Source organism: Somniosus microcephalus, chromosome 2 (genome assembly GCF_052327205.1).
Source record: "Somniosus microcephalus isolate GS21.2 chromosome 2, FLI_Smic_1.0, whole genome shotgun sequence".
In the NCBI taxonomy this organism is placed as follows: domain Eukaryota; kingdom Metazoa; phylum Chordata; class Chondrichthyes; order Squaliformes; family Somniosidae; genus Somniosus; species Somniosus microcephalus.
Genome location: NC_140988.1, coordinates 82,893,323 through 82,965,411, shown reverse-complemented (window position 1 = coordinate 82,965,411; position 72,089 = coordinate 82,893,323). Strand labels below are relative to the sequence as shown.

Sequence of the window (72,089 nt, the reverse complement as noted above, 5' to 3'; positions counted from 1 at the left end):
TAGTTTTTGCTACTGTACTCATCCTTTGGAACCCCAGGGCTTCCTGATGCTAGAATCTGCCATCCTTGCGTATGATGAGGATTGTCAGTTCTCAACAGAGTCACTAACGAGAATGGCTCAAAGAAACAGCAGGTCATTGCACTGGAGTGGAAAGAGTGACACTGTCTGCTGTGCCTCAGGGCCCAGCATGTTTAATGTTAGCAGCACAAAGGAGAAGAGGAATGTACAGAGCTGTGAAAAGGCTCTGAAAATAACAAGCCCATCTCAAAACTAATATCTCTCAATCACCCACTCCCTCAAATAACAAAGAGCCACGGCAGTAACAGTAATACTGAGCAACCTCTGCCTTTACCAAGTGCAGGGGAATGTGAAAGCAGGGTAGGAGCACTAAGAGGGGAATACATTTACAAAATTCGATTGAAGATCATGGCCTAGAAATTCAGTTGGCGCCGCGCCAGGGCTTTAGCGCCGGAAAGTTAGCGCCGGCGCTAAGTCCCCCTGCGCGCGCCAAAAATTCAGTAGCGCCGCGCCCAAACGGCTGCCGGCGCTACTGAAGGGTGTTTGCGCCTGAAAATGGGCGCTACCTGCCGCATTGCGGCGCTATTCCGGCGCTGCAGCGCCCGATGCGGTGCGGCAGGCTCGGGAAGTGCAGGCCTCCTCCTTCAGTTAAGGAGGAGCTGCCTGCACCCGCCCGCTGGCCGGTAAAATTTTCACAAAAATGAGCCCGGCACCTTGGGGAAGTGCCGGGCTCGGGCTCGCAGCCCAGAAGCATCTGTTCCGCGGGGGGGTGTGGAGGAGTCTGGGGAGGGAGGTGCGGGCAGGCGGCCGGCGGGAAAGCGGCCGGCCGCCGCGCGACCTTAATGCGCCGGCGCAAACTCCTGTAAGACTCGGTTGCCAGAGTCTTAGTTGCGGCTGCCACGGGCGAGGCGGCCGCAACTCAATTTCGGCGCTGGGGCCCGTCACCACGGCAACCGGGACGCTGCGCACACCGATGACGTCATCGGTGCCGGCGCAGCACAACCGGTCTACCGCCGATGGTAGGGCCCCAGGGAATTTCTGAACCGGCTGTAAGTCCAGCGCAATGACCTCTAGCGCCGCAAAATGGGCGCAAAGCCCACTCAATTTCTAGGCCCATATTTAGAATCAGAGAATGATACAGCACAGAAGGAGGCCCTTCGGCTCTTGAAAGAGCCCTTGGGGGAAAAATTCAGTTGGTTTGCGCCTCCCGTTAGTGCCTTAAGAGGGTGCTAATGGGGCGTAAGGCAGCCAGCGTCTGGGCGAGGCGATATCTGCACCTCTTGCGGAATTGACCGGGCATTTTGCGGCGGCGCTAAACAATACCGCCCGATCTCCTGCGCACGCAGATCTTGACATCATTCGAGCGTGCATCGCCCTTGTGACGCCCCGGAACGGAAATTGAGTGGCGCCCCCCTCCTTTCCGCCTGGCACAACCAACGACAGGTAGACTGGAAGACTGGAATGCTTCCCAGTCGCTGTGGGGCTGGGGGGGGCGCTATTTAAAGGTGGCCTCTTCCTGGCTTTTTGTGTGGTAGACATGTTTGCACCACTCGTTCTGACCGAGAGAGAGATTTTGAGAAAGAGAGAGACAGAGAGACTTCTGCATTGAGTCAACACTGTTTGAAGTAGTTTTGGCTTCTGACCATAACTTTTCAGGTACTTTGGTTTTTGGCCTTCATTACCTTGATTGCCAAGAGACTATGGGGGCTGCACTAATTGGGGGCGTCTTCCTGCACCACCAGATTCGGAGGCCACATAGATGCAGAGAGAGAGTGGCAATCATGGCCAGACGGAGGAGGGCCAACAGGCCTCTGTACAGGAGACCTTACCCTCCCAGGGTATTTCGGCAACAATTCTCAAAAAATAAAAAGTCTGAGGAGCAGTGTTTGCGAAGGCTGCACTTCAGCAAGGAGGTGGTCACTGAGCTCTGCCACCTGCTGCAGCCAGATCTGCAGCCTCAACTGTGGAGCAGGAAGCTTCTGTCGGTGGCAGTGAAGATAACAGTGGTGTAACGATCAATAACATGTCATTCTATAGTGGACACTAGGTGGAGCCGTAGAGCTGTGTAGAGCTGGATATAGCTGTATGTACAAGACTACACTACCCAGCTGTATATATATTAAGACTACATTACCCATGAGGCACTAGGCTATCCACAAGGCAGCAGTCAAGATGGAAGCCTCTACAGATACTGTACCAGTCCACATGTGCTCACTAAAGTAACTAGCAAAAGCTAGCTGTGTTCATAATAAGAATGTCTAGTTATTAATGAACATAACATGGTACCAGGGTGGTGAAGATCTGCTGAAAATTGTGAAAAGCGACATGGAGAATTTGAAGCCACCAGAGCGTTTGAATCTCGAGGAAAAAATCGACTACAATTGGCAGATTTTTAAACAACAATTCGAACTCTACATTGCAGCCATCGGATTCGGTATGAAACCAGACGCAAGGAAGATAGCGTTGCTGCTTACGGTTGCAGGCCCACAGGCGATAGAGGTATTTAATACATTTGTATTTAATCCGGTGGAGAACAGAGAAAAATTAGAAGATGTGCTAAAAAAATTTGATGCACATTGCTCTCCCAAAAAGAATGAGACCTATGAAAAATACATCTTCTGTTCTCGGACACAACAGCAAAATGAGACTTTTGATAGCTTTATAACTGATCTAAAACTGAAAGCACAGACATGTAATTGCTCTGAGCTCAAAGCACCCATGATTCATGACCAGATTGTGTTTGGGATTCATGATTAAAAAGTCAGGGAACGTCTGTTGAGAGAAACCGAACTAAATTTGGAAAATGCGGTGAAAATATGCCAAGCCAGCGAGCTAGCTCGAAAGCACGCGAAGACTTTCAGTGAAATCAATAATGATGCGATTGTAATGAGTGATAATGCTGCTGTCGGTGCTGTGTCCTATAAGGGGAAGAAACATGGGCAGAACAGAAATGAAAAGCAATCGGAGGATGACATTTTTAATTGTAAACGCTGTGGTTACAAACACCAGTTAAGACAATGCCCAGCATTTGGAAAAATGTGCACAAAGTGTAATGGAAAGAATCACTTTGCCAAACAATGCTTTTCAAAAGTACAAACTAAGAAAGGGCAACGAGTTAATGTAATTGAGGACACTGATTTAAGTGAGACATTTTTTGTAGGAATGGTGTCATGTGACAATATCAAAAAAGATACAGAAAATGTGCAGCCCTCAGAAATGGACAATGCTGAACATAAAGTCAATGCAGTAAAAGTGGACAAATGGATGATCCCACTGCAGATAAATGGAGCATTAGTTACATTGAAACTGGACACAGGGGCAAAAGCAAACTTAATCAGTATGAGTGACATAAAAAATATGAAAGAAAAGCCCAAAATACAGAAAAAGTCAGTACTACTGAAGAGCTATAATGGACAGAAAATAGATAGCTTAGGTGTATGCAGACTTAAAGTGACAGTCAAAGACAAAGTGCATCATCTCATGTTTTCTGTTGTGGCTGAAAGACTTGATTCGATACTAGGTGACAAAGCTTGTGAAGACTTAGAACTGGTCAAGAGAGTCTACCGTATAAACTGTGCCATAAGCAGACCAGATGACTCAGGTGATGAAGCAGAGAGCCCATCAAGGATGAAAAGGTCAAAGGGTATCCATGTCTTCAAAAAGCCTAGTTTCTCCAAGAAGAAAGAAAAAGACTTTAAGGCCAAAGAGAAGCCAAAGGAAGAAAAGCACAAAGAGGAAAAACACAAGGAGAAAAAGTCCAAAGATATAACCGTAGCAGATGTTGTTAAGCAGTGGAAAGAGAAAAAGTAAAAGAAGAAGCCTGCACCAGAGCAGGAAGCAGTTCCGGTGGATACTCTTTCTTCCCTCAGGCCAATCTTTGGTGTTCCATTAGCCGAGGCTGCTGAGAGGACTATGCTGTATGATGGGATCCAGCTGCCAGCACTTTTTCGAGAGTGCATTGAATACATTGAGAGTTATGGCATGAAGGCTGAAGGAAACACTGAAACCCTTTCCAAGCAAAGATCGCAAGGAGACCTCGATCTATACAAGAGCAGATTGATGACAATGCCGCAACTGCATCTTGTCATTCACCACCAGAACAATCTCATGAAGACACATCAGACTTACCCGTGTTGAGAAGATCCACACGTGAAGTAAAAGAGCCTGATAGACTTAATCTTTGAGTACAATGTAAAGCTTTGAAAATGTGTCGACTGTTTTGAAAATGTTTATGTTTATAGAGCACTAACAAAAATGTTACTGATATTATCTTTATTGTTTTCTTGAAAGTTGATTGATATTGATTTTGTTAAACCTCAAAGAAAGGGGGATGTAATGACCAATAACATGTCATTCTATAGTGGGCACTAGGTGGAGCCGTAGAGCTGTGTAGGGCTGGATATAGCTGTATGTACAAGACTACACTACCCAGCTGTATATATATTAAGACTACATTACCCATGAGGCACTAGGCTACCCACAAGGCAGCAGTCAAGATGGAAGCCTCTACAGATACTGTACCAGTCCACATGTGCTCAATAAAGTAACGAGCAAAAGCTATGTGTGTTCATAATAAGAATGTCTATTTATTAATGAACATAAGAAGTGGCTCTCAACTTTTATGCCACCGGTTCATTTCAATCATAAGAACATAAGAACATAAGAAATAGGAGCAGGAGTAGGCCAATCGGCCCCTCGAGCCTGCTCCGCCATTCAATAAGATCATGGCTGATCTGATCCTAACCGCCAATCTACTATCACAGAACCATCTCCTGAATCTAACAGAATTAGACACACGAAATAGGAGCAGGATCAGACTACACGGCCCCTGGGCCCGCTCCGCTACCCATAGGGCCATGACCGATCCAAACCTAGACTCATGTCCAAATTCCTGCCCGCTCCCCATAACCCTTTATTCCCTTTACTTCTTGGAAACTGTCTATTTCTGTTTTAAATTTATGTAATGATATAGCTTCTACAGCTTTTTGGGGCAGCATATTCCATGGACCTACCACCCTCTGAGTGAAGTAGTTCCTCCTCATCTCAGTTTTGAAAGAGCAGCCCCTTATTCTAAGACTATGCCCCCTAGTTCTAGTTTCACCCATCATCGGGAACATCCTCCCCGCATCCACCCGATCCAACCCCTTCACAATCTTATATGTTTCAATAAGTTCGCCTCTCATTCTTCTGAACTCCAATGAGTAGAGTCCCAATCTACTCATCCTCTCCTCATATGTCCATCCCCGGGATTAACCGAGTGAACCTTCTTTGTACTGACTCGAGAGCAAGTATGTCTTTTCTTAAGTATGGACACCAAAACTGTATGCAGTATTCCAGGTGCGGTCTCACCAATACCTTGTACAACTGAAGCAATACCTCCCTATTTTTATATTCTATTCCCCTAGCAATGAAAGCCAACATTCCATTGGCCTTCTTAATCACTTGCTGCTCCTGCATACGAACCTTTTGAGTTTCGTGCACCAGGACCCCCAGATCCCTTTGTACTTCAGTACTTAGCAGTTTCTTGCCATTAAGATAATAACTTCCTCTACGATTTTTCCTGCCAAAGTGCAGAACCTCACACTTTCCAGTATTGTATTCCATCTGCCAAATCACTGCCCACTTACTTAGCCTGTCTATGTCCCTTTGCAGGTTTTTTATGTCCTCCTCACTCACTACTTTTCCTCCCATCTTAGTATCATCTGCAAACTTTGATATGTTACACTCGGTCCCCTCCTCCAAATCGTTAATATAGATTGTAAAGAGTTGGGGACCCAGCACTGACCCCTGTGGAGCACCACTAGTTACTGATTGCCAGTCCGAGAATGAACCATTTATCCCAACTCTCTGCCTTCTGTTAGATAGCCAATCCTCTATCCATGCCAGAATATTACCCCCAATCCTGTGATTTTTTATCTTAAGCAATAATCTTTTGTGTGGCACCTTGTCAAATGCCTTTTGGAAGTCTAAATACACTACGTGCACTGGTTCCCCTTTATCCACCCTATATGTTACTTCCTCAAAAAACTCCAGGAAATTTGTCAAACATGACTTCCCCTTCATAAAACCATGCTGACTTTGTCCTATTAAATTATGATTATCCAAATGTCCTGTTACTGTCTCCTTAATAATAGACTCCAATATTTTACCTACCACAGATGTTAGGCTAATCGGTCTATAGTTTCCAGCCTTCTGTCTACTGCCCTTTTTAAATAAGGGCGTTACATTAGCAGTTTTCCAGTCTGCCGGGACCTTTGCTGAGTCCAGGGAGTTTTGGAAAATTATTACCAATGCATCCACAATCCCTACCGCCACTTCCCTCAAGACCCTAGGATGTAAGCCATCAGGTCCAGGTGATTTATCCGCCTTGAGTCCCATTATTTTACCGAGTACCACTTCCTTAGTGATTTTGATCGTGTTTAGCTCCTCCCCCGCTATAGCCCCCTGTTTGTCCAGTATTGGGGTATTCTTAGTGTCTTCTACTGTAAAGACTGATACAAAATATTCATTCAGTGTTTTTGCCATCTCCATATTTCCCACCATTAATTTCCCGGTTTCATCCTCTAAGGGACCAACATTTACTTTAGACACCCTTTTTCTTTTTATATAACTATAAAAACTCTTACTATCTGTTTTTATATTTTTTGCTAATTTACTTTCATATAATCTATCTTCCCTTTCTTAATCAACCTTTTTGTTATATTTTGCTGTCTTTTAAAGTTTTCCCAATCCTCTATCCTCCCACTAGATTTGGCTACCTTATATGCCCTTGTTTTTAGTCAAATACTATCCTTAATTTCTTTACTTAGCCACGGATGGCTGTCTTTTCTTTTACACCCTTTTCTTCTCAGTGGAATATATTTTTTTTGGAAGTTGTAAAATAACTCCTTAAATGTACACCACTGATCATGTATCGTCTTGCCCTTTAATCTATTTCCCCAATCCACTCTACTCAATTCCGCTCTCGTACCTTCATAGTCTCCTTTATTCAAGCTTAGCACGCTTGTTTGAGATCCAACCTTCTCACCCTCTAATTGAATATGGAATTCAACCATGTTATTGTCACTCATTCCAAGGGGATCCTTTACTAGGACATTTTAAATTAATCCTGTCTCGTTACGCAGGACCAGATCTAAGGTTGCTTGCCCCGTGGTCGGTTCAGTTACATACTGCTCAAGAAACCCATCCCTAATACACTCAATGAACTCATCCTCAAAGCAGCCCTGCCCAATTTGATTTGTCCAATTAATATGATAGTTAAAATCCCCCATAATTATAGATGCTCCCTTATTACAAACCTCAACTATTTCCTGATTGATACTCCGTCCAACAGAGGTGCAACTGTTCGGAGGCCTATAGACTACGCCCACTAGTGTTTTTTCCCCCTTATTATTCCTTACCTCCACCCAAACTGTTTCATTATCCTGATCTTTTGACCCAATATCATTTCTCTATATTACAGTGATTCCTTCCTTTATTAACATAGCCACCACACCTCCCCTTCCTTCCTGCCTGTCCTTCCTGATCGTTAAATATCCTGGTATGTTTAATTCCCAGGCATTGTCACCCTGCAGCCATGTTTCTGTAATGGCCACAAGATCATACCCATATGTAGTTATTTGTGCCATTAACTCGTCTATTTTGTTACGAATGCTACGTGCATTCAGATAGAGAACTTTCAAATATGTTTTGTGACACTTAGTTCCTGCTTTTGCCCTTTTTATTACTTTACCTTTTACTCCATACCTTCTGCCCCTTCCTGACACGCTCTGGTTTTTAATTTCCCCACTGCTACCTAAGTCTATGACCTTCTCTGTTGTCATTTTTATTATTTGCTCTCGAGGAACCGCCCCCCCCCCCGACTAGTTAGTTTAAAGCCCTCTCTACAGCCCTAGTTATATGATCTGCTAGGACTCTAGTCCCAGCACTGGCCAAGTGAAGCCCGTCCCAATGGAACAGCTCCCTCCTGCCCCAGTACTGGTGCCAGTGTCCCAGGAAGCAAAACCCATTTCTCCCACACCAGTCTTTGAGCCACGCATTTAACTCTCTAATTTTATTTGTCCTAGCCAAATTCGCTCGTGGCTCAGGTACCCTTGAGGTTCTGTTTTTTAATTTGACCCCTAGCTGCTCATACTCCTTTAACAGAACCGGCTTTCTAGTCCAATCTACGTCGTTTGTACCAACATGGACCACGACAACTGGATCCACCCCCTCCCACTGCAAGTTTCTTTCCAGCCCAGAGGAGATGTCCTTAACTCTGTGATATACCTATCAATTCATCCAATGAAAAGCGACGAGTTAAGAAAGTAACTATAGGTTTTTATTGGCTAAATAACAGAGCCCACCCTCGTGGGTGATCGGATACAACAAGGAGGAATGCCAGCCAGTCGACTACCTTTATACCTGGGCAGGTAGGTGGAGTCATGGGCGGAGTCAGCAGTGGTCAGCCCAGGTATAGCAGCGTGACAAGAGGCGACCTCGTATAGTGATACAACAGTGTGAACAGTGATAACCATAGAGTAACGATATAACAGTGATAACTATAGTGTAACGATAGTGAACGATAAAAGTGGTTTACCACACTCTGGCACCGGGTAGGCAACACAGCCTTCGGGACTCTCGCTCTCGGCTGCAGGGAACTCTATCTATCCCCCTAATAATACTATCCCCTACCACTACAACATTTCTATTTACTCCCGACTCTTGAATGGCCCCCCGTTCCACGGTGCTGTGGCCAGGTTGCTCATCCTCCCTGCAATCCCTGCTCCTGTCCCCACAGGGAGTAAGAACCTCGAACCTGTTGGTCAAGAGCAAGGGCTGCGGCTCCTCCAGCTCTACCTCCTGGATCCCCGTACCTGCCTCACTCGTAGTCACATCGTCCTGTCCCTGACCATGAGCTACATCTGAATTACTTAACTTCATAGGTGTGACCTTTAAGGGAATAACTGGTCTTAGACTGCAGTACCGGCAGTGACCACCCCTGTATAAAAGGCCCTAGCAGGCTTCTGTAGTTTCAGTTCCAAGTTGTCTCCATTCAGTAAAGACCTGTTATAATCAACTCCTGCAGTCCGTGTCTCAATTATACACGGACATAATACTGGCGACGAGCAGATACGAACTTACCTACAGTCTGCACCACCTCATGGGGATCCATCCCTGAAGTGAAGTTATCAGAGGTCGAGGCCAGAAGGAAGAAAGAAACAGTAGAAACGGGCGTCGACCGTGGGCATCCGCCTCTGAATCAGCGGAGTTGAAGATTTGCAGGAGAGGCTGTCGAGAGCGGGGCTTGGTTATCCTGTCGATGGTGCTTCAGCTAATCGGGCTGGTGGCAGGTAGTACACTGATCCTTCCTGAGCTGCGGCGGTCTAGAGCTCGAGCGGGTGGCTTGCAATGGGGCCGAGCAGCATTGTCGGGAAGAGGAGAGAGAGAGAGGGTGGAGCACACAGGGCGTGGCCGGTGCTACGAAGCCGGGCAGCGTACAGACCCGAGTAGAGGGTGGCAAGAGTCCCGCAGGGTTGTTCCGACGACGGGGAAATAATAAAAAAAATTAAACGTGCAGAAAGCCGCGAGGAGCTGCAGTTTGCCATGGGAACCGTGGAGAGCGGCGTTAGCAGCAGCACGGGGGGAAGTGCGCGAAGACCATAGGGCGTCACCATCAAGGCATAAAACGGCAGCAACAGCGCTAGCAACAGCGGGGAAGACAGAAAGCGCGGGAGGCGCCATCTTAATCCAGCGGGGAAGAAGGCAAAGCGCGGGAGGCGCCATTTTGTTAAATCAGGGAAGAAGGCAAAGCGCGGGAGGCACCATCTTAGATTTCCAAGATGCCGAAGGCTGGCTATATCACTGCCTTCGATAATGCAATCGAAGACTGGACCACGTATGTGGAAAGAGTCGAGGTATATTGCGAGGCAAATGAAGTAGCCGATGAGAAAAAGGCATCGGTACTGCTAAACTTAATGGGCACAAGAACGTACAGCCTATTGCGGGACCTGATTACTCCAGCCAAACCGAAGGCGAAGAGTTTTAACGAAATTGTTGCTATCCTACAGGAACACCTAAATTCTGCACCGCTGCTGATAGCAGAAAGATTTAAATTCCACAGGAGAAATCAGCATAAAGATGAGAGCAATGCTGATTACCTTACGGAACTACACAAGCTATCAAAGCACTGCCAGTTTGGAGCAGGACTGGCAGATACCCTATGGGACAAATTTGTCTGTGGACCCCTGAGTGAAGGAACCCAGAAGAGGTTATTTTCAGAGAAAGAGCTGACGCTAGATAAGGCTTTCAGCGTGGCAGTATCGTACGAAGCAGCAGCAAGGGGAGCTGTGGAAATACAGCAAAAGCCACAGGAATACGGCACCCACGAAATGACACTGGGATTTGCAAAATGTTATCGCTGTGGCAGAACAACCCATGACCAGAAGGACTGCTGGTCCAAGGACAAAATATGCAGGCAATGCGGAAAGATGGGACACATTGCACGAGTTTGCAGGTCTGGGAAGAAGACCAACGACAACAAAAAGGCTACTAAGGAACCGTACAGGAATGTACAAAAGATGACGGACAGTAGTTCCGAAGACCAGATGAGCGATAGTGAATCCGGGAACAAGAGACTAAGCTGTCTCAAACATCACAACGTAATCACAAAAGAGGATCACCGAACCATTTGGGTCACCCTCATGATAGCAGGGTCTCAAGTCAAAATGGAATTGGATACAGGATCAGCTCTAACCATCATGAATCGACGAAACTACGAGCGGCTATTCTCACACATACCCTTGAAAGAGACATCCATTGTCTTGAAGACGTATAAGCGGCAAAAAGTATACCCCAGAGGAAAAATAAAGGTGCCTGTCGAATACAACGGCAAGGAAATACGGAAATTGTATCTCTACATACTGCAAGATGGTGGACCACCGTTATTGGGACGTGAATGGATCAGAAAGATAAGTTAAGACTGGCACTCCATTCAGGCACTGACGGTGGCTGGTAAAAAGGATGACGACGTCACTCCTGGACGATTGTCAACAATCTTAGCTAACACCAAAGAGGTATTTCAACAAGAACTGGGCACTCTTAAAGGCGTAACCGCCTCGATAAAAATAGAAGAGAATGGAATTCCCAAGTTTTTCAAAGCAAGACCGGTACCGTATGCAATTCACCCAGCCGTCGAGGCACAGCTGGAGAATCTGGAGAATGCAGGCGTGTTATCTAAGGTAGACTGGAGCGAGTGGGCGACACCCATCATTCCTGTCATGAAGAAAACGTTAAACAATAAGTCTGAGGAGCCAAGGAAGGTTCGCATCTGTGGGGGCTTCAAGGTGACGGTGAACCCAATCCTTCACACAGTACAATATCCTCTTCCAAGGATAGAAGATATCTTCGCCTCACTATTGGGAGGGAAGCGTTTTACAAAAATTGACCTAGCACAAGCATATTTGCAGATGGAAGTTGAAGAATCCTCTAGGAAGTATCTCATGATAAACACTCACAAAGGTCTTTACCAGTACAATCGACTGGTATTCGGAGTAGCATCAGCTCCGGCGATATGGCAAAGAGCGATGGAACAAGTCCTGCAAGGGATTCCGGGGACTCAGTATTACTTGGACGACATCCTAGTGACAGGTGAAGATGACAGTGAACACCTTGCCAACCTAGAGCAGGTGCTCACTAGACTACATGAACATGGGCTACGAGCCAATCGCCCCAAGTGCGAGTTTTTTAAGAAACAGATATCGTATTGTGGCCACGTGATTGATGAAGAGCGGTTACATAAGTCCCCTGACAAAATTGAGGCGGTAGTTAAGGCTCCAGCGCCTGAAAATGTGTCGCAACTGAGGTCATTCCTTGGATTGGTGAATTACGATCATAAGTTTTTGCCGAATTTGTCTACAATTCTGCACACACTGAACGCCGTACTACAAACGGGAGCAGCATGGAAATGGGGCGATGAATGTAAGCGGGCCCTTCAGAAGAGTAAGGACCTAATCACTTCAAGAGAAGTATTGGCTCGCTACAACCCATCACTACCGTAAGACTGGTGCGTCATGCATCTCCCTATGGCATTAGGGGTGGTACTGTCACATAAATTCCTTGATGGTTCAGAGAGACCGATAGCTTTTGCGTCATGCTCGTTAACTTCAGCTGAGCGTAACTACTCCCAGATTGACAGAAAGGCCCTCAGCCTGGTGTGGGGGGTGAAGAAGTTCAATCACTACCTGCACGGTCAGAAATTTACTCTACTAACTGATCATCAACCTCTTGTCTCCATTTTTAATCCTCAGAAGGGCGTACCGATAATGACAGCACAACGGCTACAGAGGTGGTCCCTTTTCCTAGGGGCACACCAATATGACATTGAGTACAAAGGAACTAAACAGCATGGGAATGCTGATGGATTGTCGCGCCTACTGTTGCCGACGGTGGAAGAAGAACTTGCAGTGGATCCAGTGGAGATATTCCACTCGACCATAGTCGAATGTCTCCCTGTGACGAATGCAAACATAGAAAAGGATACACGAAATGACCCGACACTCTCCTGGGTCTATGATTTAACGGTGAAGGGATGGCCAGCACATGGCGAACCACTGCTGCCAGCATTCTCGCCGAAAAGAGAACAGCTGTCAGTGTGCAGAGGAACCTTGATGTGTGGATCCAGAGTAGTAATTCCACCCAAATTGAAGGATAGAGTGCTCAATGAGCTTCATGAGGGTCATCTGGGAGGGGTAAAAATGAAGAACTTAGCCAGAGCGTTTGTGTGGTGGCCGGGAATCGATAGAGAAATCGAAGAGATGACCAAGAGCTATACAGGATGCCAGAAGGTCGAAACCGCCCCACCACAAGCCCCTCTACATCCATGGGAGTGGCCCTCATCTCCATGGCAAAGGGTGCACATTGATTTTGCTGGTCCATTTATGGACTCTATGGCCTAGAAATTCAGTTGCGTTCGCCAGCCGTTAGCGCCATAAGAGGAGTAGATTTCGAGCGCTAGGCACTTTGCGCCCGGGCGCAGAGCGATCTGCGCCTACGCCCAACTTCAGTTGACATTTTGCGCTGGCGCAAAGTGTTTGCGCGCGCTCAGCTGCGCGCGCACCTTATGACGTCATTTCGTCGTGCAACGCCGTTTGTGCGCCCCAAACCGGAACTTCAGTGGCGCCCGCCCAATGTGGGCGTGGCGCTGTTAAGAACTGTGAAGTGGAACGCAGCAGAGGCCCTGCGGGCCTCGGGGAGCGCTAATTAAAGGGCACTTAGACTGAGGTATAAAGGCCAGCCATTTTGCTGCAATGACTTTAGTGCTTTGGATTTCTGGACAGAGACCAAGGAACAGACCTTACTGATTTGGGACAACATAGGAGAGGTATTTTTGGCTTCTGGCCAGAGCTTGGAAATTTGACTCATTGTGATTTGACTGTTTGCAAGTATATTATGGGGGCTGCATGGGGCTCCAACCCTCAGTTCCAGCATTATGTGCGAAGGGCTCGCAGACGCTGTGTGAGAGGGGCAGCCATGCCTAGATGCAGAGGGGCCATCAGGCGTCGTCAACGTAGGCCTTACCCACTCAGGGAATACCGGCAGCAGGTGTCCTATCTCACCATGACTGCCGCGCATTGTGTGAAGAGGCTGCGCTTCAGAAGGGAGGTGGTTGCAGAGATCTGCCAGCTGCTTCACAGAGATCTGCGTCCACAGCTGATGTGCAGGACATCTCTGTCGGTGGAAGTGAAGGTCACGGTGGCTCTAAACTTTTATGCAAGCGGCTCCTTCCAAGCCGCTGCTGGGGACACAGCGAACATCTCCCAGTTCGCCGTGCATCGCTGCACCCGGCAGGTCACCGATGCCCTTTTAGCAAGGAGACACCAATTCATCTCCTTCCCCATGACCCTAGAGAGGCAGGAGCAGTGTGCAGTCGGATTTGCCAGGATCGCCGACTTCCCCATGGTGCAGGGCGCCATTGACTGCACGCATGTGGCTATGCGGGCACCTATCGACAATGCCGAGGATTACCGCAACCGGAAGGGCTACCATTCCCTCAATGTACAGCTGGTGTGTGACCACAGGCAGCGCATCCTAGCTGTCAATGCCCGCTTTCCAGGAAGCAGCCACGATGCATTTATCCTGCGCCAGACTACTGTGGCTGACATGTTCCAGGCACAGCCTCCCCCAAGGGGATGGCTTATCGGGGACAAGGGCTACCCTTTGTGTACATGGCTCATGACCCCGCACCGCGCGCCCAGGACCCCTGCTGAGGATGCATACAACGAAAGCCATCAAGCCACAAGGAACATCATAGAGCAAACGATTGGCGTCCTCAAGCAACGGTTCCGCTGCCTGGATCGTTCCAGCAGATCTCTACAGTATTCGCCGGATAGAGTCTCCCAGTTCGTCGTCGTTTGCTGCATGCTGCACAACCTGGCTATCCGCAGGACTCAGGCACTGCCACCTCACGTTGGACCACCACCTCAGGAGGAGGAGCAGGAGGAGCAGGAGGAGGAGGAGGAGGAGGAGTACCAGCCCAGGAGGGAGCCACAAGGTCCAAGGGCCGTCCGCCGGCAGCTTATTGAACGACACTTCTAGGCCCCCTGTCAGGGAATGGCTTGTGGCAATGAACGCACCTGAATGCAACCGCTCCGCAAGCCCTCAGCCGGTTAACGCAACAACCACTTGAAACATGACACATGGACAAGCTGAATAAATAAAAAGCTTTATTTAACAAACTCAGGGCCCTTCCCACATGAAACACAAAAACAGACAAGACCCCCAAAAAACAGTCAAAAACATATGTCACTCCCACAACCTGGGGAGGAATAACAAAACTTGTCCATCCAATTGGCCTTCATCCTCGGCCTTACCAAGACAAACCCCCCCATACAGAACACAAACACCCCCATCTAAAAAAACATTTGCCATCATCTTCGGCCATACCAAAATAAACCCCCCCCATACAGAATACAAACACCCCCATATAAAAAAACATTTGGCAACACACTCTACTTGGTGTGCCGAGAGGGCGAGTCCTTGTGCAGGCTTCTCCGGCCCCTGCCCGACCTGCTGCTCCGCCTCAACCTGGGCCCTGTGGGTGTTGCAAGGCTGGGGGAAGGCTCCTGAGGGGCACAAAGCGTGACGGCTGATGCCCTTGGGGGTCGGCCTAGACGAGGTCCGGCCCTGGAGGGGCCGGCTGCTGACTGCTGCAGCTGTGGCTGGGCAGCATCAGTCTCTCCAGCAGCTCGTCGCAGCTTTGCTGGGGGAGTGGCAGTGGCGGCTGCAGCAATGGGGGCAAGCTGGCTGATGCCAGGCGCTCGCTGGTCGCCAGAGACACTGGCACTCGGCCGGGCTGGCACTGCAGCAAGCGCAGCAATCTGGTGAAGGCCAGACCGCTGTGCTGCAGCAGCGCGGCGGGTGCCCTGGCGATTCGTTCGTGACACAGCGAGTGTGGCAGAAGTGAGTGCCCGTACTGCCCTGGTCTGTGCCCGCATCAGACCAGCCAGTGTCTGCACGGCACCACTCATGAACTCTCGACTCGCGTCCTGTGCTGCCGCGAGTTGTTCGACACCCCTGGCCTGTGAGTCCCCAAAATCGGCCACACTATGAGCCAGGGACTCAATGGCCTGAAGCAACTGTCCCACAACCCCCATGAACTCGGTGTGGCGCCGCTCCGAATCCGCGGACATTTGATCAAGGAGGCGCACCTCCTGGGCGAGGACCGTCTCCGGACTGGAGGCCGGACTCTCCCTCTGTGGAGAAGGCCGCCGAGCTGGCCGACCCTTCCCGCGTGGCTGGACGCCACTGGGCCCAGCAACTGCCCTCCCCTGCAACACTTCCCCCCTCTGGGGAGAAGGCAGCCGTACTGCCCGACCCTTCCTGCGTGGCTGGACGCCACTGGGCACAGGAGCTACACCCCCCTGCAACACTTCCCCCTGGCTCTCCTCCAGGCAAGACGTGTCCCCTCCATTGCCATCCCCTGGCGCGGATGAGGGTTCCCCCGATGTGCCGCCTTCCTCTTGGTCCTCGTCGTCCTCCTCTTCCGAGGGACTGACACTCGCAGCTTCAGGGACCTCCTCCTCACCAGCTGAAAGCAGGAAGGCGCAAGAGTAGCTTTAGAGTGAGGACAGGGCGTCAGCGAGGGAGGCATGAGTGGTGGCATTATGCGCATTGGTGGGACAGTGGCAAAGGATGTAGATCTGAAGCGCAAGGGGAACGAGAGAGGTCCAAACGGTCATGTCCTTACCATTGGGGCCCAGCACAGGGTCGGCATCTCCAATAGCAACGGGGCCAATCACCCGGGCACGCATGAGTCGAGCCACGCGCTCCTCCAGGTCACTGAGCTCCTGGAACTGGACACGGCCTCCCCCGGTGACAGTCCGGCTCTTCAGATTCTGCGCCAGCTTGGCCTGCAAGAGAAAGGACGGCCTCTAAGTACAGTGTGGTGCCCTGTTGTTGTGTGCACTGCCTCCCATGGTCGAATAGCTTGGCCAGTGTGGTGCCCTGTTGTTGTGTGCACTGCCTCCCATGGTCGAATAGCTTGGCCAGTGTGGTGCCCTGTTGTTGTGTGCACTGCCTCCCATGGTCGAATAGCTTGGCCAGTGTGTCAAGTGCAGAAAGTGCTACTGATGATCATGCAAGTGCCATAGCTGCCGGAGGAGGGCTGGCCATTAGGCCTTTGAGGTCCCTTTGCCCATAATGTGAGGTGCACATGCAAGGATGAGGAGGACACTGGAAAGGGTACTCACCCTGACCAACCGAGTGAGGTCGTTGAACTTCTTGCGGCATTGGTCACCAGTCCTGGGGACATCGCTGTTGGCTGTGACCCTCTGGGCGATTTCCCTCCAGGCTCTCCTGTACAGCCTCTTGGGAGCCTTCTTGCCACTGTCCGGGCACAAGATATCTCTTTTCTTCTCCAAACCCCTAAGCAGCACCCTCAAAGCATGCTCTGAGAAGCGCTGCGCTCGTTCACGGGCCTTCTGCATGGCTTCAGGCGCTATTTGGGTCCAGCAGCAGTGTTCAGGCCTAGCTGGAGGGCTCCACTATCCAGGGCGTGGCAGCAGACCAAGTCGACCCTTCCCCCTTTAAGAGCTGGCCGGCGTCAGGGGGTCTGCTGTCAATCAAAACATGACCGCACCTGCGCTGCGCCCGGCCTCGGCATTATCACTCTGCACCGCCGGCTTAGCGCCTAAAGATAGGGGTGCAACGCCAGTTTCAGCGCTCGCGCAAACTCCTTGGCCAAAGCTACTGAATATCGGCGAAGTGGCCTCCACTTTCCGGCGGGCGCTAACTTTAGCGCCCGCCCGACTTTACCGCCCCAAAAGTGGCTATACTGAATTTCTAGGCCTATGTTTTTAATTGCGGTGGATGCACATTCAAAGTGGCCAGAGGTAATAAAATTGTCCTCAACCACCACAGAAAAAACTATTACAGTCTTACGAACCATATTCGCCAGGAATGGGCTGCCTGAACAGATTTGCTCCGACAATGGACCACAGTTTGTGTCTGAAGAGTTTCGGAGGTTCTTAAAGAACGATGGTGTTAAGCATTACACATCCACCCCATATCATCCAGCCACTAATGGATTGGCCGAGAGGTTCGTTCAAACATTCAAGAAGGCTATCAAGGCAACGTGTAATGAAGATATACCCCTACAACACAAGGTGGATAACTTCTTGTTTGCCTACCGGAATGCGACACATGCGGTTACCAACCAAGCTCCAGCCATGATGTTCTTCAATCGAAGACTACGATGCCGCTTGGATTTGGTTAAGCCAAACATGAGAAGAGATGTGGAGAACAGGCAGTTTCAGAATATGAATGAAAGGCCGACCAGGAGTTTTAAGATAGGTCAACCAGTTTTGGCCCGGGACTACCATACAGACAAATGGCAGCCAGGAATGATCTGTACACGGCAAGGACCTCTAATGTATACCGTGGACTTTGGAGAGAGCATTGTAAGACGCCATGCTGACCAGATTCTAGAGTCACTGGAAAACGTCAACTCCACACCACGATCTGATACACCTGGCGATGAAACCAAAGTACCAATTGCATCTACCGCAGAATCGGTGATATTGGAAGCAGACGAACCAAACAACAACATTGATCCCGACTCAACTTTGCCAGAAGAACCTGATACCCCAAAGAGGCGTTATCCAGACAGAATCAGGAAGCCTCCTGAAAGACTGAACTTTTAATTGCTTAACTTCAACCAATGTATCTAGCAACCGTAATTGTAATTGTAATTAGTTATTATTTAGTTGTTAAATGAATGTTATGTACTGTTTATCTAAAAGGGGAGGAATTGTTGTGCATGTACCTTTAAGGGAATAACTGGTCTTAGACTGCAGTACCGGCAGTGACCACCCCTGTATAAAAGGCCCTAGCAGGCTTCTGTAGTTTCAGTTCCAGGTTGTCTCCATTCAGTAAAGACCTGTTATAATCAACTCCTGCAGTCCGTGTCTCAATTATACACGGACATAATATGACCACCTCCTGATACACAGAGTCCAGGTACTTCTCCCCCTCCCTGATGTGTCGCAGTGTCTGAAGCTCAGACTCCAGCTCATCAACACGGAGCTGGAGTTCCTGTAGCAGCAGACACTTGTCACAGACATAATCACCGTGAGCCTCAATGGGGTTTACCGGCTCCCACATCTCGCAACAGTAACACATCACCTGCTCCATTCTATGTAATTAATTAAATCTTTTATTGTTAGTTATGGACACCCTCTGCCCGATTTTAGATGCTAGTTTCCCCTTTAATTAATTGGATTTAAATTAAATCAATCCCTCTAGTTACACCAGTTAAATGGTTTACCAACAGTCACTCTGCACCAGAAAGGCCTTGGTACACCACAGCAACCTTAAAAACTATAAACCACAGACTTAAAGTTTTAAAACGAGAGAAATACTCCAACCAATCACCTACCTGTTTTGTGGTGACGTCACACCTTGAATACTTTTTACCTCTCTCCTTGCATGAGATTGGAGATTGGTACGCCTACCTGAGCATCTGGGGCCTCTTGTAGTCGCTCTGCTGCGCTGCTCCGCCTCCACCCGCTGCCGATGCCGCTCTGAGGCCTACCTGAGCCTCTGGGGCCTCTTGTAGTCGCTCTGCCGCGCTGCTCCGCCTCCACCCGCTGCCGATGCCGCACTGAGGCCTACCTGAGCCTCTGGGGCCTCTTGTAGTCGCTCTGCCGCGCTGCTCCACCTCCACCCGCTGCCGATGCCGCACTGAGGCCTACCTGAGCCTCTGGGGCCTCTTGTAGTCGCTCTGCCGCGCTGCTCCGCCTCCACCCGCAGCCGATGCCGCACTGAGGCCTACCTGAGCCTCTGGGGCCTCTTGTAGTTGCTATGCCGCACTGCTCCGCTTCCACCCACTGCCGATGCCGCACTGAGGCCTACTTGAGCCTCTGGGGCCTCTTGTAGTCGCTCTGCCACGCTGCTCCGCCTCCACCCGCTGCCGATGCCGCACTGAGGCCTACCTGAGCCTCTGGGGCCTCTTGTAGTCGCTCTGCCGCGCTGCTCCGCCTCCACCCGCTGCCGATGCCGCACTGAGGCCTACCTGAGCCTCTGGGGCCTCTTGTAGTCGCTCTGCCGCGCTGCTCCGCCTCCACCCGCTGCTGATGCCGCACTGGGGGCATCACCAATATCTCCCAGTTCGCGGTCCATTGCTGCATACATCAGGTCACAAATGCTCTCTATAAAAGGAGATGAGAGTACATCTCTGTCCCCATGACCCCGGACAAGCAGCATGAACGTGCTACGGGCTTTGCGAGGATTAGCGGGCTTCCCCTTGGTGCAGGGCACCATTGACTGCCGCATGTGGCTTTGCGCGCTCTGCATGAGAATGCCGAGGGTTTCCGCAACCGAAAGGGGTTCCATTCCTTAAACGTGCAGTTGGTCTGTGACCACAGACAGCTGATACTCGCTGTCAATGCCTGTTATCCTGGCAGCATCCTGCGCCAGACTACTGTGGCAGAACTTTTCCAGGCACTGCAGCACCCAGGTGGTTGGCTTCTCGGGGATAAGGAATACCCACTGTGCACCTGGCTGATGACACCGCTTCGTACGTGTAAAGTCTGTGAGTTGTTTAGTTAATTAATACACAGGCTACCAGAGTAACTTAAAACAGGACTTTACTATTCGAAGGTCAGGGCGAATCTGCCAAATAAATCCTGACACAGCACTTATATACCGGTGTGGTCACCGTCGGTATTACAGTATACAGAAGCCAACAAAGTAGTGCCACACCTAAAATAGTTCTCTTAAAGGTGAACGGTTACATACAATGGTTTTCTTAAAGGTAGACGGATACATACACTACAATCCTCCCTTTTTAGCTTACAACATACTTAGTCCCCCATTAAACATAACATATATTCAACTTCTTGTAAAACAATTCACAGGTATAATCTATGCGGGAAACAGTTTACAGATTCAGTCTCTGCGGGAACAGTTCACAGATTCAGTCTCTGGTCTTGACTCGGTCCGAACAACATCTCTGTGGTGTAGCCGGTTCACATCGCTAGCGTGACTCCTCCAATAGTCTTTCCCTTGACTTAACAGCTTGAACTTCCGTCCTGCTGAACCAGCAGTGCTGACTTTTACAAACCGCTGGACTGCCTTGGTAATTTTTCCTACTTGCCAACTGATTTGGCTCCCTTCGTAGGGCCCACGTACATGATCTGGTAGAAGTGATAATGATTTAGATGGTTATCACCTTCTGCTTCGTCTTTTTCTTTTCTGCTTCTTGGAGACTCTCGGGGCTCCCTTATCAGCTGCCAGCTGTAGCGCCACCATCTCCCTATGTTCCTTAGACTTTAAGTGCTTCATCCTGATTTCTGCACTTTGGGAGTTTTCATCACAAGCTGGGCAGACCAAGTCCTCGTAATATTCTGTGTCACTCAACAGGTCATGGTAATATTCGGTGTCGTCCTGAACTAGTCTAGCGAGAGGGCCTGCTACTTCTTCCTTACCCAACTGGACGTTAGCCAACTGTTGTTCCCTCCCTAGACATCTTTCCTGAAGAGACTTCTTCATGCGTTCATATTCATCCCGCTCTTCCTGGGTTTCCTGCAAATCCTTCACTAATGACCTCATTTGTGATTTCAACACTTCCCCTTCCATCGGGGATTGATTGATCGGGCTATTCAATCCTTCTACTGGAGCAGCTGTTTCAACATTCTGTTGTTCACATAGACGTGATTCAGTGCACTTTTGGCATCCCAGTAAAATCTGTGTTGCAACCTCAGCTATTTCCATAACTTTTGAGAGCTCCGAACTCCTTCCCTTTGAAGATTGAAGCTCATGTTCAGATTGTTCCCATTGCAGAGTCTTGTCCCTCAGCATATGAAGGAGTTGGCTGACCGTTAACTCTTCCACGGGAACACTGTGGATCAGAGTCTTCTCCATTTCATCCACCTTTTCCTCCAATGCTTTCACCTTCTTTTCCTCTTGTACTTTGGCTTTCAGCGCTCGGAGAAGTTGCGCCTTGATGCTCTCTAGCTCATGTTCAGGGGCCATTCTTACAGTCTCTGTGTTTCTTATAGTTTCCTTTTCTTCCACTGAAAGGATTCCCAGTTGAATCTGTTCTTCAAGTTGTTGAACCTCAGTCATTGCCGCCTCATATTTGTCTTGGGTTTCCTTCAATATTTTTATGAGTTCTTGGACATCTTGTCTTTCATGTTCTGCCATGTCTTTCACCTCTAATTTCTCATCTATGGATGGAACTTCTACCGATGAGTCTGTCTTGGCCTTGAGCTCATCAAGAATTTCCTGCAGCCTTTGGACTTCTTGCTCATGTTCAACCTTTAGTTGCTCATATGCTTCTACTGAAACTAGCTTTTCGGAGGTTGCCGAGTTAATCCCCTCCAGGATTGTAGCCTGGGCCTGTTCATACTGTTCCTTCAACTTCTCAAACTCTGCTTGTAAGGAGTCGTAGAGAAGAACGGGAATAAAATCCTGGCTTCCTGAAGATTCCTCTTCATTTGCTCCTTCCTGCAAATATTCTAACTCCTGAACAGCATAAGGGAGATGTGATCGGTAATTGGTCACAATGGCTCTATGGTCGCTCTCTGCTTGAGCTAGCTGCTTCTGTTGTCTTTCCAGATTCTCCCATTCGGTGTCATAGAACTTTTTCATTGTTTTCATCTCTTGTTCGAGACAGTAACTCACTTGTTCTACTTGCTGTCATAATTTGAAATAAAGTTGAGTCCGAGCTCGGTGTTCGTCAGTCATGGATATGTCCGTAAACTGAACAGACTCAGAATTCTCTGTCAAACTATGTTGTCGTTGTTCGGTGGAGTTCTGTTCTGAAACTTTGTTCTTCTCTGGAGCATAAGCCTTTATGCATGCCTTCGTTCTTCCAACCTTAGTCGGCAAGTCCATTTTAGCCTTGTCTTTCATATTTGGGTTGGTCTTATCGTCATCCGTTTCAGAATCTGAGCTGATTGTCTGCACTGAGTCCTCACTCGTTATGGCTTTTAGATAGTGCCATTCCATGTCTATTTTCTTGATCCACTCCCATCCCAGAAGTGGTGGTCCTCCCTCAGGTAGTACGTATAAGTTCATTCTTGGGTGTTCTTTACCCCCATCTCTCACCTTGACTCTTATCTTCCCCATGGGGTATACTTTATGCCCCGTGTATGTCTGCAATACGAACTTGGTATCTCTTAAGGGTATATGTGAGAATAGCCGGTGGTAATCCCTTCGATTTATGACTGATAGAGCTGATCCAGTGTCCAACTCCATTTTCACTTGGACTCCAGCTATTTTTAGCATGACCCAGATAGTTTGTAGGTCAGCTTCCTTACTCCCATTGTGAATTCTCAGACTGCCCAGCTCCTGGCCGTTTGGGTCTGAGTCCGAATTCTGTTCGTCTGAACTCTTCTCAGCCACCTTGTGTACCTTGTTGTACTTTTCCTGTGATGGCTTCCTTTGGTTGTTGGTCTTCTTCCCTGACCGGCATACCTTAGCTATGTGACCCAGTTTGCCACATTTCCTACATTCCTGGTTCTTAAACCAGCATTGGTTCTGGTCGTGTGTTGTCTTCCCACAACGATAGCATTTTGTTGTACTCGAGGTAATTTGATCCACACTGAGTGCCGCTGCCTTTAGCTGCATTTCCGCAGTTCCCTTCGCTGCGGCTTCGTGCGATGCTGCAATAAGGACAGCCCTGTCAAGTGTAAGGTCGTTCTCTTCGAGTAGTCGCTTTTGCGTTCCTTCCTTTGACAACCCGCACACAAACTTGTCTCGCAATGCCTCTGTCAGATTCCCTCCAAACTGGCAGTGTTTCGCTAGTCTACGCAGTTCGACCAAGTATTCTGCATTGCTTTCGTCTTTCCTTTGCGTTCTCGCATAGAATTTGAATCGTTCCGCCAACATCAACGGTGTGGGGTTCAAGTGATCCTTCAGAACAGTCACAATATCATCGAAAGTCTGATCCGTCGGTTTAGCTGGTGCTAGTAGATGCTTCAAGAGCCTGTATGTCTTCGCGCCCATCGAGTTTAGCAAGGTTATAGCTTTGTCATCTTCTTCTATTTTATTGGCCTCACAATAGATCTCAATGCGTTCCACATACGTGGCCCAGTCTTCTACCTCGGAATTAAAATCGTCGATGTTACCACACTTAGGCATCTTCCTCTCTTCCTGATAACACCACGAATTATTTCTTTAAATTTTCTTTTCTTTTTTTTTTCCAAGATGGCGGTTCCCGCGAAAATGGCGGTTTCCCGCGCTTATCTTCTCTCCCCGCCCACTTCAATGGCGGTTTCCCGCTTCTGTCTTCTTCCCCGCCTAATGGCGGCTTCCCGCGTTTCTTCCCTAGCGGGAGGGGTACACTTTCCCCACGGGCGACGGCCGCTGGCTTTCAGGTTCACAGCCTGCGCGTCGGCTTCAGGGCTTTCCCTTTTCTCGGCAGGGCAACCGGCGCTGGGTACACCCCGTTGACGGCGAACAGTTTCAGCCGCTGGGCTGGCTCTCGCTCGGTTCCCCTTGCTCGGGCTCTGTCTCTCTCCCGCTCGCTCGGCTCTACCGGCGCTGGGTACACCCCGTTGACGGATAACAGTTTCAGCCGCTGGACTGGCTCTCGCTCAGTTCCCCCTTGGTCGGCTCTGCCTCTCCCGCTCACTCGGCTCCCAATCGCGCCTCCCAGCCCTCTCGCAGCCCGGTGCTTCCCTCCCCGGCTGCGGCTGAGTTTATCTCTTCCCGCGCCTACGCACCCGGTCGCAGCGCTTCGTGGCTTCGGTCGCTGCCCGGCCTTTTTCGCCGGTCGCGGTCTAGCTGTCTCACGACGCCGTTGCGTCCCCCAGCCTGTCTGTACCGCGGCTTCCTTGCTCCACGCCGCCCCAGTCTCAGCGCCTCTGGACCCGACTTCTGTCCGGCTCCTTTCCCCCTCGACCGTGGTCGAGTGCACCGCCCTTATCCTCCGGTTATTCTTTTTACTTTCCCTTACTCACAGTCACCGTGGCCGCCTTGCTTCTCGTGCTGATCGGCTCACTCCTCACCGTGGCAGAAGGGACAGTCAGTGCCTGTTGCTGATGGAAGTCTTTGTCTCTAACTTCTTCTTCCTTTCTAGTTCTGCAGCCTCGAGTTTTCTCCCAGCAGAATGACGAGGGCGGTTGCCTCTTCTCGACACTCGTTAACTGCTTCGGAAGTATTGTTGCCGCAGGGTACGATCGGACTCGTCGCCACTGTAAAGTCTGTGAGTTGTTTAGTTAATTAATACACAGACTACCAGAGTAACTTAAAACAGGACTTTACTATTCGAAGGTCAGGGCGAATCTGCCAAATAAATCCTGACACAGCACTTATATACCGGTGTGGTCACCGTCGGTATTACAGTATACAGAAGCCAACAAAGTAGTGCCACACCTAAAATAGTTCTCTTAAAGGTGAACGGTTACATACAATGGTTTTCTTAAAGGTAGACGGATACATACACTACAGTACGCCCAACACGCCTGCTGAGCTGCAGTACAACGAGAGCCATCAAGCTACCAGGAACATCGTTGAACACACAATCGGCGTGCTCAAGCAACGGTTCCGCTGTCTGGATCATTCTGGAGGAGCCCTGCAGTACTCGCCTGAGTGAGTCTCCCACTTCGTTGTTGTGTGCTGCATGCTGCATAACCTGGCAATCCTAAGGGCCCAGCCAATGCCACCAAGCCTTGGAGCACCACCAGAGGAAGAGGAGGAAGAGGAGGAGGAAGATGAGGAGGATGATCATCAGCAGCACCAAGGCGGGAGGGAGGCCCACAATGTAGAAAATGGAAGGGCCATCCGTCAATGGCTGATAGCAAGCCGCTTCTAGGCCCCTGCTGAGGAAATGGCTTCTGCCATTGAGTACAACGTGAATGAAACCAACCCACAAACCTTAAGCCAGCCAAGGCAGCAATGATTGCAAATATGTACATTTTGTATACAAAAACTTATTTATTTTACAAACTCTGTGTGTGTCATTTCCTCATGTCAAACTAAGAGAAAGAAAGAAACACAAAAATATAGTCATTAACATAACTGGTTCTCACAACCTGGAGATAATGTCCAAAACACTAAACAAAAGTTTGACCACGAACCTCGGCCTTTAATAAAAAAATGACCAACATTTTGTCACACCACATATTTTTTGCCCTTCGAGGGTGATCTCCTTCCCTTGCGCACTTCCCCCCTTCCACCCTACTGCTCCTCAGTAATGAGACCCCAGTGGCTGCAGCAAGGCTGGTGGAAGGCTGCTGATTGTCAGAACCTGAGACTGCAGATGCCCTTGAAGGATGGCCTCGACCTGCTCTGGGCCTGGAGGGCCCGGCTGCGGACTGCACCAACTCTGCATGGGCGGCAGCAGTCAGTCCTACAGGCGGTGGGAAGTGCAGTGGAGAAGTGACAGTGGTGGCAGCAGGAATGCTGTCATCTTGAGAGAGGACAGCAACTCCCTGCTCAACCGACACACTGGCACTCCCATGAGGCAGCACTTCAGCATCCGGAGCAATCTGCTGGAGCACAGATTGCTGGCCTGCTGCGGCACAGTGAGAGCCCCGGGGAAATGTGTCCGAACCAGCGAGGATGGCAGCAGTCAGTGCTCGCGTGGCCTCATCTGAGTCTGCATGAGAGCAGTCAGAAATGGGGTCATGGTAGCCAGTGACTGAATTGCAGCACTAAACATTTGCGCGGCATCTGCCTGTGTTACAGTGAAGTGCTCCACACTCCTTGCCAGTGATTCAATGCATTCAGGCATCCTTCCCACTGCACCCTTGAGCTCAGTGTGCATGTCCATCGCCTGGGTGTTCATTTCAGCGGTCAGCCGCTCCTCCTCTCGCTGACATACTCTCCCTCCGGGGAGAAGGTCCTCGAGCTTACCTACCCCCATCGCGTTGCTGCAGCCCGCTGGGTCCTGGAGCTTCACCCTCATCAGACCCTTCCCCCCTGCTCCCCTGCAGGGAGGGCGTGTTCCCAGTGTGGGCATGGACTTCCTTGGGAGAGGGTGGCGCTGATGCTCCGGCTTCATCTTCCTCCTCGCCTACAGCTTCACTCCCACTGGCAGCTTGAGGGCCCGTCTCCTCAGCTGGTGAATCACCATCTGAAAGCAGGGAGATACTAGAGTGGCTTTAGTGTGAGGACAGGGTGGCAGTAAGGGAGGAATGAGTGCAGCGATTTAGTAAGTTGGATTGAAAGTGTCAAAGGCTGGTGTTCTGAGGTACAAGTAGAAGGAGCGAGGACAAAAAGGTGATGACCTTACCATTGCTGTCCAGAACGGGGTCGGCCTCTCTAGTGGCGATGGGACTGATCACCCGGCTTGCCACAATCCTGTGGACGCGCTCCTCAAGATCGCTGAGGGGTTGCAGCTGAGGCCGCCCTCCACCCGTCCATTGCTGCTGCCTCCTATTATGAGATAGCTTGGCCTGCAAGAAAAAGGACGTCGTCTGAGTAAATATGCAGCCATGGTCTTGCCTGATGTGCCTCCCTTGGTGAATAGCCCTTACTGAATGCAGCCATGGTCTTGCCTGATGTGCCTCCCATAGGTGAATAGCCCGTACTGTATGCAAAGTGTGGAATGTGCATGTGTGTTTCATGAGAGGGCCATAGGTGTTGGATGAGTGTTGGGCATTGGGGTTTTAATGACCCTCTGGCCATAGAGTGAGTTTGAGATGGCGGGATGGAGAGGTATCGAAAAAAAGCCACTCACCCTGATGCCCGAGTGAGGTCGTTGAACATTTTTCTACATTGGATATGGGTCCTGGACACCATGCTCCTGGAGGAGATGCTCTGTGCCACCTCCCTCCACACTCTTCTGTAATCGCGCAACAAAGGCCTCCTGCCACTATTTGGGTACAGTGTTGATCTTCTGCGCTCCACCGCGCCAACCAGAGCCTTCAAGGTCCGCTCACTGAAGCGTTGTGCTCGCTCCCTGGCCCTCTCCATAGTCCTTGGCTGCAAGATTTAGGCACAGGTCTCTCCAAGCCGAGATTCAAGGCTCCAATGAGCAGGGTGTGGCTGGAGAGCAAGATCGACCCTCCCCTTTAAGAACTGTCTGGCGCCAATGTGTCTGTGTCCATGGCTAACTGACAGCACCTGCGTTGCACTCGCGCTCTGAGGTAGCGCCTCGCTCCTCAGCCTTTGTGCCTTAAGAGAGTTGTGTAGCGCCTGATTTAGCGCTCCAATCACCTCCAGGGGCGATAAAAGCCAAGTTTGCCGTCGGGGGCGATAATTAGCGCCAGGCACTAAACTTTGCGCACGGCCAATAATCGCGCCCCAAACAGGGCGATACTGAATTTTCCCCACCTTTTTCCCCACAGCCATGTAATTTTTTTCTCTTTAATATTAATCCAATTGCCTTTTGAAAGTTACTATTGAATCTGCTTCCACCAAACTTCAGTAAGTGCATTCCAGAAAACAACAACTCGCTGCATAATTATTTTTTGCTCATGTCGCCTCGAGTTCTTTTGCCAATCACCTTAAATCTCTGTCCTCTGGCTACAGGCCCTTCTGCCACTGAAAACAGTTTCTCCTTATTTACTCTATCAAAACCGTGCATGATTTTAAACACCTCTATCAATTCTCCTTTTAATCTTCTCTGCTCAAAGGAGAACAGCCCCAGCTTCTCCAGTTTCTCCACATAACTGACATCCGTCATCCCTCGTACTATTCTAGTAAATCTCTTCTGAACCCACTCTAAGGTCTTGACACCATTCCTGAAGTGTGGTGCCCAGAATTGAACACAATGGCTCAGAAATTTGGGTCTCCATGGGTGAGTACGCATGGGGTACTCACCCGTAGGCCCAACGGAAGGGGTTCAGAGGTCGAACGCATACGCTGGAAAGACAGCACGTACGCCTGGAACTTATGTTTTTTTGCAGGTTTTCCCGGGAGGGTAAGTCTCCAGAAGTTAGACATGTAAAAAGCAGTCGCAAGACCTGCTTTTTACAAGGTAAGTGGTGAATTAATTAAAATTAAAACATTTTTTCCACACGTTTATTATTTTTAAATACTTTAAAGAAAGGTAAGTTTATTTTTAGCCCCGTTAGAAAATGTAATTAATTTTTTCAAAAATTTAAATTATTGTTTAAAATAGTTATTTTATGTAATTTATAGTTATTTTAAAAATGTGATTTAAAAAAAAATGTATTTGAAGTTTTAGTGATGTTTTGGGGCTTATAGTATTTATAGTTTTGACAGCTCTTCCTGTCAATTTTATGAATGGGCATTCCCTGCTACCATTGGCTCTCCGTGGCCCATGTGATCCCAGTGGACGCATCAAACTAACTGCGCCCCTGGGATACGCAAGCACTGCGTGCTGGCAGTTGGAGGAGGCCCAGGATCAGAATCCCACGCGGGCCCACAGCTCAACGGCCACGCGCTAGGTAAGTGCAGGTCGGAGGCTTGTACCCGCGGGAAGCCTCCGACCCGAATTTCTGGGCCAATACTCCAACTGATGCCTAACCAGTATTTTATAAAGGTTTAGCATAACTTCCTTGCTATTATACTCTATGCCTCTATTAATAAAGACGGAGGCCCAGAAATTGGGCTACTTACCACCACGAGTTAGCCTGGCAAAACATGGCAGGTGCTACCCTAACACCCTTCTCTGGCGCCGGACTCGCCGGTCGCCATTTTGGTGAGGGCCTTAGCACTGCTGGCCCTGGAGATGCAACAATTGAGACCACGACGTTAACATCATGCTATGCGAACTTTGACCTTAGCTCTAAGTTTAGCACTGGGTCATAATCTTCACTAAAACGCGAGCGTGGAGCAGACTGACGGAAACACTGTCTGCGCTTCTTAAAGGGACACACACATCTTTCAAGTAAGTTTGCATTTACGCAATTGGACTGGATTTTTAAAATTTTATTTGAGTAGTGGCTTGGTGCAATACATGTTAAAAGTAATTTTAAGTGTGCAGAGAGTGCAAGGAGTACTGCTGGATGCTTGCAAGGCATCAGATGGTAAAGGAAGGCTTCTGAGTAGACAGGAAATGCTGGAAATAGTCAGCAGGTCAGGCAGCATTCGTGGAGAGAGAAATAGAGTTCATATCTCAGGTCAAGATACTGCCTGACCTGCTGAGTATTTCCAGTATTTTATGATTTTATTTCAGATCCCCTTGCAGAGGGAAGAGGAAGACGTAGAAGAGGAGGAAGCAGCAGTGAAAGATCCAGAAGAGGAGGAAGCAGAAGAGAAGGAAGCAGAAGGAAGGATGCAACCCAGAAAGCCCCTTTCTGGCCAGGATATCCGGGATGGAATCATCCACCTGCAGTACCAGTGACCAGAACCCCAATTACCCTTTCAACATTAGTCCCACATCTTACCTTCCCTCTGTTACTGACCATCATAGCGTCCTCTTGGCCACAATGCTGAAATAAAAGCCACCACAAAGCAAACTTTCCAATCCAACTTTATACATCTATTCGTCCAATCTGCCATCAATAAATCAACTCATCACACTTATGCATTCTCTTAGTGACTGTCTTGTGTGTGCCTTTGCCTATCCTACTGATGTCACACAGTGCTACCCCAGTGGCTGCAGCTTGACTGGTGGAAGGCTGCTGACTTTCAGTGGGGGGGACTGCAGATGACCTTGCTGGTCGACCTTGAGCAGCTGGTGGCTGGGAGTGTGAAATCAAGTGACGCTGTTTCTTCTTCTTCATCTTGTTTTTTTGCTATTTCTTCTTCACTCTCCTCTCCCTCTTCTTGTCAACCACTGGCTGGGAAGGCTGCATTTCTTGGGTGTATAAAATGAGAATGGCACAAGGGTGAATTTGTGATGAGGAGAGGACGGGAAAGCAAGAGGTGCATGCACGAAGGAGGATAACGTATGAGGATACCAGCATCTTGTATCCTTTCAGACCTGCCGCTGGCCAAGGGCTCAGCCATGCCACTGTCAAGAATGGCCAGCACCACCTCCTACAAGGGGATGAGGTGAAGCTAGGAATGTGCGGCGTGTCTTGTGTTTGTTATAGATTGTTGGCAGGTGAGTGATTGGCGGTGGTTGGGGGGAGTCGTGCATTGAGCAGTGTGTGAGACTAGTGGTGCAGTTGGTAGGAGATGGCTTTTGAAGATGCATTCACTGTCCTTGACCGCTGGTCTGAGGTCATGAAGCTTCTTTGGGCACTGGAGCCAGGTGTTGGGGGTAATACTGCTGGCAGTAATAGGCTCGGTGATCTGGTCCCACATCGTTCTATCATGAGGGCCTCCTGGCCCCTGTGGGTAGGGGACTTCTCTTGCGGTGTTGACCCCCCTGCATGAAGCTGGAGTTCTGCGTGCGAGATCCTGGGTGCCTCTTCCCTGGCTTGCTGAGCTATTTGGTGGTGCTGAAGCACCTTTAGCATATTTTTAGGTGTGGAAGGCAATTCAGCTTTAAGCGCTGAAAACTCCCATTTGGGAATTCTTTTTAACATTAATTTTTTTTTCAGAAGGCAGTTGAGCGTGAGTCGGCGGGAATCTCAGAGCGGCGGAGTGAGTATAAAAGGCTCCAAGAGACCAGGTAGGCCTCAGTTCGGAGCGCGAGTCGGCGGGAATCTCGGAGCGGTGGAGTGAGTATAAAAGGCTCCAAGAGACCCGGTAGGCCTCAGTGCGGAGTGCGAGTCGGCGGGAATCTCAGAGCGGTGGAGTGAGTATAAAAGGCTCCAAGAGACCAGGTAGGCCTCAGTGCGGAGCGCGAGTTGGCGGGAATCTCGGAGCGGTGGAGTGAGTATAAAAGACTCCAAGAGACCAGGTAGGCTTACCAGTCTCCAATCTCGGAACTCAGAGGGAAGGAGAGAAGTAAAAAATAATCTAAGTGTGACGTCGCCTGATAGCAGGTAAGTGATTGCTTGGTGAGTATTTCTCTCATTTTTAAACTTTAACTCTGTGGTTTATAGTTTCGAAAGTCTCTGTGGTGTAGCAGGGACTGTTTATAAACCAGGGCCTTTAAATATACCATTTAACTGTAGTGTAATTGGTGGGATTGGTTTGATTTAATTTAATTTAAAATAATTAAATGGTAAGTCATGGCAGGACAACCCGGTGCCATGGTATGCTCCTCCTGCGCTATGTGGGAACTCAGGGACACTTCCTGTGTCCCTGACAACCATGTGTGCAGGAAGTGTGTCCAGTTGCAGCTACTGGCAGACTGCATTGCGGTGCTGGAGCAGCGAGTGGATACATACTGGACCTTTCGCGATGTTGCGGACGTCGTGAATAGCACATTTAATCAGTTGGTCACACCGCAGGTAAAGGTGGCACAGGCAGAAAGGGAACGGGTGTCCAACAGGCAGAGTACTAGGCACAGGCAGGTAGTGCAGGGGTCCCCTGTGGCCATCCCCCTCTCAAACAGATATACCGCTTTGGATACTGATGGGGGGGATGGCTTACCAGGGGAAGGCAGCAGCAGCCAACTTCCTGGCACCAGGGGTGGCTCTGCTGCACAGGACGGGAGGAAAAAGAGGGGTAGAGCTATAGTAATAGGGGATTCTATTGTAAGGGGAATAGAAAGGCGTTTCTGCGGCTGCAAACAAGACTCCAGGATGCAAGGGTCAAGGATGTCTCAGAGTGGCTGCAGGGCATTCTGGAGGGGGAGAGTGAACAGCCAGTTGTCGTGGTGCGTATAGGTACGAACGATATAGGTAAAAAATGGAATCAGGTCCTAAAAGCTGAGTATAGGGAGTTAGGAGGTAAATTAAAAAATAGGACCTCAAAGGTAGTAATCTCAGGATTGCTACCAGTGCCACTTGCTAGTCAGAGTAGAAATTATAGTAATCTGGGATGTTATGATTAAGGTTATTCACCAGGTGGTGCTGTAGCCAATGCTGCTGCTAAGGTCAGAGGTTTGCTTCCTGTCAAGGTCAGGAAAGGTGGAATGCCAGGAAGCAGACATGATGTTTGTTACACTGTTTGTTTAATAAAGTACTCGTACTAGTTCCAAGATATCGCCTCTTCGAGTTCTTGTTCCACTACATGGATTTATCACATTTGGCGACGAGGTAAAAAGGACCCTGGATAAAGAAGAGAAGTCTGCCAGGACTTTTAAACAACAAAATCACGAGCTGAAGTTAGCTACCAGTTGGAAGAGAGCATGGCTGCCATGATAGGAACGGTTTCCGCTTTTGATAGTCAAGCACAAACCTGGGAGGAATACTGTGAAATGTTGGGTTATTTTTTCAAAGCAAATGAAATAAATGATGCCAGAAAAAGGACAGCCATTCTGCTTAGTTCAGTGGGAAGCCAGACCAACAGTTTGATGAGGAATCTGCTCAGTCCTGAAAAGCCTGGAGACAAATCATTTGTTGACTTAGTGGCTTTGCTAAAAGAACATTTCAACCCTAAGCCTAGTGAGATTGTACAGCGGTTCAAGTTTAATTCAAGGAACAGGAAAGAGGAAGAGAGCGTAATGGACTATGTAGTGGTGTTGTGTAAATTAGCACAAGATTGCAATTATGGGAACAACCTGAAGGAAATGCTGCGAGATAGGCTAGTTTGCGGAATTATGGATGACCGAATGCAGCGTAGATTATTATCCGAGACTGGGTTTACTTATGAAAAAGCATTGGAACTTGCTCAAGCCATAGAGACAGCGAACCGAGATGTAAAAGAAATACAGGGTTCAGACAGGGCTAATGCTATGCAAGTTGCAGGTCAGGTTGTTGTGCACAAGTTGAACATGCGTCAGAAACCACAACGTGAGCATGTGAAGGCATGTTATAGATGCAAGGGCGATCACCTGGTGAGTGAATGCCGGTTTCTGGAGGAAAAGTGCTACAAGTGTGGGAAACAAGGACACATAAAACAAGCTTGCAGGGCGAAATCACCTGTGGAGGAATCCAAACCAAAAGGGGGAGGACAGCAAAACCAAGGGAGAGAAGTGAAAAAACATGGAGCACACCACATCAGCGGGGAAGCTGAGGAAGACGAGGACATGTTCATAATGTATAGAATGTTAGAGAACATTCCAAAAGTGGCTCCTATCACATTGCAACTGACAGTTAATGACTCTAAGGTGAACTTTGAAGTGGATACAGGGTGCGGCATGACCATAATGAACAAGGCAGAGTACTCAAAATTGTGGAACCGTGCAAAAGTTCCAGAGTTAAAGCCTTGCTCCCTGCATCATAAAATATATAGAGGTGAACGAGTAGTGACATTAGGTACAGCTAATGTAACTGTGCAACACAGGGACACAGTGGAACAGCTACCTGTAGTTATAGTATCTGGTACCAGACCAAATCTGTTAGGTCGGGGCTGGATAAAATAACTTAAATTAGACTGGGGAGCAGTACATCAAATAGATGCGGGCAAACAGTTGACTTTGCAAGAAGTGTTGAGTGAACATGAGAATGTGATCAAGGAGGAACTTGGCACATTTAATGGCCCCCCAGCTAAGATTTATGTGGACAAGGAGGCACCGCCAAGGTTTTTTAAACAACGACCTGTGCCTTATGCCATGAAGCCAAAGGTAGAGACTGAGCTTGACCATCTATTGAGAGAGAATATACTGGAGCCAGTGAAATGTTCGGAATGGGCAGCTCGCATAGTACCTGTTTAGAAACTGGACAATTCGGTAAGACTCTGTGGAGATTATAAATTGACATTCAATTGGGTGTCCAAACTAGCGCAGTATCTGATTCCCAAAACAGAGGATCTCTTTGCAAACCTGGCTGGAGGAAAGAAATTCCCAAAGTTGGATATGAGTCATGCCTACTTGCCGATTACACTGGATGACGAATCAAAGTGTGTCACCATAAATACACACAAGGGCTTGTTTACATATAACCACTTACCGTTTGGTGTCTCATCTAGACCAGCTACCTTCCAGAGGACAATTGAAGGTGTACTGCAAGGGGTTCCACATGTTTCCATCTATCTGGATGACATTCTGGTGACGGGAAGAACCGACCAGGAGCATCTGAGCACTCTGAGAGAGGTACTACAGAGATTGGAGAGGGTAGGGTTCTGGCTCAAGACGAGTAAGTGCACTTTCCTGGGGAATGAGGCAGTGTTCCTGGGACACAGAGTGGACGCCACTGGGCTCCATCCACTCAAGGAGAAGGTACAAGCACTGCAGGACGCCCCTGCTCCTACAAATGTGGCTGAGTTAAAAGCTTACCTGGGACTGCTGAACTATTATAACAGATTTTTACCAAACTTGTCAACTGTGTTAGCACCTCTTCACAAACTACTGCGCAAGGACACACAGTGGCAGTGGGGAGAGAAGCAGGGGGTTTCATTTGAACAGTCAAAGAACATGATGCTGTCGTCGGATGTGCTGGTTCACTACAATGCAGAGAAAGACACCATTCTCTCTTGTGACGCTTCACTTTGCGGGGTGGGGGCAGTTCTTTCACAATGCATGGAAGATGGAACTGAAAGACCAATAGGGTTGATGTCCCAAACTCTAACACCAGCGGAATAAAACTATTCCCAGTTAGACAAAGAGGGGTTAGCAGTAATGTTTGGGTTACAGAGGTTCCACAAGTACATATATGGCAGTAAGTTCACCATATGCACCGATCATAAACCTCTTCTCTCTCTTATCAATGAAATGAAAGCGGTTCCACAGATGGTGTCACCCCGGATCCAGAGGTGGGCAGTGACGTTGAGGGCATATGAGTATGTCATTGTCTACAAGGCGGGCAAGTACCATGGGAACGCAGATGCCTTGAGCCGTCTTCCACTGCCAGGCACACATATCTGTGCAGCTCCAGAGGACTGAGTTTTGATGTTGGAGGACACTGACACGGCACTTGTGACTGCAGAGCAAGTAAGAACATGGACAGGTAAAGATCCAGTACTGTCTAGAGTTCGAGAACATGTGGTGAGGGGATGGCCACGGCATCCAGAAGGGGTTGCCTTCACACCCTACAGTGTCAGGAAAACAGAGCTGAGTGTGCAGGATGGTTGCGTGTTTTGGGGAGCACGAGTGATTATTCCACAGCCAGCACGACAGTCTATCCTAAAGCAACCACATCAGTGTCATCCAGGGGTCTCGTGTATGAAAGCCTTGGCTAGGAGTTACTTGTGGTGGCCAAAGCTAGATGAGGAGATAGAAAATCTAGTCAAGACATGCAGCACTTGTCAGGAACACCGGAAGGCACCAGCAGCGGCTCCTCTCCACCCCTGGGAGTGGCCGGAAAAACCATGGAGAAGGTTGCACTTAGATTATGCGGGTCCATTCATGGGGAAGATGTTCTTCATAATCATTGATGCACATTCCAAATGGATGGATGTTTATCCTGTAAATTCTGTTTCTGCCACTACTACTATAGACTGCCTGCGTCGGAGCTTCAGTAATCAAGGGCTACCGGAGATCATGGTGAGTGACAATGCCACTTGTTTTGTGAGTACAGAGACAGAAGAGTTCCTGAGAAAAAATGGCATAGTGCAGGTGACCTCGGCTTCATATCATCCATCCTCGAATGGACTTGCGGAGAGAGCCATACAAACATTTAAGGAGATGATGAAAAAATTGCAGAAGGGAGTTTAGCAGCCAAAGTGTCACGGGTTCTGTTCAGCTACAGAATAACACCTCAATCCACCACAGGACTCTCTCCTGCTGAGATGTTATTAGGTCATAGACTACACTCCACTCTTGACCTTGTCCACCCAGACCTAAAAAGGAAAATGGAAAACAGACAAAACAAACAAAAAGAGAACCATAACAAAAGAACAAAGAGCTGAAGTTTTGGAGAAGGAGATGCGGTCCTTACCAGGAATTTCAGTTATGGACCAAAGTGGATTCCTGGCTTCATAGACTCAATGACAGGTCCAGTATCATACAAGGTCATGTTGGGAGATGGTAGGGTAGTACGCAGACATGTAGATCAGATACTTCCCAGACAAGGGGAAATTGAAATGAAGGTTCCAGATGCAATGACTGAAGACAGGGTTGCCCCCAGTTATCCAAGTGCATCTGTGGTGCCACCCGCAGGGACAGAGACAATTCCACAGGAACCTATTCGTCAAGAGGAAACCATCGTTGCAGAGTCAGATACTCTGAGCACTGCTCAGGAGCAGCTGGTGGCTTCACCACAAACAAGCAGGGACTTTACTGTTGGACATTTACAAAGGACTCGCAAGCCACCAGAGAGATTGATGCTGAACTGTTAGATTCGTCAAGTATGGAACATGATGAATGGAGACTCCTTATGTGACCCTCAGGAATGGTTGTCTGTTAAGAAATTCATACTGAAATCTTAAGGGAGGAGGGATATAGTAATCTGGGATGTTATGATTAAGGTTATCCACCAGGTGGTGCTGTAGCCAATTTTGCTGCTAAGGTCAGAGGTTTGCTTCCTTTCAAGATCAGCAAAGGTGGAATGCCAGGAAGCAGGCATGATGTTTGTTACTCTGTTTGTTTAATAAAATACTCGTACTAGTTACAAGATATCGCCTCTTCGAGTTCTTGTTCCACTACATGGATTTATCACAGAAATAGAAGAAGATTTCAAAGGAATATGTGGCTAGAGGAATGGTGCTAGGAGGAGGGATACAAATTCCTGGGACATTAGAACGGTTCTGGGGGAGGTGGGACCAGTTCAAACCAGATGGTTTGCACCTGGGCAGGGCCGGGACCGATGTCCTAGGGGGAGTGTCTGCTAGTGCTCTGGGGCAGGGTTTAAACTAAAATGGCAGGGGGTTGGGAACCTGAGCAGGGGGTGAGAGGAAAGGGAAACGAGGATAAAGGCAAAAGATAGGAAGGAGAAAAACAAAAGTGGCAGTCAGAGAAATCAAGGTTTTACATCAAACATGGCCACAGTAAATAATAATTCTAATAGGCCTAAGCGCGTTAAAAAAACAAGCCTGAAGGCTTTGTGTCTTAATGCGAGGAGCATTTGTAATAAGGTGAATGAATTAGCTGCGCAAATAGAGGTAAACGAATATGATTTGACTGGGATTTCGGAAACATGACTCCAGGGTGGCAAAGGCTGGGAACTCACCATCCAGGGGTATTGAATATTCAGGAAAGATAGGCAAAAAGGAAAGGGAGGTGGGGTAGCATTACTGGTTAAAGAAGGGATTAACACAATTGTAAGGAAGGATATTAGCTCTGATGATGTGGAATCTGTATGGGTAGAACTGAGAAATACCAAGGGGCAGAAAATGTTAGTGGGAGTGGTATATAGAACTCCAAACAGTAATGCGGAGGTTGGGGATGGCATTAAAAGGGAAATTAGAGAAGCGTGCAATAAGGGCACAGTAGTCATCATGGGTGACTTTAATCTACATATAGATTGGGCTAACCAAATTAGTAACAATACTGTGGAGGAGGAATTCCTGGAGTGTTTACGGGATGGCTTCCTGGACCAATATGTCGAGGAACCAACCAGAGATCAGGCCATCTTAGACTGGGTATTATGTAGCGAGAAAGGATTAATTAGCAATCTTGTTGTATAGGACACCTTGGGTCAGATCGATCATAATATGATCGAATTCTTCATTAAGATGGAGAATGAAGTAGTTGACTCAGAGACTAGGGTCCTGAATTTAAATAAAGGAAACTATGATGGTCTGAGGCGCGAATTAGGTAGGATAGATTGGGGAATGCCAATCAAAGGGTTAACGGTGGATAGGCAATGGCAAACATTCAAAGACCGCATGGATGAACTACAGAATTTCTTCATCCCAGTTTGGCATAAAAATAAAACAAAGAAGGTGACTCAACCGTGGCTAATGACAGAGATTAGGGATAGCATAAAATCCAAGGAAAGGACTTATAAATTGGCCAGAAAAAGCAGTAATCCAGAGGATTGGGAGCAGTTTAGGATTCAACAAAGGAGGACAAAGGGATTAATTAAGAAAGGGAAAATAGAATATGAGAGTAAGTTTTCAGGGAACATAAAAACTGACTGTAAAAGCTTTTATAGATATGTGAAGAGAAAAAGATTGGTGAAGTCAAGCGTAGGTCCCTTGCAGTCAGAATCAGGGGAATTTATAATGGGGAACAAAGAAATGGCAGACCAATTAAATACATATTTTGGTTCTGTCTTCACAAAGGAGGACACAAATAACCTCCAAGAAATGTCGGGGAACATAGGGTCTGATGAAAGGGAGGAACTGAATGAAATCAGTATTTGTAGGGAAATGGTGTTAGGGAAATTGATGGGATTGAAGGCCAATAAATCCCCAGGGCCTGATAATCTACAGCCAAGGGTACTTAAGGAAGTGGCCCTAGAAATAGTAGATGCATCTTCCAACATTCGATGGAATCTGGAACAGTACCCATGGATTGGAGGGCAGCTAATGTTTCCCCACTATTCAAAAAAGGTGGTAGAGAGAAAACGGGGAATTACAGCCTGACATTGGTAGTGGGGAAAATGCTAGAGTCCATTATAAAAGTTGTAATAGCAGATCACTTGGAAAACAGTGGCAGGATCGGACAAAGTCAACATGGATTTACAAAAGGTAAATCGTGCTTGACTAACCTACTGGAATTTTTTGAGGATGTAACTAGTAAAATAGGTAAGGGAGAACCAGTGGATGTGGTGTATTTGGATTTTCAGAAGGCTTTCGATAAGGTCCCACGTAAGAGGTTAGCATGTAAAGTTAAGGCACATGGGATTGGGGGCAAGGTATTGACTTGGATAGAGAACTGGTTGGCAGATAGAAAGCAAAGATTTGGAATAGCTGGGTCTTTTCCGAGTGGCAGGCAGTGACTAGTGGGGTACCGCAGGGATCGGTCCTTGGACCCCAGCAATTCACAATATATATATTAATGATCTAGACAAGGGAACTAGATGTAATATCTCCAAATTTGCAGATGACACAAAGCTGGGTGGGTATGTGTGCTGTGAGGAGGATGTCAAGAAACTATAGGATGATTTGGACAGGTTGAGTGATTGGGCAGAAGCATGGCAGATGCAATATAACATGGATAAATGTGAGGTTATCCACTTTGGTGTCAAAAACAGGAAGGCAGATTATTATCTGAATGGCAATAGATTGGGAGAAGGGGAAGTGCAATGAGACCTGGGTGTCCTTGTGCACCAGTTGCTGAAGGTAGGCATGCAGGTGCAGCAGGCAGTTAAGAAGGCAAATGGTATGTTGGCCTTCATAGCGAGAGGGTTTGAGTACAGGAACAAGGATGTCTTGCTACAGTTGTACAGGGCCTTTGTGAGACCACATCTTGAGTATTGTGTGCAGTTTTAGTCGCCTTATCTGAGGAAGGATATTCTTGCCATGGAAGGAGTTCATCGAAGATTCACCAGGCTGATACCTGGGATGGCAGGAATGACGTATGAGGAGAGATTGGGTCAACTGGGCTTGTACTCGCTGGAGTTTAGAAGAATGTGAGGGGATCTCATTGAAACTTATAACATTCTGGCAGGACTAGACAGACTAGATGCAGGGAGCATGTTCCCAATGGTCGGGGAATCCAGAACCAGGGGTCACAGTCTAAGGATAAGGGGTAGGCCTTTTAGGACAGAAATGAGGAGGAATTTCTTCACCCAGAGAGTGGTGAACCTGTGGAATTCTCTACCACAGAAGGCAGTAGAGGCCAATTCATTAAATATATTCAAGAAGGAGTTGGATATATTTCTTAAGGCTAAAGGGATCAAGGGATATGGGGAGAAAGCAGATATCGGGTACTGAATTTGGATAATCAGCCATGATTGCCTTGAATGGCGGAGCAGGCTCGATGGGCCGAATGGCCTACTCCTGCTCCTATCTTCTATGTTTCTATGTTTCTATGAGCTGTAAGGGCTTAAAACTGCCTATTTTTACATGATTTTTATTTTTTCATTTCAGAAGTCTTTTAAGGGACCGAACTGCTTTCCGAGATGACATTCTTGCTTTAAGAGAAGGCTGTTCTTGCTGCAATGACGCTACGGCCATGCTACATTGGGACCTCCTGCCGGGACTAACGCCGCTGCACGGTAAGTTTAGCGCTGGTATACACCATCATTTTCAGCGGTCATTAACTCCGGCCTGCGGTGGCTGCGGCAGTTTTTTTTAACATTCTTTAATTTCTAGGCCAAGCATCCCATACACTTTTTTAACAGCCTTCTCAACCTGCCCTGCCACCAACAAGGATTTGTGTACGTGCACCCCCAGGTCTCTGTTCCAGCGCCCACTTTACAATTGTAACATTTAGTTTATATTGCCTCTCCTCATTCTTCCTATCAAAATGTCTCACTTTGTAGGAATTGACGAATTCCTAAGCAATAACTAAGGTCGACTCAGGAGATCAATCAAACAGATCTTTAATGTAAGACTAAACGAGTTCAAACAGTTTGTTGAGATCCATACAGGAGAACCACGAAAACATGTCTTAGCAAGATGGAGATTCCACGAGGACTGACTGGACAGTCACGTGGTTTACGACGTGACGTCATCGCATTTGCCCGCGTTTTCCCACGCTCTTAAAGGGGCCACGCCCCGTGCATAAAAACACTATATACAAAACACAGTAATGTCTAACACAATGGTACAGGCTTAGGCTGGTGTTAGAACATCGTTAAAATTGCCCAGAATCATTCAGTGGCTCCGCCACAACTTCACATTTATCTGTGTTAAATTTGATCTGCCATGGTCAGACCATTTCACCCGTCTGTATATGTCCTCCTGGAGTCTGTTACTATCCTCCTTATTGTTTACGACATTTCCAGATTTCGTATCATCTGCAAACATTAACATTTTGCCCTGTATACTTACTCTGCCACTGTCCCTTTAATCCCATGGACTTTAGTTTTGCTTACAAGTCTATTATTTAATTTGTTTACAACTTATTAATTCATGGGTTGTGGACGTCGCTGGCAAGGTCAGCCTTTATTACCCATCCCTAACTGCCCTTGAGAAGGTGGTGGTGAGCTGCCTTCTTGAACTGCTGCAGTCCTTATGGTGAAGGCACTCCCGCAATGCTGTTAGGGAGGGAGTTTGAGGATTTTGACCCAGCGACGATGAAGGAACAGCGATATATTTCCAAGACAAAATGGTGCGTGACTTGGAGAGGAACTTGGAGGTGGTCATGTTCCATACGACTGCTGCTTTTGTAAGAAGTCACACAACACCAGGTTATAGTCCAACAGCTTTATTTGAAATCACAAGCTTTCGGAGCGCTGCTCCTTCATCAGGTGAAGTGGAGAAATGCATAAAGACACAACTTATATAGTCAGAGAATAATGTCAGATGCTTACAGGTAATCTTTCTAACTGCCATTTATCACACCTCGGCAGAGAGATAATCACAGCAATCAAAGGTGCGAATGCTGTCCAAACTGGTCAGTCAGGAAAACATTACATCAAAGAACAATGAGGTGGGGTCACAAGGGGTCAAATGTTGCAGATGCTGGGGTCTGTATGAAAAACAAAAAAACAGACAAAAAACTTTTTTTGCTGGAAATCACAGCAGGTCTGGCCGCATCTGTATAGAGAGAACAAACCAACGATCACTCGAGTCTGGATGACCCTACATCAGGTGGGGTTACATGTAGTGTGACATGAACCCAAGATCCCGGTTGAGGCCGTCCTCATGGATGCGGAACTTAGCTATCAGTTTCTGCTCGATGATTTTGCGTTGTCGTGTGTCTCGAAGGCCGCCTTGGAGAATGCTTACCTGAAAATCGGAAGCTGAATGTCCTTGACTGCTGAAGTGTTCTCCGACTGGGAGGGAACACTCCTGCCTGGCGATTGTTGTGCGGTGTCCGTTCATCCGTTGTCGCAGTGTCTGCATGGTCTCGCCGATGTACCATGCTCCGGGGCATCCTTTCCTGCAACGTATGAGGTAGACAACATTGGCCGAGTCACATGAGCATGTACCATGTATCTGGTGGGTGGTGTCCACACGTGTGATGATGGTATCTGTGTTGATGATCTGGCATGCCTTGCAGCGATTGCTGTGGCAGGGTTGTGTGGTGTCGTGGTCGCTGTTCTCCTGAAAGCTGGGTAATTTGCTGCGAATGATGGTCTGTTTGAGGTTAGGCGGCTGTTTGAAGGCGAGTAGTGGAGGCGTGGGGATGGCCTTAGTGAGGTGTTCGTCATCATCGATGACATGTTGAAGGCTGCGAAGAACATAGTGTAGTTTCTCCGCTCCGGGGAAGTACTGGACGATGAAGGGTACTCTGTTGGTTGTGTCCCGTGTTTGTCTTCTGAGGAGGTCTGTGCGATTTTTCACTGTGGCCCGTCAGAACTGTCGATCAACGAGTCGAGCGTCATATCCAGTTCTTAGGAGGGTGTCTTTCAGCGTCTGTAGTTGTCCATCGCGTTCCTCCTCATCTGAGCAGATCCTGTGTATTCGCAGGGCTTGTCCATAGGGGATGGCTTCTTTAACGTGGTTAGGGTGGAAGCTGGAGAAGTGGAGCATCGTGAGGTTGTCCGTGGGCTTGCGGTAGAGTGAAGTGCTGAGCTGTCCATCTTTGATGGATATTTGTATGTCCAAGAATGAAACCGATTCTGAGGAGTAGTCCATGGTGTGTTTGATGGTGGGATGTAACTTGTTGATGTTATCGTGTAGTCTTTTCAGTGACTCTTCGCCGTGGGTCCATAGGAAGAAAATGTCGTCGATGTATCTGGTGTATAGCGTTGGTTGGAGGTGCTGTGCAGCAACGAAGGCTTGCTCGAACTTGCGCATGAAGATGTTGGTGTATTGGGGTGCGAATTTGGTCCCCATGAATGTTCCGTGTGTTTGGGTAAAGAACTGGTTGTCGAAGGTGAAGACATTGTGGTCAAGGATGAAGCAGATGAGTTGTAGGATGGCGTTCCCCGGTACCACGGTTGAAACCACAGGGAAGTTCATTGTCAACCTGTCCGACCACACCCTTCAACCAGATGAAATTGAAGTTCTCAGCCGAGGGCTCAATTTCTGCCCCACCACCAAAATGGACCCCATCGGTCTCGCGGCAGACACAGAGGAATTCATCAGGAGAATGAGGCTCCAGGAATTTTTCCACAAATCCCAAGATGTCAGCAGCGAACCCAATGAGACAATCAATGATCCGGAACAGCAGACAGAGGGATCCGCAGTGCAGCAACCGAAGAAGAAAGAGTCAAATTGGACCCCTCCGGAGGGTCGCTGCCCTAAGCTTGACATGTATGCTCAAGCTGTCAAGAGATGCATCAACGCCAGATTCATCAGCCGCAATCACAAGACAGTCCAGAATGTTACCCGAGCACAACGCAATGCCATCCATGCTCTCAAGGCCAACCGCAACATCGTCATCAAACCAGCAGACAAAGGAGGAGCCATCGTCATACAGAACAGAACGGACTATTGCAAAGAAGCATACCGATAACTGGACAATCAGGAACACTACAGACAGTTACCCGCAGATCCGACCAAAGAACGCACCTGCCAACTCAACAGACTGATCAAGACCCTCGATCCAGACCTTCAAAGCATCCTACGTGCTCTCATCCCACATACTCCCCGCGTGGGAGACATCTACTGCCTCCCAAAGATACACAAAGCCAACACACCCTGACGTCCTATCGTATCAGGCAACGGAACCCTCTGGTTATGTTGAGGGCATCCTGAAACCCATCATACAGGGAACCCCCAGCTTCTGTCGTGACACTACAGACTTCTTACAGAAACTCAGCACCCACGGACCAGTTGAACCAGGAACACTCCTCGTCACGATGGACGACTCGGCACTCTACACCAGTATCCCCCACGATGACGACATCACTGCGACAGCCTCAGTACTCAACACCAACAACAGCCAATCTCCAGACGCCATCCTACAACTCATCCGCTTCATCCTTGACCACAATGTCTTCACCTTCGACAACCAGTTCTGTACCCAAACACACGGAACAGCCATGGGGACCAAATTTGCACCCCAATACACCAACATCTTCATGCACAAGTTCGAGCGAGGCTTCTTCGCTGCCCAGGATCTCCAACCAACCAGATACATCGACGACATTTTCTTCCTATGGACCCATGGCGAAGAATCACTGAAAAGACTACACAATAACATGAACAATTCCATCCCACCATCAAACTCATCATGGACTACTCCTCAGATTCGGTTTCATTCTTGGACACACGAATCTCCATCAAAGACAGACACCTCAGCACTTCACTCTACCGCAAGCCCATTGACAACCTCACGATGCTCCACTTCTCCAGCTTCCATCCTAACCACGTTAAAGAAGCCATCCCCTATGGACAAGCCCTGCGAGTACACAGGATCTGCTCAGATGAGGAGGAATGCGATGGACACCTACAGACGCTGAAAGACGCCCTCGTAAAAATGGGATATGACGCTCGACTCGTTGATCGACAGTTCCGACAGGCCACAGCAAAAAATCGCATCGACCTCCTCAGAAGACAAACACGGGACACAACCAACAGAGTACCCTTCATTGTCCAGTACTTCCCCGGAGCAGAGAAACGAAGCCATGTTCTTCGCAGCCTTCAACATGTCATCGATGACGACGAACACCTTACTGAGGACATCCCCACGCCTCCACTACCCACCTTCAAACAGCTGCCTAACCTCAAACAGACCATCGTTTGCAGCAAATTACCCAGCTTTCAGGAGAACAGCCGCCACGACACTGCACAACCCTGCCACAGCAACTGCTGCAAGACATGCCAGATCATCAACACAGATACCATCATCACACATGAGGACACAATCCACCAGGTACATGGTACACACTCATGTGACTCGGCCAATGTTGTCTACCTCATACGTTGCAGGAAAGGATGCCCCGGAGCATGGTACATCGGCGAGACCATGCAGACACTGCGACAACGGATGAACGGACATCGCGCAACAATCGCCAGGCAGGAGTGTTCCCTTCCAGTCGGGGAACACTTCAGCAGTCAAGAACATTCAGCCTCTGATCTTCGGGTAAGCATTCTCCAAGGCGGCCTTCGAGACACACGACAACGCAAAATCGTCGAGCAGAAATTGATAGCCAAGTTCCGCACCCATGAGGACGGCCTCAACCGGGATCTTGGGTTCATGTCATGCTACATGTAACCCCACCTGACGTAGGGTCATCCAGACTCGAGTCGTCATTGGCTTGTTCTCTCTACACAGATGCGGCCGGACCTGCTGTGAGTTCCAGCAAAAAAAAATGTTTGTTGTCTGTTTTTTTGTTTTTCATACAGACCCTAGCATCTGCAACATTTGACCCCTTGTGACCCCACCTCATTGTTCTTTGATGTAATGTTTTCCTGACTGACCGGTTTGGACACCATTCACACCTTTGATTGCTGTGATTATCTCTCTGCCGAGGTGTGATAAATGGCAGTTAGAAAGATTACCTGTAAACATCTGACATTAATCTCTGACTATATAAGCTGTGTCTTTATGCATTTCTCCACTTCACCGGACGAAGGAGCAGCGCTCCGAAAGCTTGTGATTTCAAATAAAGCTGTTGGACTATAACCTGGTGTTGTGTGACTTCTTACATTTGTCCACCCCAGTCCAACACCGGCATCTCCACACCATGGCTACTATCGACACCACAAACTGCCGGCTCAAAGTGGAGAGGATCTCCAAGAGGATCACGCATATCGACACAGACATCAAGTTTCTACAGAGATGCAAGAAAGCAGACAAGATCCCGAAAGGACTACAGATCATGAACCCACTCAAGTCGACCTACAACACAGACTACGCTGAGAGACTCTGCCGTCGTACCTCTCGCACACTCCTCAACCATCTTGTACACCAGCTCTACAGCAGACGCTGCAACCTCAAAACCGAGATGGAGTCCATCTTCTCAGCCTGTGCTCAGGACACAGCAGACCAGCTATGAGACACTGCCAAACCGACGAGGCAACGGAATTACGCTGCCTACATGCACACCAAGAACAGGAAGCTTGAGAATCTTGGCATCACCAGCAGCAGCAACCAAACCTCCCCCGGTACCATGGTAGAAACCACAAGGAAGTCCATTATCAACCTGTCTGACCACACCCTTCAACCAGACAAAATTGAAGTTCTCAGCCGAGGGCTCAATTTCTGCCCCACCACCAAAATGGACCCCATCGGTCTCGCGGCAGCCACAGAGGAATTCATCAGGAGAATGAGGCTCTGGGAATTCTCCCACAAATCCCAAGATGTCAGCAGCGAACCCAATGACACAATCAATGATCCAGAACAGCAGACAGAGGGATCCGCATTGCAGCAACCGAAGAAGAAAGAGTCAAATTGGACCCCTCCGGAGGGTCGCTGCCCTAAGCTTGACATGTATGCTCAAGCAGTCAGGGGATGCATCAACGCCAGATTCATCAGCCGCACTCACAAGACAGTCCAGAATGTCACCCGAGCACAACGCAACGCCAACAACGCTCTCAAGACCAACCGCAACATCATCATCAAACCAGCAAAGGAGAAGCCATCGTCATACAGAACAGAACGGACTATCGCAAAGAAGCATACCGACAACTGGACAACCAGGAACACTACAAACAATTACCCGCAGATCCGACCAAAGAACACACCCGCCAACTCAACAGACTGATCAAGACCTTCGATCCAGACCTTCAAAGCATCCTACGCACTCTCATCCCACGTATTCCCCGCATGGGAGACTTCTACTGCCTCCCAAAGATACACAAAGCCAACACACCCAGACGTCCTATCGTATCAGGCAACGGAACCCTGTGTGAGAACCTCTCTGGATATGTCGAGGGCATCCTGAAAACCATCGTACAGGGAACCCCCAGCTTCTGTAGCGACACTACAGACTTCTTACAGAAACTCAGCACCCATGGACCAGTTGAACCAGGAACACTCCTCGCCACGATGGACGTCTCGGCACTCTACACCAGTATCCCCCACAATGACGGCATTGCTGCGACAGCCTCAGTACACAACACCAACTACAGCTAATCTCCAGACGCCATCCTACAACTCATCCGCTTCATCCTTGACCACAATGTCTTCACCTTCGACAACCAGTTCTTTACCCAAACACACGGAACAGCCATGGGGACCAAATTCGCACCCCAATACGCCAACATCTTCATGCACAAGTTCGAGCAAGACTTCTTCGCTGCACAGGATCTCCAACCAACGCTATACACCAGATACATCAACGACATTTTCTTCCTATGGACCCACGGCGAAGAATCACTGAAAAGACTACACGATAACATCAACAAGTTCCATCCCACCATCAAACTCACCATGGACTACTCCTCAGAATCGGTTTCATTCTTGGACACACGAATCTCCATCAAAAACGGGCACCTCACCACTTCACTCTACCGCAAGCCCATGGACAACCTCATGATGCTCCACTTCTCCAGCTTCCACCCTAAACACGTTAAAGAAGCCATCCCCTATGGACAAGCCCTGCGAATACACAGGATCTGCTCAGACGAGGAGGAACGCGATGGACACCTACAGACGCTGAAAGACGCCCTCGTAAGAATGGGATATGACGCTCGACTCGTCGATTGACAGTTCCGACGGGCCACAGCGAAAAATCACATAGACCTCCTCAGAAGACAAACACGGGACACAACCAACAGAGTACCCTTCGTCGTCCAGTACTTCCCCGGAGCGGAGAAACTACGCCATTTTCTTCGCAGCCTTCAACATGTCATCGATGACGACGAACACCTTGCTAAGTCCATTCCCACACCTCCACTACTTGCCTTCAAACAGCCGCCTAACCTCAAACAGACCATCGTTTGCAGCAAATTACCCAGCTTTCAGGAACACAGCGACCACGACACCACACAACCTTGCCACAGCAACCGCTGCAAGACATGCCAGATCATCAACACAGATATCATCATCACACATGAGGACACCACCCACCAGGTGCATGGTACATACTCATGTGACTCGGCCAACGTTGTCTACCTCATACGTTGCAGGAAAGGATGCCCCGGAGCATGGTACATCGGCGAGACCATGCAGACACTGCGACAATGGATGTACGGACACCGCGCAACAATCGCCAGGCAGGAGTGTTCCCTCCCAGTCAGGAAACACTTCAGCAGTCAAGGACATTCAGCCTCCGATCTTCTGGTAAGCATTCTCCAAGGCAGCCTTCGAGACACATGACAATGCAAAATCGTCGAGCAGAAACTGATAGCCAAGTTCCGCACCCATGAGGATGGCCTCAACCGGGATCTTCGGTTCATGTCACGCTACATGTAACCCCACCTGACGTAGTGTCATCCAGACTCGAGTCATCATTGGCTTGTTCTTTCTACACAAATGCGGCCGGACCTGCTGCGATTTCCAGCAAAAAAAAATGCTTTTTGTCTGTTTTTTTGTTTTTCATACAGACCCCAGCATCTGCAACATTTGACCCCTTGTGACCCCACCTCATTGTTCTTTGATGTAATGTTTTCCTGACTGACCAGTTTGGACAGCATTCGCACCTTTGATTGCTGTGATTATCTCTCTGCCGAGGTGTGATAAATGGCAGTTAGAAAGATTACCTGTAAACATCTGACATTAATCTCTGACTATATAAGCTGTGTCTTTATGCATTTCTCCACTTCACCTGATGAAGGAGCAGCGCTCTGAAAGCTTGTGATTTCAAATAAAGCTGTTGGACTTTAACCTGGTGTTGTGTGACTTCTTACATTTGTCCACCCCAGTCCAACACCGGCATCTCCACACCATGACTGCTGCTTTTCTCCTTCTCAGGGGTAGAGGTCTCGGGTTTGGGAGGTGCTGTTGCAGAAGCCTTGGCGAGTTTCTGCAGTGCATCTTTTAGATGGTACACAGTGCATCCACATTGCACTGGTGGTGGAGGGAGTGAGGTGATGGATGGCATGCCGATCAAACTGGCTGCTTTATCCTGGATGATGTTGAGCTTTTTGAGTGTTGTTGGAGCTGCACTCATTCAGGCAAGTGGAGAGTATGCTATCACACTCCTGACTTATGCCTTGTAGGTGGTGGAAAGGCTTTGCAGGGGGCATCAGGAGGTGATTCACTCACTCAGCCAGCCTCTGACCTGATCTTGTGGCCACCATATTTATGTGACTGGTCCAGTTAATTTTCTGGTCAATGGTAAACCATAGGCTATTGATGGTATGGGATTTGATGATAGTAATGCTGTTGAATTTCAAGGGGCAGTGTTTCGACCCTCTCTTCTTGGAGGCGGTCATTGCCTGGCACTTGTGTGGCCCGACTTCTCAGCCCAAGACTGAATGTTGTCCAGATCTTGCTGCATGCGGGCATGGACTGGTTCATTATCTGAGGAGTTGTGAATGGAACTGATCATGTGCAATCATCAACAAACATCCCCACTTCTGACCTTATGTTGGAGGGAAGGTCATCGACGAAGCAGCTGAAGATTGTTGGGCCTAGGTCACTGCCCTGAGGAACTCCTGCAGTGATGTCCTTGGGCTGAGATGAATGGCCTCCAACAACCACAACTATCTTCCTGTATGCTACGTAAGACTCCAACCAGTGGATAGTGTTCCCCTTGATTCCCATTGATTTCAGTTTTACTAGGGCTCCTTGATGACACATTCGGTCAAATGCTGCCTTAATGTCAAGGGCAGTCACTCTAACCTGACCTCTGGAATTCAGCTTTTTTGTGCATGTTTGGACCCTGGCTGTAATGAGATCTGGAGCTGAGTGGTCCCGGCAGAACCCAAACTGAGCAGCAGTGACCATATTATTGGTGAGTAAGTGCCGCTTGATAGCCTTTGTCGACAACCACTTCCATCACTTTGCTGATGATTGAGAGTAGACTGATGGGGCGGGAATTGGCTGGATTGGATTTGTCCTGCTTTTTTTGGACTGGGCATACCTGGACAATTTTCCACATTGTCGGGTAAATGCCAGTGTTGTAGCTATACTGGAACAGCTTGGCTAGAAGCGCGGCTAGTTCTGAAGCACAAGTACTATAGCCGGGATTTTGTCGGGCTTGTAGCCTTAGCTATATCCAGTAAGCTCAGCGGTTTCTTCCTATCACATGGAGTGAATCAGATTGTTTGAAGACTGGCAACGGTGATGGTGGGACCTCAGGAGTAGGCCGAGATGGATCATCCACTCAGCACTTCTGGCTGAAGATGGTTGCAAACGCTTCAGCCTTGTCTTTTGTACTCATGTGCTATCATTGAGGATAGGGATATTCATGGAGCCACCTCCTCCCATTAGTTGTTTAATGGTCCAACAACATTCATGATTAGATGTGGCAGGACTGCAGAGCTTTGATCTGATCCGTTGTTTGTGGGATCGCTTAGCCCTGTCTATAGCATGCTATTTCCGCTGTTTAGAATGCATGTAGTCCTGTGTTGCAGTGTCACCAGGTTGGCACTTCATTTTTAGGTACTCCTGGTGCTGCTCCTTGCATGCTCCTCTACACCCCTCATTGAACCAGGGTTGGTCCCCTGGCTTGATGGTAATGGTAGAGTGAGGGATATGCCGGGCCATGAGGTTACAGAATGTGGTGGAATAGCCCACAGCGCATTTATCATCCCTTCCTTCTCACTCGCCTGTCCTCTCTATTCCTGGTTGTCTGGGTGACAGACAGCACCATCAGCAAAAACAGGCCACTGACTGACAGAGGGGGAGGTGCAGTGATGAAAATAATGTTTGTAAGGGTACAAAGCAGTGATGGCGAGAACGACCACTGAATGAGCTGCAGGTCTACCAAGAAACAATAGGCTGTGCAGCCATGGCAGTAGCTAACTTACGTATATAGGCTTTAAGGGTGACAGAAATAGAAATGTCACTGAGGTGTAGTAGAGAAGCACTGTTCCAAGGTTTGACTCAATGCACATTGTTGGGGCAGAATAGATAGAGCTTTATTTTGCAGGCTGTACATGACTTGGGATTGCTCATTGCTAGCATTTAGTGCCAAAAGAAAATATTCCATTCGCCAACACTGTTAACTCTCATCTTGATGTTTTCACAGTCACTACGAAGTCTGTAATATGCTATTTATTTTCCCCATTACTTTCCTGCCACACATTTCAGTCTTTGATCTAAAATTGAATTAACAGTAACAGTAGAAGTGAAGTCAATTACCACATTTTTAGAAAAAAAATTCTTGCCAATAAAATCTGCTATTTCATTGAACTAATGTACTGTAGCCTAACGCTGTAACAAACCTTGATATATTGTGACCTCAGATATCTGATAAGTGCTGTTTATGGCTCCCTCGTTAATAGGAAAAACACATAAAATATTTTCTCAATAACATAGCTCCTGCTCAAGTACGACTTTTGTATGGCTCCCAAGGACCGCATTACAGAGATGGTCCACTATATTTAAAGTGTGACATTCTAGTTCATTAGGCATATACATACACATATTCATTCACTTGTTGCCATATATCGAGTTTAAGTATTACTATTGATTTTTTTAAACCTACTGAATTGTAAAATGAGTACAACGTGCTCTTCATTCACAAAAATAAAAGTCACTGATGATGAAATTCATCTTCCTGAATAATGTATGCTGTGAACTGTACAGTTTTTCCACAGTCATTGAACAGCAGCCTTGCACTCAGGAGATAAATAGTTTATGAACATTCACATGCCCCTGCTGCAGCTGAATTATTGCAGAGTAATATTGGCATTAAAAGTGAAAACATAAAAGGAGACACAGAAACCTGGTTAGTTAGATGTAATGTGATAATAAAATGTGATTATTGTGAAATGGGAATGTTTAGTCACAGAGTGGCTGAGCAGCAGGAGACAAAGTGTATGGATGATGGGCAGGTACTCAAATTGGCAGGAGGTGACTAGTGGTGTCAAGCAAGGATCTGTGTTGGGGCCTCAACTAGTCACAATGGCCCAGAAATTCGGGTCAAGGGCTTCCCGCGGGTGTAAGCCCCCGACATGCACTTACCTTGCGCGCCGGCCGTTGTGCTGTGGGCCCCCGTGGAATTGTGATCCTGGGCCTCCTCCAACTGCCGGCACGCAGTGCTTGCGTATCCCAGGGGCGCAGTTATTTCGATGCATCTCCTGGGATCACGTGGGCCATGGGGAGCCAATCGGAGCAGGGAATGCTCCATTCATAAGTTTGACAGGAAAGGCTGTCAAACTTATAAATACTATAAGCCCCAAAACATCACTAAATCTTCAAATAATTTTTTTTTTTAATTACATTTTTTAAATAAACTATAAATTACATGAAATAACTATTTTAAACAATAATTTAAATTTTTGAAAAAAATAATTTTATTTTCTAACGGGGCTAAAAATAAACTTACCTTTCTTTAAAGTATTAAAAATAATAAACCTGTGGAAAAAATGTTTTAATTTATATTAATTCACCACTTACCTTGTAAAAAGCAGGCCTTGTGACTGCTTTTTACATGTCTAACTTCTGGAGACTTACCTTCCCGGGAAAACCTGTAAAAAAAACGCAAGTTCGATGCGCACGCGCAGCCTCTCCTGTGCACGCGTTCGACCTCTGAACCCCTTCTTTCAGGGGAACGGAAGTGCCGGTTTCCTGCGCATGCGCAGTGCATGCAGGAAACCGGCACTTCCATTGGGCTTATGGGTGAGTACCCCGTGCGTACTCACCTGTGGAGACCCGAATTTCTGGGCCAATATTTATTAATGACTTGATGATGGGATAGAAAGCCATATATACAAGTTTGTCGATGACATAAAGATAGGTGGCATTGTAAGCAGTATAGATGGAAGCATAAAATTACAAAGAGATATTAATAGATTAAGCGAATGGGCAAAAGAGTGGCAAATCGATTTCAATGCAGTGAAATGTGAGGTTATCCACTTTGAACCTAAAAAGGATAGAACAGTGTACTTTCTAAATGGTGAAAAGCTAGAAACAGTGGAGGTCCAAAGAGACTTGGGGGTCCAGATACATAGATCATTAAAATGTCATGGACAGGTACTGAAAATAATCAAAAAGGCCTTTATATCTAGAGGACTAGAATACAATGGGGTAGAAGTTATGCTACAGCTATACAAAATGCTGGTTAGGCCACACCTGGAGTACTGTGAGCAGTTCTGGGCACCACACTTTAGAAAGGATATATTGGTCTTGGAGGGAGTATAGTGAAGATTTACCAGAATGGTATCTGGACTCCAAGGATTAAATTACAAGGAGAGATTACAAAAACTGGGGTTATATTCTCTTGAATTTAGAAGCTTAAGGGATGATTTGATCGAAGTTTTCACAATATTATGGGGAACTGATAGGGTAGATAGAGAGAAACTATTTCCGCTGGTTGGGGATTCTAGGACTAGGGAGCATAGTCTAAAAATCAGAGCCAGGCCTTTCAGGAGTAAAGTTAGGAAACACATCTACACATAAAGGGAGGTAGAAGTTTGGAACTTTCTTCCGCAAATGGCATTTGATGCTAGGTCAATTGTTAATTTTAAATCTGAGAATGATAGATTTCTGTTAACCAAAGGCATTAAGGGATATGTGCAAAGGCAGGTATATGGAGTTAGGTCACAGATTAGCCATGATCTCATTGAATGGTGGAACAGGCTCGAGGGGCTAAATGGCCTACTCCTGTTCCTATGCTCCTATGTTATGTTACTGTGAGTTTGCTATCCTAAAAAGTGGCAAGAAATGTGAAGAAAAAGTAACTTTTCTTTATCCAATATTATATAGTTTTCCTCAGAAAAATGTTCAATGTGGATTAAAATCACGATGCAAGAAATTAGTCATTTTTGCAATGAAGGCTTTGCAGTTCATTTAAAGAGAATTGTTAACAGTTACAACTGATTGTAGCACAACAATATAAGAGGTTATAAGAATTGGCAACATCTATGTTTGTACTTAGCATAGTCTTCGCTGCATCTTTATTTGAAATTGGAGATGGTTTATTTTCAGTAGCACCTGAAAATGTTACAGGGAATTATCACAACATAAGTGTTTAACAATATTAAAAGATAAAGGGGGAGAAATTCGGTATCGCCCCGTTTGGGGCGCAATTATCAGCCGGGCGCAAAGTTTAGCGCCTGGCGCTAATTATCGCCTTCGACTGCAAAATTGGCCTCTATCGCCCCTGGAGGTGATTGGAGTGCTAAATCAGGCACTACACACCTCGATTAAGGCGCTAATGCCAAGGAACGAGGCGCTACCTCAGAGCGCTGGCAAAGCTCATGGGATGTCAGTCAGCAATGGAACACAGACACACTGGCAGCCAGTTCTTAAAGGGGAGGGTCGATCTTGCTCTCCAGCCACACCCTGCTCATTGCAGCCTTGAATCTCGGCCTGGAGAGACCTGTACATCAAATCTGCTGGAAAAAACAATGGAGAGGCCCAGGGAAAGAGCTCAGAGTGCAGTCCCCTTAGACTCTTCTAAATCGATGCAATGATGGTCAAATCAAAATGAATCTGCAGAGTGCTGCTCAGTACCCAAAACTCCTTCACACAGCATTGAATCTCTCCAGAAGTCTCTCTCTCTCTCTCAGAATGCGTGGTGCAAAAATGTCGCCGACAATAAAAGGCAGGAAGTGGCCGCCTTTAAATAGCGCTCCCCCAGTCCCTTCCTGACTGCAAAACATTCCCCTCTACCTGTCGTTGCTAGCGGCAGGCGGAAAGGCAGGGGGCGCCGCTCAATATCTGGTCCGAGGCGCCACCGGGGCGTTGCACGCTCATCTGATGTCATGATCTGCGGGCGCAGGAGATCGTGGCGGTAGTGTTTTGTGCCGCCGCAAAATGTCTGGTCAATTTCGCGAGCGGCGCAAATATCGCCGTGCCCGGGCACTAGTTGCTTTGCGCCCCATTAGCACCCTCTTCGGGTGCTAACGGGAGGCGCTAATCAACCAAATATTTCCCCCAATGGCCTATAAATTGGGGCACCTAAGGCCCCAAAATGGTGGACAGGAAACACACGTGCACCTTCAGCCAGAGATGTGCTGCTCACCATTTTGGATAAGGACAAACCAGAGGCATCCCTTATACATGCCTGAAGCAGGCTCTAGGCCTATTGCATATGCTGAGAAACCAGCCCTAGAACAACAAAGAAGGTAACTTGACTGAATGTGGAGCAGGGAGGAAGAGGAGTGCATTGAACCACCCTCCTTATCGCAGCTTTTCCAGACCATCAATTCCCACCGGCCTCCTCTCCTGACCCCTGATTGTGGACCCGCCAGTTTTCTCTCTCAATCCCCGATAGCTATGTTCCTGACCCCGACCCCCCAACCTCCCAGCCCCAACACTCGATTTCTCATGCTTCCGGCATTCCCGACCTCCAGCCCCAAGACCCCTCCCACCTCGATATCCCTCCCCCCCGGCTCCTATCACCCATGCTCCTGCCCCCTCCTATGACTGCAGGCCTCCCAACCTGCTCTTGATCCCCGGCTCCCGTGACTACAGGCCCCCCGAGTCTAGGCTGACTTGTGCCCCCGACCCTCAGTTCCGACCTCCGGCTCTGAGTTGTCTCGCTCCACCACCGTTGCCCCCCCCACCCCGATCTCCAACCTGACCCTCGGACCTACTTACCTGAGGAACAATGTGACGCTCCTCACTAGTCTTTGCCAGCGGGCTGTTGCACCCCACCGGCTCCATTGCAATGAGGTCCAGGTCCAATATCAGGGCTGTCTCGATCCTCACCTTATGTACCCTATGCACCCTCATGCAGGCACCCGAATGTCTGGGCCATACTACGACTACAGCATATTTCATTACCAGTAGACAGCTTCATAAAATGTATTCACTTTCATTATATCCTGTAGTCTGACTATTTTTATTTTACTGTAAATAAACAGTTGTTTAAAAGTAACCAGGACATGACATTTTCATTTCTCTGGAGAAGTAAGTACATTGAGCAAATAGCATTCCATCTCAGTGTAAGTGCCGAGGTGTGCCTACTGGAAGGAAGCCTTTGCCGTTGATCCCGGCAGACTTCCTGTGGAAGTTTCGAAGTTCCATAATTTCCAATGGTGAGTGCCTTCACAACTAGAGCTGCATCTGGGCCACCCGCCATACCAGGAGGGACAGAGACATCCGGCCAAAGAGTGCCTGGTGTGGGAAGGTGCAGCGTCCCTCCCGGAAAGAATTAGGTGTTATCCCCAGGCCCCCTTGTAATGGAGACAATATAAATATCAAAATAAAATTGCCCTTCAAATCTTTCAGGGTCCAGGCTATGATCCAGTCTGGACCCACTGGTGGGTCCCTCTTCCACCAGTGGTCAGGAAGGTATATTTGGTCTGCCTGAGTAAACCTTTGCTGACACTACGCTAGGTCCCACTGAGGGCATGGAATGTGGAGCTCTTGACATAGGTAAAGTTTAATTCACCTTAAACCCTCCCTCCAGAAAGAGCTTTTTGTGAAGGAAGCTCTGAAGTACATTCCCCCCACCCCATATAAGGATTTCAAGGTCAGGGAAGGGAAGGTTTAATCACTCACCAAATTCAGATCAAAATCTGGACTGACCATGACTGCTATAATAATTTTGCTACCTTTGTGCCAACCCCTCACTCCCTCTCCTCTCCCTTCCTCTCTCACTTCCTCTCCTTTCTGTTCCCCTCCTCTTCCTTCTCCATCCTCTAACCTTCCTTTCCCCACCTTTCTCCCCTCTTCCCTCTTCCATCCCCTTTCCTTGCCCTACCTTCCCTCCCTTCCTCACCTCTCTCTCCTTTCCCCTCCCCTTTCCTTGCCCTACCTTCCCTCCCTTCCTCACCTCTCTCTCCTCTCCTTTCCTGAGTCAAATTATCCCCCACCTACTAGTCCTGCTTCTCCTGAATACTACACTTAGGGCTAGAAATTCGCTGCATTTGCCCTCTCGTTAGCACCCCAGGGTGGGACGCTAATTGGGTGCAAATGACTTTTCACCTGGGTGCGGCGCTGCTAACGAATCCCACTAAATTCAGCGGCAGTTTAGCGGCGGCAGTAATCAGTAGCATCCCGCTCTGCTGCGCAGGCGATGAGGATGTCATCACCGTGCGCAATGCCCTGTTTTCGCCCCACTTGCAAGATTGGCCCATGCCCCTTGAATCCGTGCTGGGCAATGACAGCGACCAATTCAGGGGACAGGAACGGAGAGGCAGGGGTTGGTGGGGCAATAAGCAAAGGGGAGGTGGCGGGCGGGAAACAAAAAAATCGGCCAGCTTACTCGTCGTGGCCCTTTGCCTCTTTGAATGTGGGGTCCGTGCCATGATCTGCCAGCCCGGCACTCCTCTTGAGGGTAAAATCACCCCACACCCTGCCCCCACCCCAGTAATGCTTCTGCGTGACGTTGATAAGTCGATGTCAGCTTGAGTGTTGTTAAATTTAAGAAGCAGTTTTGTGCCTTTGAGACTGTAGGGGACTGGACTGAGCTAGACTGGAAGGATTTTGCTTAATGTCCATAATGCCATCAGAGAGCAGAAAGCTATCTTACAGGAACAGCTACCACAGGTGAAGAACAGTGCTCCAATAAATTGTACCACTCATTGTTTGGTTCCCAATTGTTTCCTCCCTGAAGGCCCACATTAATTAACGCTGAGTGCTTTATGTTGTTTGATTGCTCTTTTCATGTCCAGTTCATTGCTAAATGGATTGCTGACTTCAACTAGTAAATTCTGTGCCCTCACATAACTTGCATCTCACGTCAATGCAAATTAATTGTGTGCTGAATGCATTCATAAGCATCAATAATAGTTATGGTGGCTGTAGTGCATTGATAATAGAACACAAAGAGAAAATGGATACAGATTACAGCAATGTGTGAGTGAATATGAAGAATATATTTACAGGCCTGCTATTTTTCTTGCCAAGATTTAAGCCAGTTGTGTTTGAACCAAGTATTTGATTTCCAGAAAACCTGATGCTAACATTATGAATGCCAAACTGTGATAAAAATAAACCAGATATGCTCAATGTCACAAATGCCAAATTTATATTATCTCAGTCTACCTTCCTCGGAACAACTGCTCATGGTTCTGGTTAGTTCAAGCCAAGCATAAAGAAAGCACAAATATCGCATTCAGGGAGACATTTTAGGACATTTCCCATGCAATGTATGAGCACAATTGACTTCAATGATTTTTAATCAATTAATCTAACATGCTGCGGGTGAGCTGAGGCTTCTCAGCTAAGAAGAAAAATATTATCATGGTGCATATAGGTACCAACGATATAGGTAAAAAACGGGATGAGGTCCTAAAAGCTGAATGTAGTGAGTTAGGAGTTAAATTAAAAAATAGGACCTCAAAGGTAGTAATCTCAGGATTGCTACCAGTGCCACATGCTAGACAGAGTACAAATAGAAGGATATTTCAGGTGAATACGTGGCTAGAGAAATGGTGCAAGGGGGAGGGATTCAAATTCCTGGGACATTGGAACCAGTTCTGGGGGAGGTGGAACCAGTACAAACTGAACGTTTTGCACTCAGTCTAAGATGGTCTGATCTCTGGTTGGTTCTTCGACATATTGGTCCAGGAAACCATCCCCTATACACTCTAGGAATTGCTCCTCCACAGTATTGTTACTAATTTGGTTAGCCCAATCTATATGTAGATTAAGGTCACCCATGATAACTGCTATGCCCTTATTGCACGCATCTCTAATTTCCTGTTTAATGGAATCCCCAAACTCAGCATTACTGTTTGGGGGTCTGTATACAACTCCCACTAACATTTTCTGCCCCTTGGTATTTCTCAGCTTATGTGATTTCCAGCAAAAAAAGTGTTTTTTGTTTTTCATACAGACCCCAGCATCTGCAACATTTGACCCCTTGTGACCCCACCTCATTGTTCTTTGATGTAATGTTTTCCTGACTGACCGGTTTGGACGCCATTCACACCTTTGATTGCTGTGATTATCTCTCTGCCGAGGTGTGATAAATGGCAGTTAGAAAGATTACCTGTAAGCTTCTGACATTATTCTCTGACTATATAAGCTGTGTCTTTATGCATTTCTCCACTTCACCTGATGAAGGAGCAGTGCTCCGAAAGCTTGTGATTTCAAATAAAGCTGTTGGACTATAACCTGGTGTTGTGTGACCTCTTACATTTGTCCACCCCAGTCCAACACCGGCATCTCCACACAATGAACTGCTCAAATAGATGTAAATGGATATTATATAATTGGGATTACAGAGACAGGCTCCAGGGTGACCAAGGATGGGAATTCAACATCCAGGGTTATTCAATATTCAGGAAGGACAGGCAAAAAGTAAAAGGAGGTGGGGTAGCATTGCTGGGTAAATAGGAGATTAACACAATAGCAAGGAAGGATATTAGCTCTGATGATGTGGAATCTGTATGGGTAGAGCTGAGAAATACCAAGGGGCAGAAAATGTTAGTGGGAGTTGTATACAGACCCCCAAACAGTAATGCTGAGTTTGGGGATTCCATTAAACAGGAAATTAGAGATGCGTGCAATAAGGGCATAGCAGTTATCATGGGTGACTTTAATCTACATATAGATTGGGCTAACCAAATTAGTAACAATACTGTGGAGGAGCAATTCCTAGAGTGTATAGGGGATGGTTTCCTGGACCAATATGTTGAAGAACCAACCAGAGATCAGACCATCTTAGACTGAGTATTATGTAATGAGAAAGGATTAATTAGCAATCTTGTTGTGTGAGGCTCCTTGGCGAGGAGCGATCATAATATGATAGAATTCTTCATTAAGATGGAGAGTGAAGTAGTTGACTCAGAGACTAGGGTCCTGAATTTAAATAAAGGAAACTACAATGGTATGAGGCGCAAGTTGGCTAGGATGGATTGGGGAATGTTACTTAAAGGGTTGACGGTGGATAGACAATGGCAAATATTTAAAGATCGCATGGATGAACTACAGAATTTGTTCATCCAGTGCCTGGCATAAAAATAAAACAGAAAAGGTGGCCAAGCCGTGGCTAACAAGGGAAATTAGGGATAGCATAAGATCCAAGGAGAGGACAAATAAATTGGCCAGAGAAAGCAGCAAACCTGAGGATTGGGAGCAGTTTCGGATACACCAAAGGAGGACAAAGGGATTAATTAAGAGGGGGAAAAGAGAATATGGGAGTAAGCTTGCGGGGAACATAAAAACTGACTGTAAAAGCTTCTATAGATATGTAAAGAGAAAAAGATTGGTGAAGTCAAGCTTTGGTCCCTTACAGTCAGAATCAGGGGAATTTATAATGGAGAACAATGAAATGGCTGACCAATAAAATACATACTTTGGTTCTGTCTTCACAAAGGAGGACACAAATAACCTCCCAGAGATGTCGGGGAACATAGTGTCTAATGAGAGGGTGGAATTGAATGAAATCAGTATTTGTAGGGAAATGGTGTTAGGGAAACTGATGGGTTGAAGGCCGATAAATCCCTAGGACCTGATAATCTACATCCTAGGGTATTTAAGGAACTGGCCCTAGAGATAGTAGATGCATTGCTGGTCATCTCCCAAAATTCTACAGACTCTGGAACAGTTCCCTAGGATTGGAGGGTAGCTAATGTAACCCTGCTATTTAAAAAAGGTGGTAGAGAGAAAACGGGGAATTATAGACCGGTAAGCCTGACATTGGTAGTGGGGAAAATGCTAGAGTCGATCATAAAAGATGTAATAGCAGAGCACTTGGAAAACAGTGAGAGGATTGGACAAAGTCAACATGGATTAACAAAAGAAAAATCATGCTTGACTAATCTGCTGGAAGTTTTTGAGGATGTAACTGGTAGGAAAAATAAGGGAGAACCAGTAGAAGTGGTGTATTTGGATTTTCAGAAGGCTTTCGATAAGGTCCCGCATAAGAGATTAGCATGCAAAGTTAAAGCACATGGGATTGGGGTTAAGGTACTGACTTGCATAGAGAACTGCTTGGCGGACAGAAAGCAAAGAGTTGGAATAAATGGGTCTTTTTCTGAGTGGCAGGCAGTGACAAGTGGGGTACCGCAGGGATCGGTGCTAGGGCCCCAGCTATTCACAATATATATTAATGATCTAGACGAGGGAACTAGATGTAATATCACCAAGTTTGCAGATGACACAAAGCTGGGTGGGCGTGTGTGCTGTGAGGAGGATGCAGAGAAACTCCAGTATGATTTGGACAGGTGGGGTGATTGGGCAGATACATGGCAGATGCAGTAAATGTGGATAAATGCGAGGTTATCCACTTTGGTGGCAAAAACAGGAAGACAGATTATTATCTGAATGGCAATAGATTGGGAAAAGGGGAAGTGCAACAAGACCTGGGTGTCCTTGTGCACCAGTCGCTGAAGGTATGCATGCAGGTGCAGCAGGCGGTTAAAAAGGCAAATGGTATATTGGCCTTCATAGCGAGAGGATTCGAGTACAGGAGCAAGGATGTCTTGCTGCAGTTGTACAGGGCCTTGGTGAGACCACACCTTGAGTATTGTGTGCAGTTTTAGTCGCCTTATCTGGGGAAGGATGTTCTTGCCATGGAGGGAGTGCAACGAAGATTCACCAGACTGATACCTGGGATAGCAGGAATGACGTATGAAGAGAGATTGGGTCGATTAGGCTTGTACTCGCTGGAGTTTAGAAGAATGAGAGGGGATCTCATTGATACTTATAAAATTCTAACAGGACTAGACAGACTAGATGCAGGAAAGATGTTCCTGATGGCCGGGGAGTCCAGAACCAGGGGTCACAATCTAAGGATAATGGGTAAGCCATTTAGGACTGAGATTAGGAGGAATTTCTTCACCCAGAGAGTGGTGAACCTGTGAAATTCTCTACCACAGAAGGCAGTTGAGGCCAATTCATTAAATATATTCAAGAAGGTGTTAGATATATTTCTTAAGGCTAATGGGATCCAGGGATATGGGGAGAAAGCAGGGACAGGGTACTGAATTTGCATGATCAGCCATGATCTCATTAAATGGCGGAACAGGTTCGAGGGGCCGAATGGCCTACTCCTGCTCCTATCTTCTATGTTTCTATTATGAATGGGGACAAGGGGTGACAGTCAGTTGAATGGGGAATATTACTGAAGGCTCAATGCCAAAGCAAACTTGTTTACAATTATGCTAGGTGAATGAAGGGGAATATGCAGTCATCAATTATGTCATTCAGCAACTGGGCCCATTTTTTTTTACACTGATGCTAGAACTGCATTCACGCTTGGGTTGAACAAGTAAAGAGGGGCTCCAGTGGACCACGAGGGCCACACAATGGCCACCTCTTTCTTATTAAACAATTTTTAAAAATTTGTTCATGGGATGTCTGTATCGCTGGCAAGGCCAGCATTTATTGTCCATCCCTAATTGTCCTTGAGAAAGTTGTGGTGAGCCGCCTTCTTGAACCACTGCAGTCCGTGTGGTGAAGGTACTCCCACAGTGCTGTTAGGGAGGGATTTCTAGGATTTTGACCCAGCAGCGATGAAGGAACAGCGATATATTTCCACGTCAGGATGGTGTGTGACTTGGAGGGAAACTTGGAGGTGGTGGTGTTCCCATGTGCCTACTGCCCTTGTCCTTCTAGGTGGCAGAGCTCGCGGGTTTAGGAGGTGCTGTCGAAGAAGCCTTGGTGAGTTGCTGCAGTGCATCTTGTAGATGGTACACACTGCAGCCACGGTATGCCAGTGGTGTAGGGGGTGAATGTTTAAGATGGTGCATGGGGTGCCAATCAAGCGGGCTGCTTTGTCCTGGATGGCATCGAGCATCTTGAGTTACTGGAGCTGCACTTATCCAGGCAAGTGGAGAATATTCCAACACACTCCTGACTTTTGCCTTGTAGATGGTGGAATTTCGATTGAAGTACCCTTTCAGTCTATTTCTTAGAATAGATCCATAATTTTACCAGTCATTGTCATTAGGCTGATGAGCTTGTAGTTACCTGGGTTTGATGTGTCACCCATTTTTGAATATCGGTATGTCATTTGCCTTCAGCAGTAAAATCAACAAAATGTTAATTAGGGCCAATTTTACCTAATTGCAATCCCAGCAGGGAGCTTCGCCCACCGGGAGCATATATCAGGAATTCAAGAACGTACAACCCATTAGTTTTCCATTGAACAATAACAGCAATAACAACATGTATTTGAATAGCAACTTCAATATAGAAAAACATCCCAACGCTCTTCTCAGAAGTGTAATCAGACAAAAATGAATACTGATCCAAAGAAGGAGATATTAGGAGGGGTAACTTAAAGCTTAATCAAGAGGTGGGCTTTAAGGAGGGTTTTTAGAGGAGGAGAGAGGTGGAGAAGTGGAAAGGTTTAGGGAGGGAATGCCAGAACATAGGGCTTACATAGCTGAAGGCATGGCCGCCAATGGTGGGTGGAAGGGAGGAGAAAGTGCACATGAGGCCAGAGACAATGGAACATAGAATTCTCAGAGGGTTGTAGGGCTGGGGGAGATTGCAGGGATAGGGAGGGGTGAAGCCATGAAGGGATCTAAATATGAGAAAGATATTCATAAATTCGCGGCGTTCAAGGACCGGCAGCCTATGTAAGTCAGCAAGCACAGAGGTAATGGGTAAGCAGAACTTGATGCGGGATAGGATATGGGCAGCAGTGTTTTAGATGAGCTAATGCATATGCAGGGTGGAGGATTGGAGGTCTGCCAGGAGTGCATTGGAATAGATAAGCCTGGATGAGGGTTTCAGCAGCAGGGTGGCTGAGGCAGGGCCAGAGGTGGAGGATGTTATGGAAGTAGGCAGTCTTTATGATGTAGAGGATATGGAGTCAGAAGCTCAGCTCGAGGTCAAAAAGGATGTTGAGTTGCAAATAATCTGATTCAACCTGAGACAGTGGCTCGGGAGAGGGATGGAATCAGTGGTGAGGTTACGGAATTTGTGGCGAGAGCCGAAGGTGATGACTTTAATTTTCCCAGTGTTTAACTGGAGCAAATTCCAGCTTATCCAGGACTGGATTTTGGGATTGAGATAGGTGGTGGAGAGGTCGAGCTGGGTGTTGTCAGCATGCAGTTGCAAGGTGACCCCATGTCTTTGAATGATGTCACCAAGAAGTAGCATGTAGATGAGGAAGTGAAGCAGGCTAAGTACGGATCCTTGGGTAATTCCAGAGGTAATAATGTGGGGACAGGAAAGTAAGTCATTCATTAATACAGTCCCAGATAAAGACCTGCACAGCGATTTTTGAGTGCCCTCATTCATCGGTGGATGATGGGCAGAATGAGCCCATCACCCACGCAGTGAACTTCAACGGAACCATTTTCACAGTCACGCCTCTTTTGAATAATATCGGCGAGCTGCCTGTGTTTTTGAAGCACTACAAGGTAGCTTTCCGATCGGGGTAGATGGGAAATCTGTTGGCTCCTCAGTGGAGCCAAGTTGGCTGATTGGTGTTATAGGAAAGGGTCAGGCAATAACGGGGGAGGCCTCAGTAGGTCCAACAGCAGGCAGGAAGATTTACATTAAAAAAAAGCTCCCTCAGAGCATTTTTAGAGAGACCTCCAGCACTCCCTTTAAGGACTGGTAGTTTGGTTGCTTTATGTTCAGTTCCACTGAGTGGGACTTTCGCAGGGTACGTGCTGCACATGACATCATGGAAATTGCATCGAGGTCCTATGTCCATCATTCCAATTTGCATAACTTAATGAGGTTCCTGTCTGTTTTGGGTGGGTGTGTTGGATGCCTGTTTAATGTACCACTACAAAATGGCAGCAGGTCCGACTTTGACGGGAACGGGACTTGGAGAGGTATGGCAAATTGTGACAAGGATTGTGAAAGACTGCAGGAGGAGGTAGGTGGCAGATCCAGTTCAATGTAGAAAAATGTGAAGTAATACAGTTTGTAAGTAAGAATAGGGAAAGGAAACATTTTAAATGGAATACAGGAGCAAAGAGACATTCATCTGCAGATAGACAGGTAATTAAAGGTGATAGCAACAAATAGGTAAAGTCCATAAAAAAGGCAAAAGGCAAATGGTTTTGCATCTAGAGAAAGGGAATACCAAAGCAAGGCGGCAATATTGAACTTGTACAAGACCTTAGCTAAACTGCAGTTGGAATATTATGTGTGGTTTTGGGTATCTCATTACAGGGAGAACCATAGGAACAGGAGTAGGCCATTCAGCCCCTCGAGCTTGTTCCACCATTCAACAAGGTCATGGCTGATCTGAATAAGAAAGCAATGTACAAAGTGCAGTGTAGATTCTCCAGGATGTTATTAGGGTTTGGGGTTACAGTTATGATAAGCAACTTGAGAAGTTAGGACATGTAGTGTATGTACCTTTAAGGGGAGAACTACTTTTTACAGCTCCTGTATACTGTAGTACCGGCAGCGACCACACCTGTATATAACCCTGAGTAGGGATCTGTACTTTTAGTTTTAGAGTGACCCTCATCCAGTAAACACCTGTTGATTGTTCCTCTGCAGTCTCTGTCTATTTCTTGAAGGACACCATACATCAAGATTCACAGATTTAACGTTGGCGACGAGTCGATTCGAACCAACCTGCAACTCTGCAGAAGAAGGCCGATTCCAGGGGCATGGGCGTCGACCATCCGGCGGAGACTCCAGCGAGATGGGCTGGCAGCAGGTATGGCGCAGACCCTTCCCGGACGGCGGCGGCTGGAGCCAACCGACGGCACAGGGGAAGGCCGAGCAGCGTCAATGGGGTAAGAGAGAGGGTAAAGTGCACAGGGCGCAGCCGGGGTTGAAGACCGAGCGGCGTCGACGGAAAAAAAAAAAGAAAAAAGAGAGAGAGGGTAGAGCGCACGGGGCGCAGCCGGGGTTCAGGACCGAGCGGCGTCAACGAGAGAGGCATGCAGGAAAATGCACAGAGCACGGCCGGTGTTCAAGGGCTGAGCAGCGTCCGCAGGGGAAGAAAGGAAAGCGCGGGAGATGCCATTTGAGCCGCAGCGGAGAAGAAGGGAGAGCGTGGGAGACGCCATTTTTGAGCCGCAGCGGAGAAGAAGGGAGAGTGCGGGAGATGCCATTTTGAGCCAGCGGAGAAGAAGGGAGAGCGCAGGAGACGCCATTTTTAGCCAGTCTAACCACACCCAGGGATGCCGAAGAGTGGCAGTGTCACAGCGTTCGACAATGAAGTCGAAGATTGGGCACCATATGTAGAACGCATAGAAGTGTACTGCAAGGCGAATGAAGTGCCAGATGCCAGGAGAGCACTGGTATTGTTGAATTCCATGGGTGCAAAAATGTATGGCTTACTGCAAAACCTAGTAAACCCAGAGAAGCCAGTGGAAAAGGATTTTGAAAGCATAGTGGCAATCCTACAGGACCACTTAAACCCCACGCCGCTGCTGATAGCAGAAAGATTTAAGTTCCACAAAAGGAACCAGCATAAAGACGAAAGTAATGCTGAGTATTTAACGGAACTGCGCAAGCTATCGAAACACTACCAGTTTTGAATGGGACTAGCAGATACTTTAAGAGACAAGTTTGTGTGTGGGTTTCAAAGTGAAGGAACCCAGAAACGGCTTCTATCAGAAAAGGATCTTACGCTGGACAAGGCTTTCAGCATGGCAGTGTCACAGGAAGCAGCCGCACGGGGCGTTGCAGAGATACAACGGAGACCGCAAGAATATGGCACAAATGAAATGTCATATGGAGCAGTGAAGTGTTATCGCTACGGCAGAACAACACACGACCATAAGGATTGTTGGTTCAAGGACCAAGTGTGCAGACAGTGTGGAAAAGTAGGACACATAGCAAGAGTCTGCAGGTCAGGAAAGAAAACCAGCAGCAAGAAATCTCCACAGGAGAAGTACATAAAGGTACATAAGGTGACGGAGAGTAGTTCAGACGAACAGAAAAGTGATACAGACTCCGGAAACAAGGAGCTGGGTTGTCTGAAACTACATAATGTAATCAAAATGGAGGATCACCAAACTATCTGGGTCAGGCTCAAGATAGCCGGAGTCCAAGTGAAAATGGAATTGGACACAGGATCAGCCCTAACAGTCATAAACCGAAGGGACTACAAGCGGCTATTCTCACATATACCATTGAGAGATACAGAGATTGTCTTGAAGATGTACACGGGGCAAAAAAGTCTACCCTAAAGGAAAAATAAGGGTGAACGTTATATATAACGGCAAGGAAACACCAAAAATGGACCTATATGTATTGCCAGATGGAGGACCACCACTACTAGGACGTGAATGGATCCGGAAGATACAGCTAGATTGGCATTCCATACAAGCACTGACTGTAGATGCCAAAAAGGATGACGACGTCACACCTGGACGACTGTCAAAAATGCTAACTGACGCACAAGAAGTGTTCCAGGAGGGACTCAGAACACTAAAAGGCATAACAGCGACGATCAAAATAGAGGAAAATGCAAGCTCAAAGTTTTTAAGGCCAGACCGGTACCTTATGCGATCCGCCCAGCCGTCGAAGCAGAGCTGGAAGGTTTGGAATGTTCAGGAGTACTGTCCAAAGTGGACTGGAGCGAGTGGGCTACACCCATCGTTCCTGTAATGAAGAGATCGTTGAGTAATACGCCCGGGGAACCAAAGAAGGTTCGCATCTGTGGGGACTTTAAGGTGACAGTGAACCCAGTCCTTCACACGGTACAATATCCGCTTCCGCGGATTGAAGATATTTTCGCCTCGCTATCTGGAGGAAAACGCTTCACTAAGATTGATCTGGCCCAGGCGTAACTGCAAATGGAGGTAGAAGAAGCCTCAAAACAGTACCTCACGATCAACACTCATAAAGGTCTCTACCAATACAACCGGCTGGTGTTCGGGGTGGCATCAGCTCTGGCTATTTGGCAAAGGGCAATGGATCAAGTCCTGCAAGGGATTCCAGGGACCCAGTGTTATTTGGATGACATCGTGGTCACGGGCGGAAATGAGAGTGATCACCTCGCCAACCTGGAGAAGGTGCTCACTAGATTGAAGGAATATGGGCTCCGAGCTAATCGCCACAAATGCGAGTTTTTCCAGAAGCAGATCTCGTATTGTGGCCACGTTATTGATGAAGAGGGGTTACATAAGTCCCCTGAAAAGATTGACGCAGTAGTCAAGGCTCCAGCACCGGAAAATGTGTCACAACTGAGGTCGTTCCTCGGGCTGGTGAACTACTACCATAAGTTCTTGCCGAATTTGTCTACAGAACTACACCCACTGAACACCCTACTGCAAACGGGGGTACCATGGAAGTGGAATGACGAATGTAAAGGAGCTTTCCAGAAGTGCAAAGAATTGATCACATCAAAAGAGGTGTTGGCTCATTTCAACCCAGCACTACCAATTCGGTTGGCGTGTGATGCATCACCCTATGGTATTGGAGCGGTGCTGTCGCACAAATTCCCGGACGGCTCAGAGAGGCCAGTAGCCTTTGCGTCTCGGTCACTAACCTCAGCCGAGCGTAACTACACCCACATTGACAGGGAGGCCCTCAGCCTAGTGTGGGGAGTGAAAAAGTTCAACCACTATCTGCACGGGCAGAAGTTCACCTTGCTGACCGACCACCAACCACTTGTCTCCATCTTTAATCCAAAGAAGGGCGTTCCGGTGATGACTGCGCAACGGCTACAAAGGTGGTCCCTGTTTCTAGGGGCGAACCAATATGAAATAGAGTATAAGGGCACAAAACAGCATGGAAACGCTGATGGGCTATCACGCCTGCCACTGCCTACTGCGGAGGAAGCACCAGCAGTGGACCCTGTCGAAATATTTTATTCGACTATAATTGAACGCTTGCCAGTAACTAACGCGGATATAGAGAAGGAGACCCGAAATGACCCGACACTGTCTCGGGTATATGACTTGACGGTGAAGGGATGGCCAACACATGGCGACTCACTATTGCCAGCATTCTCATCCAGAAGAGAACAGCTGTCAGTATGCCAGGGGACCTTGAAGTGTGGATATCAAGTGGTAATTCCACCCAAGTTAAGGGAGAGAGTGCTCAATGAGCTCCACGAAGGCCATCTGGGAGGGGTGAAAATGAAAAGCCTTGCTAGGGCTTATGTGTGGTGGCCGGGGATCGATCAGCAAATCGACGACCTGACAAAGAGCTGCTCAGGATGCCAGAAGGTCCAAAATGCACCACCACATGCCCCTCTACACCCATGGGAGTGGCCCTCCTCTCCATGGCAACGGGTGCATATTGATTTTGCTGGTCCATTCATGGACTCAATGTTTTTAATAGCCGTGGATGCGCACTCGAAATGGCCTGAGGTGATCAAAATGTCCTCCACCACCACGGAGAAAACGATTGCATTCCTACGGACCATATTTGCCAGGAACAGCTTGCCAGAGCAGATTTGCTCTGATAACGGACCACAGTTTGTGTCCAAAGATTTTCGGAAATTTATGAAAAGGAATGGGGTAAGGCATTACACATCCGCCCCGTATCATCCAGCCACAAATGGATTGGCTGAGAGGTTCGTACAAACCTTTAAAAAGGCAGTAAGGACCATGTGCGATGACGACATTCCACTGCAGCATAAGGTGGTCAAATTCCTGTTAGCCTACAGAAATGCGACACATGCAGTCACCAACCAGACCACGGCCATGATGTTCTTTAACCGAAGGTTGAGATCTCGTCTGGATTTGCTCAGACCAAATGTACGAAGAGATGTTGAGAATAAGCAATTCCAGCACATCAATGAGAAGCCGACAAGGAGCTTCAATGTAGGGCAATCAGTCTTGGCCCACGACTACCGAACAGAGAAATGGCAACCAGGAACGATATGCACACGGCAGAGGCCACTAATGTACACAGTGGATGTTGGGGAGTACATTGTGAGACGCCATGTCGACCAGATCCTAGAGTCACAGGAACGAGTCAACCCCATGACTCACGCACCTGGTGATGAACCCGACATACAGGTAGCATCTACCCCAGAAACAGTAGCATTGGAAGCTGATGAACCAACCGATGACAGGGGGCCAGAATCGCCTCCGCACCAAGAGCAAGACACTAAGGAAAGGCGCTATCCAGAAAGGGTCAGGAAGCTGCCCCAAAGACTGAATTTATAAATGGACTATTTTCAGTTAATGTTGCATGTTAAAAGTGTTAATTGTTAAATGAATGTTATGGTACTGTTAATCTAAAAGGGGAGGAATTGTAGTGTATGTACCTTTAAGGGGAGAACTACTTTTTACAGCTCCTGTATACTGTAGTACCGGCAGTGACCACACCTGTATATAACCCTTGAATAGGGATCTATACTTTTAGTTTTAGAGTAACCCTCATCCAGTAAACACCTGTTGATTGTTCCTCTGCAGTCTCTGTCTATTTCTTGAAGGACACCATACATCAAGATTCACGGATTTAACAGGACCTTTTTCACGAGAGCTGAGAAGATTAAGGAATGATCTTACGGAGGCCCTCAAGATTATGAGGAGTTATGATCAGGTAAGTAGTGATAGATTGTTTTTGCTGGTTGCTGCGATGGTAACAAGAGGGTTAAATTTAAAATAAGCACAAAAAGAATTAAAGCGAAGACTAGTAAAAACGTCTTTACATAGAGGAATATGAAACCTTTACCATAACTGTTTTAGAAGCAGAATCCATAATTCTTTTTGAAAGGGCTTGAAAAAGAGGAATATTAAAGAGTATTGGAAGTGAGCACGGATTAGCCTGGGTGACTCAGCTGGAAAAATACACTGACACAAACGTGATGGGCCAAATGGCCTGTTACTTTGCTGTCGCATTCTATGGGCTAGTTTTCATTTAAAGAAGTGGGAGGCGGGTGCAATAAAAATAATGCTCATGGGACTGCAGCTGAGCTGAACACAACTGAGTTTCTGCATTTAGCCTAATTTACATAATGTGGCTGAGCTACAGGCCTGAGCCATGCTTGGGTTTGGCAGCTCATCCACTAGTCGGCATAAAATTGTGTGATTCTGCAGGTCTTAAAGGTCTGCAGCAGTTTAAAACGGCATTGTTGCAGGAGTTAGGAATGCTCAAGAAGTAAGATTGCGACAGCAGAGCCATGTCTACAAGCAGTTTGAGTCTCCAATCTACGCTCCCATCAAGTGAGACTCCATGCCAAAGTAATTTTAATTGACAGAAATCTGAACAAGCAAACCTGCTTGCAGGGAGAGCAAATTCATAAAATTACTCCTTTTATTGACAACACAGAGAATGTTACCAATCAGTACAGCTAAGCCACAATCCATGCTGAAAGAAATTACAGCAACTTACATAAGCGAGACACAGGCACAGGCACGATGGGCTGGTTCTTGCCTAACTAGTTATTTATAGTATGGTTTCTTTATTTTGTTGAAAGATTTCCAAAGTTGTTTTTTCTTCATTGATGTTGGATCTTGCAAGCTAATGAATATTTTTTCATGCCTAGACAATTTATTTTGTGCACCCAGACCAGCTGTTTAGGAGTGCAGTAAGTCTATTTTTGGTCTGCTGAGCCAACTCCTGCTTTTGTTTTTCCTGTTGGCTTTGTCAATCCTCATTATGCTCCTTTTGCTGCTATCCCTCGTGGCTTTATAGATGTCACAGCTCCCTTTGCTGCTGCTCCCAGTGACTTTGCAATGCTCTCTCTCCCTTGCCAATGCTCCCGTTAATTTTGCCAATGTGGCACTTGCCATCCAAATCTTTTATTGCTGGCCTGAGCTTGCGAGAGGACTCCTGTTTCAATTTTCCCGAGTCCCTCATCTCAATCTGATATGACAGGATATCCAGTGGGGCCTCCTCCAAGGAAGTGAAGGGTCTGTACTTTGTTAGCCTTTTCCCATTTTGGTTCTGTGTCCTTCACTTTATGTGATCTCTTGTTGTCCAAGCAGAATTGTAGTCGTGAGGTGTAAGTTGAAGGAGAATGTGCACAATGTGTCCAATCTACAGGCTTAACCTGGGTGTAGGTAAGTGGTTATGCCATGTGCACCTAAGTTGTGTTACAATGATTTGAGGAGTGATACCCTTAGACGATACCTGCAGGTTTAGCACTCAAGCACTGATTAGAGGCAATTTT

The 72,089-nt window shown here is 47.6% G+C and overlaps 1 pseudogene; it reads left to right on the top strand.

Annotated features, from left to right (window-relative positions):
* Positions 1–45,869: 45,869 nt before the first annotated feature.
* On the top strand, positions 45,870–64,476 carry LOC147122785 (uncharacterized; annotated as a pseudogene).
* Positions 64,477–72,089: the final 7,613 nt, after the last annotated feature.